This window comes from Artemia sp. Qi Xiang Cuo, chromosome 5 (genome assembly GCF_049724085.1).
Source record: "Artemia sp. Qi Xiang Cuo chromosome 5, ASM4972408v1, whole genome shotgun sequence".
In the NCBI taxonomy this organism is placed as follows: domain Eukaryota; kingdom Metazoa; phylum Arthropoda; class Branchiopoda; order Anostraca; family Artemiidae; genus Artemia; species Artemia sp. Qi Xiang Cuo.
This window is the reverse complement of record NC_142798.1, coordinates 62,079,622-62,151,710: the sequence shown is the minus strand read 5'-3', so window position 1 is coordinate 62,151,710 and position 72,089 is coordinate 62,079,622. Positions and strand designations below refer to the sequence as shown.

At 36.1% G+C, this 72,089-nt stretch overlaps 3 protein-coding genes across 5 annotated transcripts in view; 2 read left to right on the top strand and 1 right to left on the bottom strand.

Moving 5' to 3' along the window:
- LOC148952352 (uncharacterized) overlaps positions 1–21,521 on the top strand; it is a 32,153-nt gene extending 10,632 nt beyond the window's left edge. The window contains exons 4-6 of the mRNA XM_089088941.1: positions 9,802–9,965; positions 17,250–17,386; positions 21,082–21,521. Of these exons, the coding sequence (XP_088945067.1) occupies positions 9,802–9,965; positions 17,250–17,386; positions 21,082–21,239 (459 nt within the window). The 3' untranslated portion in view covers positions 21,240–21,521. The remainder of the gene's footprint in view (positions 1–9,801; positions 9,966–17,249; positions 17,387–21,081) is intronic.
- A 17,853-nt stretch (positions 21,522–39,374) lies between these two features.
- Positions 39,375–47,707, bottom strand: LOC148952351 (nucleoside diphosphate kinase 6, mitochondrial-like). Its single transcript, XM_089089825.1, has 4 exons — positions 47,621–47,707; positions 46,443–46,586; positions 44,009–44,169; positions 39,375–39,569 (listed from the first exon to the last, which is right to left on the bottom strand). The coding sequence occupies exons 1-4, from the start codon at positions 47,689–47,691 to the stop codon at positions 39,424–39,426; spliced, it is 522 nt and encodes a 173-aa protein (XP_088945951.1). The 5' UTR covers positions 47,692–47,707; the 3' UTR covers positions 39,375–39,423.
- Positions 47,551–58,842, top strand: Cox11 (Cytochrome c oxidase copper chaperone COX11). 3 transcript variants are annotated; one of them, XM_089089823.1, is made up of 2 exons: positions 47,551–47,701; positions 57,824–58,842. In XM_089089823.1, exon 2 carries the CDS (start codon positions 57,845–57,847, stop codon positions 58,634–58,636), a length of 792 nt encoding a protein of 263 aa, XP_088945949.1. In that variant the 5' UTR covers positions 47,551–47,701; positions 57,824–57,844; the 3' UTR covers positions 58,637–58,842. The 3 variants fall into 3 exon arrangements, with proteins under 3 accessions (XP_088945949.1, XP_088945950.1, XP_088945948.1); XM_089089824.1 differs by lacking the exon at positions 47,551–47,701 and adding an exon at positions 47,795–47,843; XM_089089822.1 differs by lacking the exon at positions 47,551–47,701 and adding an exon at positions 47,811–47,866.
- The last annotated feature ends 13,247 nt before the right edge of the window (positions 58,843–72,089 follow it).

Here is a 72,089-nt window from a genome sequence, read left to right as displayed (position 1 = left end):
GTGGAGAGGATAGGTTTTGTCAGTACTTGTTCCGTAGGTGATTATACTTTGATTCCAACCAATTTAACGGTCCTGTGTTAATTCAGAATTCTTGGTCAACCTTCCTAAGACCATAGGCGGGCGTGCCTGGTTTGCCTCTCCTTATAGACAATCTAACGGTCCTATGTCAATCTTAAATTTTTGGTCAACCTGTCCGAGACTCTAGGCAGGCGTGCCTTTCCAAAAGGCTTGAATGCTAAGCGATGGACATTGGCTAGATTTGGACCCCATTTGAAAATGAAACAAATATTGTTGGTATGTGTGTAGCACATGGTTACCACTAGGAAAACGGTCTAAGCTTTCATGGCCTTAGGCATCCTTGAACAAGTTCTAAGGCAAAAGAGGAATTTGGGACAATTTTTGGAGGCACCCACGGGCCCAGAGTCTCAGGCAAATGACACAAAACTTGAAAAATTCATGAAAAGTTGAAAATTGCTCAGAATGCTGGACTGAGCTGAGGCAATGAATAGATACTATTTGGAAAGTGATTGGAGATGGTGGGCATCCATGAACAAGTGCTAAATTGAGATAGGAATTTGGGACAATATTTGGGGGCACCCAGCCGCCCAGAGTCTCGGGCAAGTGACCCAAAGATTTGAAAAATTTGTGAAAAATTGAAATTTGCTCAGAATGTGGGGTTGAGCTTAGGCAATGAATAGGTACTATTCGGAAAATGATGATGGCTTTAAACGGTGTTTGCCTGTTATTCCAAGGAAATTCATGGTCCTGTGTCAATTCTAAATTCTTGGTCAACCTTCCTAAGACCATAGGTGCGCGTGTCTTGTTTGCCTCTCGTTCCAGGCAATCTAACGGTCCTATGTCAATTTAAAATTCTTGGTCAACCTGCCTGAGACTCTAGGCAGACGTGCCTTTCCAAAAACAAAAAGAAGTATTTGTCCAGTAAGTGAGTCATACTTACTCCCGTCATTTACCCGTGCCATTTAAACATTTTTACCTCTCAATTATTCGGACTATCTGTCTTGGCTTTTTTCTACAATTAGCCATGTATTGATGCCTACAGCAAAATCTTGATTTTTAATTCAAGAAAGTTCGAGAGTTCGTGTCTCTAACCCTGTCTCTTATCCCGGACTACCTCGACTGCGTGTATACGTAGTTGTGCTTAGTTTTGTTTTGTTCTTGTGTCAAGAGCAGGAAAAATTAGGAAATGGAATGTACATTTAGTATTTGGAGAACAATTCCGATAGGCACATACACATACATTTTTCTATGGTGATGTAGCACAATTACAAAAATATTAAACCAGACAGGATTTTTCAAAAAAATAATCCCAGATGTTCTATTATTTTGGGGAACTCCCAGCCCTGAGGCCCTTGCGTAAGAGGTGGATTTTCTCTTTACGAATATTTCAGGTTTAAACGATCCTTCTTTTTAAGAGTCCTTGAAATCGAGGATATCATTTGGGCAAAGTGTGACAGCTGAGGGTAAAGGTACATTAAAAGTCCTATCATCCATATTCAGGAAGTGGTTAGTTCACTATTGCGTGCGAAATTAACCCTACTTTCTTTCAACGGTAGAGGACACCCTTCACACTTCACAAACCTGGTTTTGTTGATGGTAAACAGGAACTTATTCATCTGTCAGATTTCTTATTATTTAATTATTTGACCGCAAACGTCTTACGGTCAACACATTCAAAACTGGATGTCCGTCTGCTTTAGTTCAAGTATACTTCAATGATCTTGGGGTAGCGAATAACTTACATAATTTCCTCTCCTTTCTGTTTCCGTTCACATTGCTGTTCTCAATTCCATGATGCATTTTTAAAGTACACTCACCGCATTTGTAGCTAGAATTTAGTGCAGGCCTAAGTGTAATCTTTTTATAAAAGTAGCTGAAACACGTGAACAATATAAGAAATCGCTCGACCAAATAGTCAACACTTAGAGAGTTCGGTGGAGGGCAATTCCACCTCCTATCTACGTTCTTGTACGATCTTACTAGCAATTCGTAAGGGTTTGAGCGCATCTTTTTCATATGCTCTGTTCAACTTGCCAACAATTTTCTGGAACACACATTTTTAGAAGGCATCTTCAAGGCAGATAAATTCAGAACAAATTGTACTAGCTAGCCAAGAACACATGTAAATATTTTTTCAAGATGATAGGGAACAGTGGCATCAATTTGGGAAGGAGTAGGGGAAAGCCCTCCTAGATACCCCCCTAGATACAAAAAAACCCCTTTTTTTGGAGTATTTCTTTAAACATACCCGTTTTAGTATCTTCATTGAAAAATTGTTTTAAAAAAAATTACCCCCCACCAAAAAAAAATCGAAACATTTTATTCCCCACTCCATTTTTCGTGGATTGGCATCACTAATGGTTGAAGCCTTAAAATTTCTTTGGGGGACAAAACGTCTAAAAAAGGTTTGAGTTGGGGAGACCCTGGGCTAAGCCATTTTCTAGCCCCTGTATGTGTCCAGCTAGCTAGCTTTTGACACCTGCTCAGAGATTTTAGCAAGAAGGGTAAAAACTGATTCGTGATCTTTACTCATGCTTACGTAAATAGCGATTATGCATTGCATACGTTGTGATCTTTAGACAAAGCTAGTCAAAACACAATTCCACGAATTGGGAGGGGGGGGGGTACTTCTCCACTTCCTTTAAATTCCACAAATAACCTATAATAGTGTTTTACTTTTTGAAAAAAAAACAAAAATCAGCGATATTGCCCTCCCTAGATATTGAAAAATATATTTTTTTTGTATCTTCAACAAATATTTGTTTTAGAAATTTTTTGCCCCTACCCAATAGACTTTTGTGAATAGTTGCCCCTGGGACTCCCCCTCCTTTGAATAGTCCTTATTGAAGATCATCCAAAAATGATTATAGTCTTTGCTAGTTGGCATAAAAACTTTCAGATTTCGAGGGAGGTTAAGGCCAATTTCTTCCTGGGTATCATCAACCCTGGTAACGGCTTGTTTTTAATTGGTAGGGTTGATATTAATTGTGGGTTGACACTATGGGGATTGGATTCATGCTAATGTTTATGGTTATTACGAAACACACCGTGTTTTGGGCAACATTTCTATTACTGCTATATAGCATTTAAATGATTACAATTTCTTAATGAGCTACTAAGACTAAGTACATTATGATCAAAAAAGCTTGACATTTCGGAGCTTCATAGGCTCTTATCTCCTATTTAAAAGAGAGCTGAAATGGTACCCTTAGTAAAAAAACTTAGTTTGCTTGTAAAATTGCTTAGGTATGTGCAGTAAATCATCTTACCCATTATAGTCAATAATAAATATAACCTGATCAGGCTTCTGTAGATCATACGAAATTTCGATATAATTCATTTTGAAAACTTTTTTACACAAAAGAAGTTTTTCAAAGAAAAGAAAAGAGCAAATTTAAATCAAAGATGAACAAAAATACAGTAAAAAATTCGTGCATCGATAAAACTACCGTAAACCGCCATCAATAATTAAATGAAACCTAAACGAACAGGAATTACAATAAATAACCGATTCAGACTCAAAACGAGCAAAAACTAAGAGGAGTAAGGGTTGCACGCCCCATGACTTCTAAAAACCATAATATAACTTGCAATTTACTGAAAACAAAGAACATTTTAAATGTTTTGTCCTTTTTAACTTCAATAAATCCATAATTATTAAGAATTTCTAAGATGAATTCAGTATATACTTTACTTTTCTTTAGAAAACCTCTGCTGTGGAATGTTTTTTTTAATAACTGGATACAAAACTTCAAATATATCCTCTTTCCCAATAATAAAATAAGTAAACAATTTTACAGAGATATCCTCAATAAGAAAGACTCCTGAAAACGAAAATTCTTTCTCATAAATGGCTAATATCCCTACCAATTTGAAACATTTTCTTTGTTATCATAACTTGCGTCTGAGCGTTAGAACTTCCAATAATTTACTGAATTTAAAGGTTTTAATTGACTTGGTAAGGATATTGAGCTAGTGTGAAATTACACGGGAGAGTATGGTAAATCCTAACTTTTCTCGATGAGACACTTTTTTTTTCATTTCATCACATTTAAAGTTGCGTCGGCTTTCTTGCACTGTAGTTTGATAACGTTGCTTACTAGTGAAGTCGTCAGTCCCACTACATTCTTCTCCAGTCTGGTACTTTTCAAGATTTACTGTATAATTGTCATCTTCTTCCCAATGTTCCAATCCCCTCCTCATCCAATCTTCTTTTCCCCTTCCCCCCTGATCTCATATTCCATAACTAAATTCATGGTAGTTCTCCTGATCTGGTTGTAGGAATACCAAGTGTCAATACTAATCAAGTTGTTGCAGCTATTTCGTCAATGAGAATAGAAATCCTACAACCTGGCAGTCAATAAATAATCATATCAAATAGCTCTTTACTATTAGTTACTAGGTTTTGCCAAGAAATAGCCGAACACTTTTTCCTATATATATATATATATATATATATATATATATATATATATATATATATATATATATATATATATATATGTATATATATATATATATATATATATATATTCGTTTTGCTCAGACATGACCTATTTTCTTCCGTACTTTATCCATTTCAACTATCACCTAAACATCCTTAGTGGCAGCGGAACGGGACCGAGGTTTAAACCCCTATGTTCCATGGAAGGTATCCACAATAAATGTATAGAATAATTTTTTTTCGAAATAACGAAAATTGCAGTAAATTGAAGAAAAAAGGCAAAATTTGCGTTTAGGTGGATAGGCTACTTTAGCTCTATGATTTTGCTTGGTAATACTACACAGCATCAGTAGTTTTATTTCTCAGAGACGCACTACTTAAATCCTGTATCCATGACCCAAGGTAAAATTCCAGGTATTGCAAGGACTTAAAGACTTCAGTCTCAGGATCCAACTTCAGGTCTTCAGGATCCAACTTCAGGTCTTATCTTGGGCCACCTTGTATGAAGTCAATGTTTTTGGAACCAGTGACGGAGAAAGAAATAGCTAAAATTGTTATGGGATTGAAAAATTGTTCGTCGTCTGGCCCTGATAATATTCCTACTAAAGTAATTAAGTTCATACTTCCTTCCATTATTAATCCCTTAACAAAACTTATTAACCTCTCCTTTCAGCATGGTATTTTCCCGAGTAGTCTCAAGCGTGCTCGAGTCATCATATTATATAAGGGGGGAACACGAAATGATCCAGCCAACTATCGGCCAATTTCTTAGTTGTCTGTATTTAGCAAAATATTTGAGAAGGCGATGCTTTCTCGTGTTAATAATTTTCTTACTTCTAAAGATTTTTTTCACTATTTTCATTTTGATTTTCGAGCAAGTCATTCGACTGAGCATGCTTGTGCAGTTTTACTGAATTATCTTCACTCTGCCATAGACTCCCATTTGATTCCTGCTGCTTTGTTTCTAGATGTTCGTAGAGCTTTTGATTCTTTAACCCATAGTGTTCTTCTATTTAAACTTTCTCATTTTGGCGTAAGAGGTATTGCGTTTTTTTGGTTCAGGTCTTTCTTGTCTGGTAGGATAATTTCTGTTGATCCGCTTTTTCGCTCACCATCAAGTGTTAACCAGGGGGTCCCTCAAGGGTCAGTTTTAGGGCCGGCACTGTTTTTACTTTATTTAAATGACCTAATTTTTGTAGTTAGAAATAAAAAACCCTCTTTATTGCTGTCGTCTATGTCATCCAACAGTCTCCCTTACCCATAACTATAGTTTGCATACCTCGGATTCTCTTGTTACTTTTGCCGATGATACCACCCTTATTACTTCCGGGAGAACAAAGGATGAGGTTCGTACAAAGTTAGTGCACCTCTTTGAGAGAGTTTCAATTTGGTTTGATGCTAACTCTCTTGCCTTAAATGTTTCTAAAACTAGTTTTTTAGTTTTTTCTCGTATATCCCAGGCTTGTCCTCAATTATCTGAAATTCAAATATCCAAAGGCTTTATTAGTAGACCAAAGGATGGCCATGTCCGTTTCCTAGGTATCCTCCTAGATGAAAATTTATCTTTTAAACACCGTATTGATTTGATTAAAATGAAGGTATGCAGAAATCTTGATATTCTAAGAAAACTAAAACATATTTTTCCAGGACTAATTCTAAGAATCCTATTTCATAGCTTAATTCATTCTTATATTTCCTATTGTTCAGTCATATGGATGTCTACTTTCCCTTCTTTTGTCAAACCGCTTTCGAATACTTATGATAAAGCTATAAAGCTTATCCAGGGTGTAAATCGTTCGGCAACTAAACCATTACTTAATATTGAAAAAATTTATATTCTTTACTCTGCGTCTTTCGCTTTTCTTCAGCTCCATGGTTATACTCCTAGGTTCCTTAGATTTACGTCTTCTTTTTTATCTGATCGGTCAAATTATCAACTCCGTAGTTCTCTAAATATCCAAATTCCCCATACACCAACAATAAGATCCGATTTTAATCCTTTTGTTGCGTGTCATTTGACATGGAATACCCTTCCCGATTCGGCTTGAGAATGCCACTCGTTTGACACCTTCAAAAGACAAGTAAAAAAATATTTGTTTTCATGTGCTTAATTTTCTTTACTTTTGCCTGCTGCCAATAGTTTTTTTTTCATTTAATTTTTTTTTTTTTGTTTTTTTTTTTTTTTTTAGATGTTGTGATTCACTGTAGTTTGATAAAGCCTATTTAGTGAACTCTCCTTTTTTTTTCTTTTTTTTCGTTTTATGAAGCAAATGCTTTACATGTTAAAAGTTCAAATGCTTATGTTTATATGTTTAAATATTAATGTTAGGTTTATATTGTTTAAATCTTAAGCGTTTAAATGTTTAATGTTTATTTGATCTTTTCATAGTCCCCCTCCTACAGGCCATGGAGCCTTTGTGGGGATTTGTAGATTGTTATGTAATTATTTTAATGGTATATGGAAAATAAATCTATCTATCTATCTAAAAAAAAAAAAAAAGTAGTTTTTTCTCAATTACAAACTAGGCTACTTGTCTTCGTTTCCATTTTCATATAATATGCAATTATCTAAAATTATCTAAACAGCGTAGTGAATAAAGCCATGCCCGTGAACGACTGGGACCAAGGGCACGTCTAAGATTTTTATTCGGGGATGGGATTATGTTTTCTTTTAGGGGGGTGGAGGTTCAAAAAAACTACAAAACAAATAAAAAATTTGTTTATACGTATTTATGTTACCTTTATGCAAGTCGGACAAGAATTTCTGAGTCGGGGGGGGGGGGTCAAACACGGTAACATGTCCTCCCCCACCGGGATATGGCCTTGATTGGGACTGTAGTTCAATCATGCAGGTAATTCTTATATATAAATGAACACGGTTTACAAGTTTTTGCGGGATATGTGGGATATGTATAAGAATAAGAGGAAAATAGGGAAAGAAAAGGAGGTAAGGGAAGTATTTATATTTGTCTGGCTCTTTGCTTGTTTTCTTGATAATCTTCCAAATTTATTCAAACCTTTACTGAGCAAAGCTAATTTGACATGGTTCATTCTTAAGTTACAATTAGATATAAAAAAAGAAGTTTTTTTCATCTGAAAGTAAGAAGCAACATTAAAACTTAAAATAAACAGAAATTATTCCATATAGTAGGGAGGCCGGACCCCCACTATCCCTCGCTCGTGTTTCAACTTAATACCCCAAGCTGTTAATGAAAAATTGTTCATATATCCTTTTAGCAGTTTAAATATATACAGTGTATTTTGATTTAGTTCAATATTCCACTAAATATTCCTTGAAAGTTTTACTTTATTGCGCTTATTCTCAGTATAAGTAATAGTTTTAGCAGTCATAACAAAAGTAAATGGGGTAAAGTGCACATAGTGCTTTTTACTTAGTTAAATATCCCCACCAAATGACCTTAAAGCTTAAACTTAATTCTTCAAGCCGTTCCTAGATATTGCGGATGCACTTATTTGACAGCCTGGTTAGACACAGTGTGATTTGATTTAGTTCAACTTCCCCTCCAATATTCCTTAAAATTTTCGCTTTCATACCTTCAGCCTTAGTTGTATTAATAGTCACAGCAGTAGTAGTAAGAGTATCACAAGTAGCAGTAATAGTACTAACAGCAGTAGCAGTAGTACCAGTAACATGCACATATTGCCTTTTGGTTATGTGAGTGCCCCCCTCATCAAGCCCTTGAAGTTTTAACTTAATACTATAATCTGTTGTTACAATATTACCGATGTGCCCTTTCGAAAACCTATATGCCCATAGTGTGTTATAATTTACTTCGCCTTCCCCCTCAACATTCCCTAACATTGTCACCTTAAAATCTTAGCTTTAGTATTAGTTGATATGGGAATAGTAGCTTGAGTAGCAGCAGTAGTAGCCGTAGTGGTGGTAGCATTAGAAGTAGTGTGTGCCTATTCCCTTTTGGTCAATTGATCTTCCCTCTAAGCCTGAAAGTTCCAACTTTATACCTTAAGCTATTCCTGAAAAACGTCCTTTTAACGACCTACACGAACAAGGTGTTTTGATTTAACTTAAGTTTCCCCTCAATATCCTCTTAAATTTTCAGTTTCATACACTTAACCTTAATAGTACTAGTATCATAGTAGTTTTAGTAGTAGTAGTAGTAGTAATGCTATATTAGAAGTAGTGGTAGTAACAGTGGAGGCATGGGCATTAGTATTAGCACGCACATGTTGCCTTTTGATCTACTGAACATCCTCCTCATCATGCCCTGGAAGTTTTAGCTTGATGCACTGAGCTGTTCAAAGATATTGCCGATACGCTCTTTTGACAATCTGTATGGACATTGGATGTTGTTGATTTAGTTTAACTTTCCCCACAACATTTCCTCGAATTGTCGTCTCAATATCCTCAGCCATAATAATAGTTAAAACAACTGCTACAAAAGCAGTTGTTCTAGTACGTAGTAGGAGTAGTAGAAGCGACAGAAGTAGTAATAGTAGCACTAGTAGTATTAGCGTGCAAATATGGCCTTTTCGGCCAATTGATCATCCCCCTCATCGTTCCCCAAAAGTTCCAACTTAATGCCCTCAGTTAAGTGTAAGTTACGCTTTTTTGACGGCCTGTATGGGCATAATGTGTCTTGATTTAATTTTACCCTCCCTTCAACATTTTCTGAAAGCTTCATCTGAACACCATTGGTCTTTTTGAGCAGAAAGAATCAAACCTGCCCTCTCCCCCCCCCCCCCCAACAAAAAAAAATTATGTAAACAATGGGAGAATTGCATAACTGCTAGCCCTTGTCCTGAAGGCTCTGGGGGCGTTAAAATCCCCAGAAAGACAGTTACTGGACTTTACAACTATGTTGAACAAAAAGGCAATCTCAAAATTTTGATTGGATGTAGTTGAGAATTAATTGAGCGTTGGAGGGGGCTGGTTGCCCTACAATAACTTTTGACTCTTAAAAATAGGTACTGTAACTTTTAATTTCCAATTGGATAAGCTCCTTTTGAAGTTTCTACAACTCCTTCTATGCGAAGTTCCTTGGTAAAAAAAAAATAACAAAAATAATACATTGTTCCCCACTTCGCTCTTTATTGGCAGCACTGTTGCGCTTCCTACGATATCCAAAGCTGTGTTTGGCAACAGCAAACTCAGTAATAATTTATCAAATCCGCTTTCGACAGGTTGAGTTTGACTGAATGCTCTAGCCGTTCAGTTTTGACTAAAGACATTTTCATAATTAGCATCTTGGGAGCTGGTCAATTTATTATCAAACCTCCTTGCAGTATTTAAGAAGAATGATGACTTATTTCAGTTATGCTTAATGGTTCTAATCAATGAATCAATAATAATTTTTTAGAACTCTTCTCATGGGTCAAACGAAGAAATCTATAGAATAAACGACTCTGTTGCATCTAATCCTTGTCTCTCGCCGTCTTGCCCATCAGATGACTACGCCACACAATCAATTAAATCAAATGACAGCTTTGAAACGGCGTTCGAAGAGAAATTAGCGATCACCAAGTAAGTTCAATTCTTGTCCTATTATAATTCCAGATCTAAAAAGGCTATTACAGTCTGAAAGGGTGAAATCTGAGAAAAATAAACAAAACATATATACGACAAAACATAAAAAAAACATATATATATATATATATATATATATATATATATATATATATATATATATATATATATATATATATATATATATATATATATATATATATATATATATATATATATATATATATATATATATATATATATATATATATATATATATATATATATATATATATATACATACATATATATATATATATATATATATATATATATATATATATATATATATATATATATATATATATATATATATATATATATATATATATATATATATATATATATATATATATATATATTTATATATATATATTAGAAGTTGGATGTTCCATGTTTCTTTTTTTTTTAGGCTCCTAAATACTGAACAAACATAAACAATATGAACATCATTGCATCAAGCCATAATTGGTAAAAAGAAAAAAAAAGCAATACACATAAACTTACGAGTTATACATGTGGTTTTTAATGACGAACGCTGGAGCTAAGATCTAAATCAGCTCTTAGAACAAATTACACAAAACGAGAAAGAAAAACTCAATTATGCACTGCTCTGCAGGTACGCGACATGTTTCTTTTTTTTGGCTCCTAAATACTGAACAAACATAAACAATATAAACATCATTGCATCAAGCCGCAATTGGTAAAAAGAAAAAATAAATAAATAACCCAAATAATCATCAGCTAATTAAAAAAGATATACAGTAGATAATAGTATCAAATTGTTTAAATATGAAAATAAACGGTAAAAAAATTTACACAACACTTTCATCGACTGGTCTTGAACTCAGATATCTCTCAACAATTGATTCATTTACTCTGATATACATAAATAACATAAACAAGGAAATTATTCAATCACGGATTCTTTTACAACTTTACTTAAAGCAATATGCTTAAAAGAACCGATGATTAATAAACAATTAAATTATTAGTAATATGTATCAGAGAAAAATTGACACCAAGATTGAGAATAACCAGCGTCACTTAAATTCGACTCGTACGAAAAGAGAATCATCAATCAGTTTAAAAACTGCAACAATTACACTAAGCGTGAAAACAAACACTTAAAAAAGCACAACAAATACATCTTAACTACTGGGCCAGTACTGACGACCAGGGATGATTCAGCTTCATTAAACGGCAATTATACGCATGAATTTGCTTTTCCATAGCTATAATGGGGTCAGCAATTAATTTTATAATTAGATAAGAATTGCGCGTCCAAGAGGGAAAATGTAAAAGATATTTTGCGAACTGGAAGAAAACTGAACAAGCTTTTAACTTATCAGAATTTGTGAGCATTTTCCGAAACGGTGATATGTACAGATAATGTGGTAGAGCGACAGAGTTATAAAGTTTCAAGAGAAGATGGCGGTTGAACCGTAACTTATTAGTTACAAAAGATGCATATGATAGCCCAACTCTACGCTCAATGTGAGCAATTAATAACTGTCGCGTGCGGATTATTGGCGAACCAATGGGAAGACCGAGGTGGGTGATTTGATCTACTGGCTTAATCCTACTATTACCAAGAGGAATATCCCTAGGCGACGCTTGCTTCCAGTTGAAGAATACAACTTCGGACTTTTCAGCATTGAACTGAAGACCTAGTTGTGCATACTCAGATTGTAGCGTTGCGAAAATCTCGCTTATGCGCTGGATAGTGCGGCTCATATTCAGAATGTCATCAGCATACCATACGAGATATAAATCAAGAACGGCTGTGCATCAAGAACTCCATTATTGAAGAGTGAAGGGGAAGAAACAGCACCTTGGCGGGTACCTTTTTTGACATTGACAAAAATATTAGGGGTTGGTGCGTAGACTAGAGAGCCGTCAATTTTAGCTACTGGGTGAAGTATTAGGCAAACTTTAAGACGATAATACATGTCTCGAATGGCTGTGATATATGAGGGGCTCACTCCACGTTTTGCTGCATAGAGTAGCATAGCGGCGTGATTGAGAGAGTCGAACGCTTTACGAACATCATGCCCAGCCAACACGAGAGTTTCACTTAGTGCATCAGCATCGATCAATGCGTTCGTGACAACCGACAAAGCGTGGGCACAACTGAGACGTGGCTGGAATCCAAATTGGTAAGGTGGAACATAGCATTTCGCGTTCAGATGGTCAATGAACAGAAGTTCAAAAACCTTACAGAATGTAGTAGCCACTGTTACAAGGTGGAAGGACAAGCACTGGGTAACGAGTTTACCTTTCTTTGGAATTGGAGTGAGATCTCCGATTGAAAAAGAAGACGGTACAACTCCTTGGGTAACAATCATTTGCATCAAAAGAACAATATGGTTTACCAGCAGCTGGCTTCCATGCAGTATGTGAAGAGCGCTTATTTTATCGATGCCATAAGATTTCTTACGCTTTAAGCGCTGGATTGCTCGCAGTAAAGAATCTACTGAAACAACAAAATTGTCGGTTGGACAACTAGACAGAAATTTATCATGCTTATCTTCATATTGGGACTGTAGGGCGGCATCTGGCGGGGAGAATTCAGCAGAGAAGTATGAATTCCACTCGGAGTCAGGAATATCTTGAGCAGATAGGCGGGCTCTAGGAGGATCTCATGATACATTTCTCCAGAAGGAAGGTTGGGACAGAGAAGCTTACTGGGCCGTCTCTTCAACTATCTGGTTCATGTGGATAGATAGTTCTCTTGCAAACTTTCTTTTGGTACAAAGACGAATGTCAGAAACCTAGCCAGAGTGAGGACAGTCACACTGGAGCCACAAATGTTGCCAACATTTAGATTTTCTCAAAGCTTCAACTAGGCTTAGGTTACTGGACCAATGTTTTGTGACACCCTGGCATATACGTTTAAGAGGTATAGCGGCTTTTTCCGCGCATCGCATGAGAATGGTAAATTTGTGCAAGATAGATATCCATTAACGCCCGTATTTCATTTGCATCAACTTGCGGATTTTCCATGAGCAGCTGGAACGGAACATGAATTTTATTTAAGACAGAATTAGTAACTGCAGCAAAAAGATCATCTTGGATGTTTTCCCAATCCCTGTAAAATTGGGCGTGGGGATGATATGGTTGTGTGGTGGGAGTAGACTGAGCAGAGGGACAAGAAATAAAGGCATATACTGGAAGGTGGTCTGATAGTAGAAAGTCAGTAACAACTTTAACAGGTGACGCTTGGAGATTTATAGAAAGAACCGCATGGTCAAGGTCCGACACGTGTCAATGGTGTGTGTAAGTGTAATCAAGATCTTTCGATAAGATTCTAAGCCAATCGTCAAAAATACCAGTCAGAATAAAAGTACGCAATAACGAGGCGTCAGTTAAATTACAGTTAAAATCTCCTATAATAATATAGCACTTACATAACAGGCGAATCATTGAGAGGCAAGATCCTAGTTTCTTACACCCAAAAGTAAACAAAAATTCCGATCGGTCATTACGGTAATCATTTGAGAAACAGACGTTTACAATAGCATACCCTTTTACACGGACAGCAAGAAAAAAATCCCTTGAACCAAAAATACTCAACCGGCATGAGGTCCTAACAAGCATCGCAATACCACCCGAGGGGCAGCCACTGGAAGCGGATCGTTTAGCGGGCACCGAATAGCTAGTAAAATTATTGTCAATTTTCAGAAGACCTAAACTATGACTCGTCAAAAGATGCTCTTGCAAGCACAATACGTCAAAATTCGAAAGCAAACCTTTTGTCACAGGAATTTTGACTAAAAGTCCACCATTCATATTCCACGAACTTACAGCTTGCGTAGTAGTAAATGCATCCATGTCATACCGTGGGCTTTGCTAGTTGACTGTTGTTATTAGGACACTTTACACTGTAACAAGTATGGCCGGTAACTTTACATTCTAGACCGAACATTTTTTCCGAACACGGAGAGGCATTGTTTGAGGTGTGATCGCATGATCCACAGCGAGAGTAGAGGGACCGATTAGAGCACTGCGAGGCCAGATGCCCAGTCTTATGACGCGAGAAACAGCGCTTTGGGAGATATTATTATTATTATTCATTTATTGCCCGTCAAAAAAAGGTACAAAAGGTACAGTTGACGGAGTAATCACTGAAGAAAACAAAAAGAAAAAAAAGAAGAAAAAGAAGGACACAAACACCTGACAAAAAAAACTCTTCATTACATTAATACGAACAATGATGTTAACGAAAGGATGACAAAAGTTTGTTTTAAAATGGGAGAGAGATTTATCAATACTAACATTATTATTATGAATATCATTCGTTTATTGCACGTCAAAAAAGGTACATATGCGGAATAATCACTAAAATGACAAAAAAAAGAGAGAAAAAAAAAATTCATTACATGCATTACATTAATACAAAAAAACTATTGTGAACAAATTGTTAACCATGGATGATTAAACTTACTTTGAAAACGGGATAGATTTATTAATGCTAATATTAGGGTCAGATAGCTTATACAAATGAATAATTTTACGATTTCTTGTCCAAGGGGCAAATGTAGAAGATATTTAGCAAATCTGATGAAGATTGATCGTAGGTGCTTTTTATCTATAACTGTAAAGAATTTCCAGAAAGGAACAATGTAAAGCAGATGTGGAAGGGCTGTGGTGTTGTAAATGGATGCTAGAATGTAACGGTTGAAACGTAGTTTCCTTTTTACAATTACAGCGTAAGAAATGCTAATTTTACGCTCAACGTGAGAATGCTTGGGCAGAGAATATACAAATAGTTGGGCAGAAACCTTTTCGTAGCCAACTTTCACAGAAACTTTCAAGAACTGATCCAGGTTTTCTTTTGACTCAAAGTAGACCTTGAACCCTCGGGGCTTTCCGCACTGTGAAACTTTCACGCAATTTGGTACAAGAGATTTTACTTGATTCTCATCGTATTCGATCGGTACGCCTTTCAGGATCCCTATAAACAGTGGGTATTTCACACTCATTGACACACCTGAGGTACTGTTTTTTGCATTCTCGGCAATTTTGTTCACTGCACGCTTTGACTTAACAACAAGTTTCCATTCCGAAGCCAATTTTTTAGGTTCAGTTATTTTATATATATATTGATCCTCCAAGTTGTTCCTGAGATATTGCTGATAAGCTATTTTGATAGCCTAGGTACACATATTGTCTTTTGATTTGTCTTACTACTTCATTGTGAATAGATTCCAAGTTAAACTGGGTTCAAAAGTACAAAATTTCGTAGGAGGATCAGATAAAAATAATCTTTTGGCCCCCTCACCCTCTACCCCCTGAACATTACATTTAAAATTCCTCTCCCCTTCCCCTAACACTTTCAAAGTTTCAGCTCAATCCCATAGATATTTTGTTCTAAAATCACAAAATTCCGAATATTTTGGCCTTTACCTCCAAAAGTATTTATCAACGGGAAAAAGCCCAAAATGGAACTAAAATGCACAGCTTAATAGAAACATATAAAGCAAAGTGATAAAAAGAAAATCAAAACACAAATGCTGGGCAAAAAAATGAAAATAAAATAAAACTCAAATAAAAGTAAAATACAATGGGGCTATTCAATTACTATAGCACAATGCACAAGGCACACTGCAAGACAAAACAACGAGGTAATTGAGAGGCAAATGTTTAAATGGCGGGGGCACGGGTAAATGGCAGGAGTATGAATGACTCTCTTATTGGACACATACTTGTCAGGTTAGTTTTTGGAAAGGCATGCCTGCCTAGAGCCTTGAGCCTAGAAGACCCTGTTGAGGGTATAACATGTTCGGCACGCTAGGTTGACGTGACATATCTCAAAGTTTGAGATATGTCTCAAATTTAGAGATTTGTCATGAAGTTGGCCGTATGTAAAAAAATTTACTGAAGCGTTAGCTAAGGTGTAGGTACATGCTTGGAACACCTTTATAAGCACTAATATGCAATCCTATGATGTTCTGGGGTGTTTGGAAGATTGGAAGAAACAATATTTACCCCCCCCCCTATTGGAAAAAAAGGATCAACAAACCCCCAAAAACTTTTTGAAGTCCCCCTGAAAACGTCTGTATACTTCCCAATAACCAATACTATGTGTAAACAATGGGATAAGCTCACAACTTGCAGCTCTTCCCTCGGGGACTGTGGGGGATGAAGTCATCCTCAAAGACATAGTTGTTAGACTTTTCGACTATGCTGAACAAAATGGCTATCTCAAAATTTTGATCGGGTGACTTTGGGAAAAAATAAGCGTGAGAGGGGGCCTAGTTGCCCTCTTTTTTTGGTCACTTAGAAAGGCACTAGAAGTTTCAATTTCCGTTCGAATGAGCCCTCTCGCGATATTCTAGGACCACTGGTTCGATACGATCACCCCTGGGAAGAAAAAAAAACTGTTACGCTGAATCTGATGGTGTGATTTTCATTAAGATTATGACTTTTAGGGGGGTTCCCCCATTTTTCCGAAAATAAGGCAAATATTGTCAGGCTCGTGACTTTTGATGGGTAAGATTAAACTTGACTAAACTTATATATTTGAAATCAGCATAAAAATCCAATTCTTTTGACATATCTATTGGTATCAAAATCCCGTTTTAAATTTAATTTTACAGTAATTTTTATGTTTATTTTCAATGTTATAATAAGGGCAAAAGAAAATATTGGTAATATAATTCGATTTATAAATATTGTAATATAATTCCAGGGCATAATAACAGTTGCCCCAGGCCCTGGGGGGTTGTGTCTACCGCGGAGTTTTTATTGTCTGATTTTTGAACTATTTTTAACAAAATGACTATCTGAAAATTTTTATCGCATGCATTTGGGGAAAAAGGCATGGGAGGCTAGTTGCCTTCCAATCAAGTTTAACTCTTAAAAAGGGGATAACTAATTGAATGAGCCCCCCTCCGAAGTTTATACGATCACCCCTTCCATATGAAGTGCCTCTGGGGGAAAAAAACATTGAAGACTTATGGCCTTTACTATAGGCAACGCTATAACGTTGCCTCTGATAGAGCTCTCCGGGGGGCTATTTTGCTTGTACCGTTTATTCAACAACAAATTAAATTTAGTCTTCAATAGCTTATTCAATATTATTGCTTCATTTATTTGTCTTTGATTCATGGACCCGTGACAGGTCAACCAGACTAGAGAGAAACACTTTTTATTCTTTGTTTATTCTTTTGGAATCAAGCAGTATCACAACTTTAATCGATGAATGGATACATATTAATTTCCCAATTTCCTTTAAAGAGACGAGCAACTTCCTACAAAGGATGTTACAAAAGAAGATGCTAAGCCAACCATAAGGCAGGAAGATTACTGCCCCCCTGGATGTCGTCTACTGGAAGAAAAAGAGAAGCAACACCGACTTAAGGAATTCGAAAAGAGTGAGTAAACAAAGCTGTTTAGAAAGCAGGGAATCTCAAATATGGGTGTCGCTACTGGATAAAAACAGAATCTGTACGCCGTAGCATTAGTCAACTAGTTTGTGCTAACAAAATGTATGTGCCGATAGTAACAGAAACTCTAGAAAGCGGAAGTTTGATAACAATCAGCATTTTAAAAGCATTTTCTTTTTTGGTGAACCCAAATATACAAAACCAGTTAAATTTAAAGTTATTCATGAAAATTGGCATGCCTGAAAAAAATTGCATGATAAGAAAAAAGAGGAAGCGAATGGGTGCGATCTTGAGGAAAATTGCGCCATCATATTTGGCATTTCTAAAAACCCAACTGTAGAGATTACCGATTCCTATTGACATCAGAATGAAAAATTCCCATTTTTTTCGAGACATTTGGAAAATGATTTGATTATTGTTTTCCCAGGGGTAATCGTATCGAAGCATTGGTCGTAAAATATTGGAAAATGGAGATTAAACGGAGATTAAAAACCATAGCATGCCTTCCATGTAACAAAAGAGATCATACCACAGTGAAATGCAGATTTCTACCCTTTTGTGCCACAAATAAATTCTTTTGTCCAAAGCAGGCCCAAAATACTTTCAAATTAAAATTCTGAGATGCCCAAACGGTTTAAAATTGCAACAAGGTATATACATAGCATACAAGTTTCAAATCTTACTGCAGCAAATTGCATATTTGTGCGATTTTATGCTGCAAAAAGAAATCTCGGGCTAAATGGAGCCAAAGTGCTATCGAGGGAAGACTTTGAGCCAACAGGAGCTTTACAGATAGGGGCTTTACTGAATCAAAGAAAATCAAAAAGTTTTCTCAAAAGTAAGAAGTGATCTTAAAACCGAAAACAAATAGAAACTATTATGTGTGTGAGAAGGGCTGCCGCCCTCAGAAGGATTAGGAATCATTATCCCTGCTCTTGTTTTCTGTTTCTGTGTCATAATTTCTGTTCCTTATAAGTTTGACTTGATTATTCATTGTGACTTCTGTTCGTTATGGGTCATATTTATTCACTAATAGTAATTTCTGTTCGTTTTTTAAGTTTGAATCGTTGCACACAATTTTTACATTCATACAACAACGCAAATTAATTTTGCCATTATTACTACTAAAACCACTGATCACTCATCGGAGCACCAAGCCACCTTAGGTCAACATAGCTGCACACGCTTCTCTTCCATCCCAATACGTTCAGAGATTCCGCTTTTCTTTTCTTCTCATGAAATTGCTACTTCTTTTATATCTTTTCTTTTAATTTCTTCCCATAGCATTATAGAAGGTCCCATTTTCTTTGGCCCGAGCTGGTTTACCAAAACAATATTTTTGGCAGCCTGCCATCCTTCATTCGTAAAATGTAACCTAATCATCTTTACAGTTTTTATGTTATAACCTTGGCAAGTAGGATCGAACCATATTTTTCGCATAACTTGACATTTCTTATACGGTCGTTAAGGCAGATAAAATCCTTAAAAAAAGTTAAAAAGGTTTATCAAATTGTCCATAGACTATTGTATGGAAAACTTATAGCATAACTTCCTCAATCTTTTGGTGGGCTCGCATGTCACAGTCATGCCCATCCACTTTCATTGCCATTGCTTATATTGCCCCAGTTACTTATATCTCTCAAATCTTCCAATTTTATTTTATTGCAAAAAATTCCGCGGCTTGAATATTCTACTTCTTGTATCTTCACTGTACCCTCTATCCTAGATAACACTGCCACCTAGATAAGCAAAGTCCCCATTTATTTGTAATGTAAGTGACCTAGTCTAAATTACACTAATTTTGAAACCTTTTCTTGTTCCACAACTCTCACAACCTCCGAAAACTCATTTCATGTCGTAATATAATTTACCTAGGACACTCAAATCAATTGCGTAATCTAATCAAGAACTGTGATACCTTCCAATTTAATACTATGATCTATTATTGCCTTTGCTATGTTAATTAGGACAGAGTGTATATGAAAACACATATAAAAGTGGATATGACACAACATCTCTTAATTTCTGGCTCCAAACGGAACCAACAACTAGCGTCACTTCTTACATTAATCACAGCAATATTATTCTCACAGAAATGTAACTCGTGTATGGGAGTATTTTGGAAACTCGTACGTATCACTAATCACTTCAACATAATTATCTGGAATTCAGCAATAAGACCTTCACTAAAGCTTTCCTATTAGCCGGATTAAATACATGGCCATAATTTATCAAAATGATGACTAAAAGGGGTCTGATAAAACAAATATGTCTCAATTGTTAGTCCAAGTACGACAATTATCCCAACAAATCCTCCCCCTTTTGTAAGACCACAAAGTTCTTTTCTGAAATTTTTTTCTACAGCGTTCCTTCGTCTAATGAGTATCATTACACTAAGCACTTCGCTTCCTACCAAAACTCGACTGCAAGAAGTCCCCAGGACCTCCAGTTGAATGGAGAATATGTAAAAACATGGAATGATCTTGGTCACCACATTGCTCGTCAGTCTGAATGACAGTACAGTAGTAGTCTTTCAACGTCGTAACGTTCCAAGTTATAATTTCGATATTATTTAGGCTCTTGGGTCTCCAAGTATTAGGGCTTCAAGAAAAGCAAAAATTCCCACTAATGCATGGCAAGGACCTATAGCTCCATCTCAAGTCAATAAAAAACGATTAAGCCGGCTTGCTAAACGAGTTAAACGGTGACTTTGTCAAAGCGTGGATCCATGTTGGTCCACGCTACAATTTTGGAGGCCATAAAATACTATAGCAAGGAGGGGGTTAAATACACCGAAAAATCCCGTTGAAACCCAGAAGAACTATCCCTTCCTCAAAATTCAATAATGGCCGTTTCATTGAATAAGCTACAATATCTTGGAGGGGTGACACTCTTAAAGGCTACTATCTAGAATTGTTTGTGTTCACGGTTCTGGGTAGGTAAGCACGTGAAGGTGGTCCTCGACGCCACCCTGAGGCTACCCAGGCAGGATCTGAGGTATAAAGCTAGACAAGTGGGGTATGTAACCCTATCTGTCATGATAAGGGTGTATTTTTGTGTGAATTAGATTCCTTGATTTTTATTTAAGTCAATTTTCGTCTCAATTATACATAAAAAAGTGGTCTTAATAGAACCAACTATTTTTTAAAGGTAGATTCATATTAACTGATTATTTTGTTGGTAGTACTCGTATCAATGGAATGCCGCAATCGCTGAAACTTTTTTTTCCTTTCCTGAAAATTTTGGATAATGTCACTTCATAAAAATGTGAATAGTTCATTATTGATGCATATTCGAGTGCCAATAATTGACAGTAGAAGTAAGAGCCGCTTCCTGAAAGACAAGAAAAACATATAACTTGAAAAATCGTTTCAAAAAACGGTAAAAAAAAAAATCGGTAAAAACGATGAAAAATCGCTACAAAAAACATTACTTTCCTGCCAAAATGATCGTCTAAAAGCCTTTACGCCTCTCCTCAAGCCCAAAAAATTCAATTACAGGTATCAATTAAATATTTATTTCCATCAAGTATAGGAGAGAATATTTTTGAATTCTTATGTGCGTAGTAGTAACCTTGCTTTATAATTTTGCTAGGCAATCGTAATATAACTACACTCCTGTAAACTAAGTAAGATGGAAACAGACAAATAGTATTTTGCGAACTTGCAACTCTTACCTTTTAGGTCGTGATCTTGTCTTGAATGAAATCAACAGACTCCCAGTTACCTCTACAACGCTACGTGTTCGACAACTACGGCAAGGACTGGAAAAGAAGCTTGATGTCGTCGAGAGCAACATCAAAGAATTCCAAAGAAAAAAAGTTTTTGTTCCAGCTGAATAGCCTATTCTGGGCATGTATTTATTTATTGCTTTACTTTATTGTTCGTATAAACAATCGCCTAAAGTTATTTTGAATATTACTTCCTTCCATTTTTTTAGTGTCTTATTTAGTGCGAAATATATGGGTTTGGCTCAAACTTTAAAATTTTAGATCTATTCATTTATTTGGCAACTTTTAGATTCATCCAGCTTATGCAAGTAAGCTCTGTGGATGAATAGGACTTGTTGCTTATTGATTTTTTTGTTATAGTTCCTTCAAATAAATAAAAGTTTCGTGACCTTGCATTCTGAAAATAGGAACACTTTTCTAGGGAAAAAATAATCACCTCCTTTATCGTGTTAGAAAGTGTTCAATAAGATTGTTTTTTTTTTTTTTTTACAAGAAACAGTATGAGAAACTAAAACGATGGAATACAAACTTGTTACGCATTTCCCCTTTCGTGATCTTTAATATGTCTCATTAAAGACCGATTTTAAGCCCCGTAAGATACGTACTGTAGTAATGTCTTTGAGAAGTCGTAAATAAATGCCTGGAACGCTACTTACAACACTGTTACTGATTCCAGGGGGAGGGAGTTTGCTGACGCTAGAAATCTGCCAAGCAAAAAAAAAATCATTCACGCCAAGTCACTTACTCGAGTTAGCATTTTAAAGTAACAAATACGCGATTCTGTCAACATTTATTTTTTTTAAATCAAAATGAGCAATGGAATTTCTCAAAATTCCAAGTTTTTTGTAGTATTTAGGATAGATTTTCCATCGTGGAAGGGAGGGGAAGCGCTAGAATCAGGGGGACATAAAGATGGGACATGAAGAGCTGGGGACATCCAGCTCTTCAGCTAGACATAAAGATGGCTTTTTATCACCTCCTCCACTCCTTCGGGCATATACCATTTTCATAGAGTGACGTCAAATTTCCACTTTTTTATTCTAGTTCTTATGGTCTATTCTTATTCTTATGGTTCTAAATTTATTTTTCAAAATTCCATGTTTTAATCTTAATAGTTGAGCTGCAATTCACAGAAAGAATCAATGGATAAGAAGATAAGCACACGCTTGATATTGCGTAGTGTGGGAGGCTGGGGGTACGAGATTCATGGATAGTAGAAGTTCTAGAGCGGATCCCCAAAGCTGACAATTCCAATGTGCTTCAAAAGCGTCTTGGATGTAATATCGTCCAACATAAAATAGGCTAGTGTAAAATTTTTAAATTTTGAAAGAAGGTGAGTCCAATGACACTAGTAGAGAGGGGTCTTATACTCGTGTCCCTCACCCCTGCTGCCACCTACAACTTTTTTAACACCATATATTGACACGAGAACCACGTGGTTTATGGTTTTTCTCAGTGAGAATGAAAAAACAGTTGAAATTATCACTTGAAAAACCATGAATTTTGTCGCATTTATGGTTGTTTTCATGGATGGTTATGTGTGTTGTTCGATTTATTTGATGTTTTTCTCGGATGCCAACATCAAATTATGGATGTTTAATTGTTTTTGTCAGTGAGAATTTGAAAAACATGAATTTTCTCACATTTATGTCTGTTTTCATGGATGTTTAATGGTTTTGTCAGTGAGAATTTGAAAAACAGGAACATTGTCACATTTATGGATGTCAACAGCAATTTATGTCTGTTTAATGGTTTTCTCACTGAGAATGAAAAAACAGGAATTTGCCAAATGTATTGACTTTCCTTGAAACAGTTAGATCAAGTGGGTCCTTCTCAGACACTCAGCGAGTCGATTACATCCCCCGTATCAGACACTAAGAGGTCTGCTTACATATTCGCAGCGGTTGGACGCTCAGGACCGGGTTTTTTGCTCGCGTGGGATTAGTCTGTGACTATAATTCAAAGGAGCGAGAAGAAGAAGAGTTTTGACTTTACTCATTTTGGATATATATTTGTGTGGCCGATGGCGATGAGTGGAATGTTTACCCTATTAGAAGTTGATAGTGGAGTTGATGATAATAGTACAAGAGCACCAAACATTGCGGTGGAAATCAAGAAAGGATCACGGCTTTGTCTGGACTGGGATGCAGTATATGCAAGATATGTGATATCCTTGAGCAAATTTAAAATGGAGGATCAATTATGTTTCGCCGCTAAAGTTGATATAGCACACGTGAATAGACTTCAATGTGCTTTAAGTGCATTGGTGAAACATATTGAAGACAATAAACAGTATCGCTGATTGTACATGCTCTGTATTATTGATGTTGTTGTTGTAATTATTCAATAAAATTGTTTCGAAATCGAAAATGTGCCCTTTTCTTTTCTGGTCAGGGCTAACGAATCAGGATCAGTCTAGAGTCAGCAGTTGGAGTGAAAGGACTGAAAAATGAATAAATTTGAGAAAGAGAGAATTAGATCAAATCTAGTGTTTATGGAAAAAAATGTGATTTTGGATGATGATTTTCTCGAGTTATCTCTTAAACACAGGATACTCTCTTGTCGAGGAACACTTGACAATATAATGAGGAGTGATTCCCCCCCCCCCATTGGACTATTGTATGAAACTTTTAAAATGTGATTCAAATGCTTATAGTCAATTTATTGATATATTAATTGGAACATAGCAGAATCATATTGTGGATATACTTTTGAAAACATTGCCAATGGATTCAATGTAGATGGCGCCCCCATCATTCGAAAGAGGTAACGTCACAGAGCTACTCCTCTCTCCCCCAGTTCCCTCTCATTGAATGTATCGAGCGAAGACGATCAGTTTCGTTTTGACTGTGAGTGAGTTGACATCGGAAACCGAAAAATGTTCTATATATGTCCATTGTGCATGTACACTCTTGGCAGTTGGAATCAATGTGAGAATTGTACAATTATTGATGGCTATAGTGAAAAGTGTAAATTATGTAATCCTTGTAAATTACATAGAGGCTATGCAGTACAAATTAAAGGATGTAATTCATGTCTTGAGGAAGTGTGTGATTCTCACCCTAGAGGACACCTGTGCTCCAATTGTCACCATGATAAATGTGATCAGTGTGAGAATACTTACACCGCTATGAATGGAAAGAATCCTAAACTTGATTTTAGTTTATTTATACGAGATTGTTCTCTTCGTGGATTTAAATTATTCATTTAATAGTAAAATTGTACAAAATTAAAATGTTTGGATAAAAATACAAAATGGTTTATAAGTCAAAGCTGTGAAGACACAGCCAACAAAGACTATAAAACAAGTGATTTTTATTTTGCTGTTACGGAATGTGATTCACCACTTGAAAACACTGTTTGTGATATTGCTTCAAATAGACAGATTGAAACTCGTGAATTTCATAATATTAACGTAAATAGTATAATTGACTATACACAGAGATATGACAAGAGTGATGTTATATTGTACTGTAGAAAATGTGACCCTGACTTTGCAGTCAATCAAGATCAATATACAGTGAATCCAAATGATTTACCAGCATTAGTGGTTCACGACAGTTGCCAATACATCGAAGATGAAGAAATCTAAAGTGAAGATTTAAAGACAATGTTGTATATATACGCATTTTATTAATAAAAAAATTCACAAACATTTTTTAAGCACTTTACTCTAAGGGCACTGAAATCAATACTGTATAGGTCTGAGAGGATATTTTCCACTAGAAAGTCGTTCAGACGGGGATTGTCACTATAAATGTGGAGAAACTGCTTGTAACTATAGACACGACATCTGAACACAAAATATATTAGTGCATGGACTCCGCAGCTTTTAGTCGTTAGATCCTTCACCCTCTTTCGATTTTGAATTATAGTTTTCACACTGCTCTCAATATAGATTCTGATGTGAGTTGTGTAGAATGTATAGGGTAGACCAAGAGGATCAAAAAATTCGATATTCTTCTTTGTTTGAAAGATGCACAGCCAATGACCCGTCAGCACAGTCGACGGACTGCTATTAACAATAATCAAGGTATTGTTCGCACTTTGAATTTTTCCAAGATAGTCTGAGGGTAGACAATAGGATTTGTACTGAGACATGTAGGGGTCCATATTAAATACATTGATTATTTGACTGGTGTTCATGGTGCCAAGTCTAGTAGAACACTGCCTTCGAGAGTGATTTCCCAATAGGTTTCATATTGATTTAGTGAGATTAGGGCAAGACTCACAGCCAATGGGTCGGCAAATGTACACTCTAAACGCACACTCCCCGTACGTACTATACTCATATCCTGTGTACCCGACAAATCCAGAACAATGATACCGTGTGTTTTAGCAAACATATCTTCGGTTATACCATTTTCAAATAGTTGCGAGTCGTGATTTAGGGTTTGCATGGTCAATTCATACAATGTTCTATATGATTTATCAAAAGATAGATTGTAGAGTTGGATGCCATTTACTTTGCATAAAAGAGATGAAAGTCCAAACCTCTCGAATTTATGTGGACATTCAGTCCATGATCCTATTGCACTGGCGCTTTTTACAAAGGCCAACGCCAAATTCGACGGGATTTAATTAAGGTCTCCATTGTTCTAAAAGTGTTTTATTTGAATGAGGGAAAAAGCGAAGTTTATTATCATTTTGTACATTCCGAGATGCGTTTGGTTTATTCAAATTTAGAAAATTTTGGGGGAGTTTTTTCAGATTGGGTCGATCAAATTATAGCGCCTCTCGAGAACTATAATGAAAATGGGAGTGGCTCAGTAGTTTTATTTATTAAAAATATAAGTGTAAATATATGTAAAATTAAGAAAGATTTTAGTTTAAGAGGGGGGGCTGGTGGGGGGTATGAAAGGGATACAGTTTTAAATTATAATCCTGATCTAGAGGGTTGTCAATGTGTCCAGAAGATTTCATTTGAAACAGGTCAAAAGTGTTTCAAGTATGCTTTCATCATATCAGCATTCGAGCCTCTAGCTCGGGACGCTACTAAGACGAAGTTAGATCATTGGGCTGGACACGGGAAGGACGGGGCCAGTTTCCCAGTTGTAGATTTTTCTTGCTTAGAAGGAAAATACCCAGTAACGCTTCGAGCCATTGATCTTTTTGAAAGGGCTAATTCTCATTTGAATATCGGCGTTACTGTGGTACAGTACGAAACTGAGTTTGAAGATGGGGCTTGCTCTAAAAAGAAGGGGGTAGTCATCCCCATAAGGGGCTCGTCGGATGATTTGGTTAAACACTGGGTGTGGTTGCTTTACACGCCGCCTAGTCAACCGAACACAATCGGTCATTTTAACCCTATCACTGACATGAGGAGAGGTCGGGGAGGTGGTAAGCATCCAGGGGTACGTTTCTACTGTCCAACATGCCTCTCTAGATTTTGGACTGAACTAAAGTTAAAAAATCACATGAGGCATTGTAGCCGCCAGTGCTATCATACAGTTGAAACGGTTTCAGGGGATAGGGCCATTCTACGATTCAAAAATTTCCAGAACACCCGTCTCCAGTGCAAAAAAATATCTTGGGATTGTGAGGCTAAGTTGGTGGAGGTGAATGACCCCAAATATCCAAACCGTGTCAAAGAACATCAGGCCATTGCAGTGTCCTATGCTCACGCGCACAGAGACAATTCTAACACCAGGCAGTTGTTAGAAATAGTTGAAACATTGGATGAGGGGGACGAGTGCATGGACAAGGCATTGACTAAAAGGATTGGCACGGCTAATGGTGCTATTTTTCGTTTGAGAAATACGCATTATCCAATGGTGTTGTCTGCAGAGGATCGTCTCGCGATTAAAAATCAAAAAATATGTTGGGTTTGTAAGGGGGAGTTTGCAGAGGTGGGGACTAAAGGGAAACGTGGGGGGAGGGGGAAAGTCAGAGATCATGACCATTTATGGCAGGAAATATCCTCGGGAGGTAGTAATTTTAGGGGGGTTGCGCATCAATCGTGTAATTTAAATGTTAGCCAGCAGTTTTTTATCCCTGTTTTCATTCATAACTCCAATTATGATTTGAAATTTATTTTACCGGCACGGGCACGTATGCACAGGGTGGGAGGGGGAGTAGATTGTCCATGGGTAAATAGTTCATTTACATACAAGATAATTCACAAATCAGCCGAGAAGTTACTGCTTCTCGAGCTGAACTGGCAGGCAGTGGATAATGAGCGTACGTGTTGTAATAAAATCAGGTTTTTAGATTCCTTTAGTTTTTTCCCCAAGGCATTGAGTCAATTGATTCAAGTGAAAAAAAGCGACACTTTTGATAGCTTTCCATTGCTTAAACAGCACTTTCCAGACAGTGAAATGTATGATCTGTTGACCTGCAAAGGTATATACGCATATAATTATTACTGTTCTGGCGCTAGGTTAAGTGAGGAGAAACTACCTCCAATTGAAGCTTTTGACAATTCACTGACCAACAGTGAATGCACATCCGAGGAGTATGAGTGTGCCAAGAAGGTGTGGTCCAAGGGGGATTGTAAAAATGGGTGGGATTATTGTAGACTGTACGTGGCCAGTGACGTTCTAACTTTGTTGGATATAGTCTGTAAGAACACAGACCAGATCTATTCAGAGTTCGGGCTAGATATAGGTTACTATTTTTCTACACCCCAGTTAGTAATGGATTTAATTTTAAAAATTAGCAGGGAGGAAATAGGCCTAATCACGGATGTAGACCAACACCTTTTTGTAGAGCGTTCAATGAGGGGAGGGTATGTTTTTCATGGGGACCGTGTCTTGTCAACTGATCCGAGCGGACCCAGCAGCACTGGTGCACAGTCAAATGCAGTGTTCTTGGACATGAACTCGTTGTACCCCTCGGCAATGTCCAACTACTCTTTGCCGTGTGGGAACTATCAATGGCTTGAGAATCCTTGTGAGTTCCCCGACATTAACACAGTCGAGGACAATGGGCCACAAGGATGGTTCTTTGAAGTAGATGGTCACAGTCCACTGGCGCTTCACGACTCAGTCAAAGATTTTGTTTTTCCCTGTATCACTCGGCCAGGGAGCAGGGGCTCGCTGAGCCCCTACACTCGTTCAGTGGTTGAGGATATGGGGATGCATTGTACTCCCTCCAAACATAAACTGATCGCTTATTTGAACCCTAACGAGAATATCGTTGTTAACCAGGTGATTTTGCATTGGTTGGTGAGCAATGGCTTCAAGATCACTAAAATACATTGGTTCCTACATTTCAATCAGCGACCCTACTTGAATACATTTATCGACACCTTTGTCGATAAACGCTCTAGGGCAAATTCAAAGGTGGAGAAGGAAATGTATAAGCTCATCCTAAATTCCGCGTTTGGCAAAATGTGTGAGGGCGTACGTAATAGATCTCGCTGTGACGTCGTGACTGACCCTCGAGAGTGTGCACGAATTAGTGCCGACTACAATTGTACATCGTTCACGAGCATAGAGGCCGGCATGGTTCTTCTAGAAAGACGATAGCGAAATGTATTACTGAACAAGAATATCTCAGGCGGTCGTTAAGTCCTCGAAATTTCAAAAAAGCTCATGGTGTCGTTCTTTTAAAATGTGTGCAAGGTGCACTGGCCACGGGAGGGGGATGTCCAAGTTTTCTATGGTGATACAGACTCTCTGCGGGGAATGGTAAATGGGACTGAAGATTTGGATTTATTGTATGATTTGCAAAAGGGGGAACACATCAGCTCGCGGATGGATTTCACCAACTGGAATCCATCCCTCTACCCCAAGCTGGTGAAACGTCAAGCCCCAACCAACTATTAATGTTAAAATCAGAGACGGGGAGTGATTTGATCTCCCGGGGGGTGTTCCCGGGTCCCAAAGTCTATTGCGTGGAAACTCATAGTGGGGATGAAAAGAAGGCGTGTAAAGGGGTGACTACACATTTTTTAAAGAGCAATTTCAACATGAGTGTGTACAGAGACTGTGTAGAAAGTAGCCTAGTGCAGAGAGCACAAGTGCTTGCAATTCGCTCTCTACAGTATAGAAATTATACTGTAAGAGTAGAGAAGAATGCAATGTCGTGTATATCCGACAAGGTTTATGTGCTCGAGAATGATGTGAGTGTCCTACCCCACGGTCACTACCGTATTTCGGATCGAGTTGAATGGATTGACTATCGCAATCAACTTGGTCTGGATAAATTAACCTAACCTGACACTAACCATTCACTACCTTAACTCAACCTGTTCATCTAACCCAAGCACTAACCCAACCACTAACCTAACCTGTAGTAGCAGTAGCAGTGACTACAAATTTTGTTTTGCACCCCGCGGCCCCCGGGGGGAGGGGGGAGGGGGTCCCTTCCCGCGGCCGCCCAGGGGGGGGGGTCCCGCCCACGGCCGGCCGGCCGTCGGCCCCGCGGCCCTGGGGGGGGGGGGGATCCCCCAACCCATTAAATTCATCATGTTCAACTGTGCTATTGTTCCCTGCAAGTGTGTGTGTATTTTCTGTTTTACAAAAAAGTGTTATTTTTGTATAGAAAAGTGTTTAAGTTGACAAAAAAAAAAAAAAAAAAAAGTGTTATAAATAAGTGTTTTTTATGTTGGAAAAAAAAGGTTTTTTTTTTTTTTAAGTAAATTTTTTTTAAATAAAAAAATTGATTATTTATAAAGTGTTATCATTGCCCTGTGCTGTTCATGTTGACTGCAAATAGAGTTTTCATTTTGACCATGAAATTTTTTCAACTGTTGAACAAGTGTTATTATTATTATTTTTATTGTTGTGCATGTTGATTGAACAAATATTTGTTTTCATGCAGTGTCGAAATAAATGCTGCCATGAAATATTGTTTTTGTTGTTGTTCTTGAATAGATAGATCTATGGGGAAAATTATTGCTACTTATTCATTGAGCACATATGATTTACAGTTAGTTGCAGTCCGACTGTTGTCCCCAACAGCAGCAGCATGTATCAATTTAAAACACCCTTCAGATCGTTTCTGTGTGGACCCTCAATGTCGTGGAAAACAACGCTTTTAGCTAAAATAATTAACAAGAGCGTTAAAATAATTTTGGAGAAACGGAAAAAAATCTACCAGTTCTAAGTTATTGTGCAGGGTCCCCATCCCCAAATAAAAGATCTTGACACAACTATGCCACTACCATTAATTGGAGGACTAAATGTTTTCATTTGTATTGAACTGCACTTTGTGTTGATCATTGATGATTTGGCTGAATCCATTGAACAGTTCTCACAGGAAATGCTACAACTGTTCACTGTTCGCTCCCACCATGAACACATTTCCGTTACCCTAGTTCTACACAATCTGTTTCATCAGAGCAAATGTATGCGAACCCTTGCTTTGAATTGCACCGTTTATATTATCTATCGAGTCGTGCGGGATTCTAGCTCGCGCCTAAAGCTCAATCAGCAGATATACCCCCGTGCCCCGAACATTATGTTGTCAGCGTACACTCAGGCGACTAGCAAGCCCTACGGTTACATTTTGTTGGATCTTAATTAGAGCACGCCCGAGGATCTACGTGTAGTCACCGACATTTTCAACAATGAAATTACAGTATATCTTCCGGTGAACAGTAGAAAAGACTATTAGTCGCCATTATGACACTGAAGAAACTACACGAACACCGGCATCTTTTGTCAGTTTTAATAACTTCAAAACCATTGCTTAGGAAGGCCATACTCAAACATGGGTTGGACAGTGATCTCATTAATATAATATCTTAAATTTGTTCAAATTTAAGCTAGGTCAATGTTCAACTGACAGAAGGTGTTAGACAACAGACAAAGCAACATCGTTCCATTGCATATACCTTGACCTGTAAAAACAAGTGGAAAAAATTTAAAAGAAAACGGCTCCTTCAGGTGGGCGGTAGCTTTTTCACACTTTTACTACCGATAATTGCAGGACTTGTAAACAGTTTTCTCTAGAGAATGGCTAAACCCTATAAGTTGACACCATTTGAACTTGTCCTCTCGCCCATCGAACATTTTGAAGACAATCTAAGCAAATTCATTAACGATGAGAATATTGCCGATGACAAAAAACTGCTTTTAATTCAAGATGCATTGCGACGTGTGGACAAACATAAACCTGATCGTGAGAGAACCGTCGTCGATCCCCCTACACAGGACACATCTCCTCAAGATTCTGCAGCACTGCAATCAAAGGAGAAGGAATTGAATTCGATTGTATTGAAAATTGGAAACCTATTGCCATTCTCATATCGAGAACAGAGTAAAAGAGTATTATCTTATCTCATGTTGGAAACTGATGAGCATCAAGTTCAAGTCGAGAGCACAGGGAAACAAATTATAATTCAGGGAAAAAGTTATAATCTAGTTGATTTAATTTGTGATATGGTGACGAATCGTAAAGGACTCTTATCCTTTGACAATAATCTATACACCTTTCTGTATGTATCAAACTTCCCCAAAAGTCTTATTGGCAATAAGCAAATTCTAAAGAAACTAAATGAACATCCAACAACACCATTTAAAAAAGAAGAAGATTCAATATTTGAAGATACTATCAGCAGCAGCAGCAATGATTTTACAACACCTGTGGCTGCTAGTCAAAAGCGAAGACGAATTGATTCGCCCGCCAGTGTGCAAAAAGGGAGTTGACATTACACTACGTGTTTACGCTCAAAATGGATGAAGTTTTGAAAGGTGACTATGAAAATATTGGCGAGGTGGGAAGGTTAAGGTCCCCCAAAACGCTTTCCAGAGTCACGGGTGTTCACCCTAAAAGTGTACAAGACTCTCTACAAAATGAGCCGAGTTACACACTACATCGTAATCACAGGCGTCACAGTAAACAATATAGACAAACTACAGACTTTTTCCCTCTGCATATAATGCAAATGGATCTTTTAACGTTAGATGCACTTCAACGGCGTCACAATGTCACCTACAAATATATTCTGGTGGCAATCAGTGTCTTTAGTCGCTATGACTATGCCATTCCATAGCGATCGAAGAGAGATGTTGAAGTTGCACAGACAATTGAAAGTATTCTCGAACATGATTCATATAAAAAAATTCAATCGGATCATGGCAGTGAATTTGTTAATCCCCATGTGCAAAAGGTTCTTATGAAATATAATACAACACTTTATCATAGTCACAGCCCGATAAAGGCTGCATTGGCTGAACGATTAATAAGAACGATTCGTCTATTAATTTCAAGATATTGCACTTTGAAAAATACACCTGCTTTTATTCATGATTTAGATAAAATCATGCAGATATACAACCATCGACCCCATCGATCTCTGTCCAACTCCACACCAACGGATGTTCACTACAATGAAAATACATTTGATACTTTTCTAAAGAAATACTCCAAGGGGGAAAAAGAGAAAAAGAAGAAGAAGAAATTCAATGTTGGTGATACTGTTCGAATTAATAGAACCACTAATATTTTTGAAAAGGGGAATTATTTATGGAGCACCGAACTTTTTAAAGTGTACAAAATCCTGGAAACCAAACCCATAACTGATCGAATGCGAGACACCAAAGATGATGAGATTCTCGGCGGTTTTTATGAATATGAATTGCAAAAAGTTAGAAACACTAGTGAAAGTTATCAAATTGAAAAGAGATTATATAGTCTCAAACGCCATGGTAAGAAACAGTTGCTTGTTCGCTGGCTAGGATACAACTCTGATTTTGATTTTTGTATCAGTGCTGAAGACATTGACAATGCCCAATGATTTCTATTTGACTTTTATGTCAAATGTTTCAGATCCTCTCTACAATGATCTGAAGAGAACAAGTGATTTTTGGACTAAACTCTCCCCCACCATCAAATTCGACGACGTAAAGTATGAAGTGGCTCTTGTCGACTGTATTCTCAAAAATACCTCTGACATCCTGAGAAAAGATCGTAAATATGAAATAAAAATCAGACCCTATGATTGGACGCCACCACCAGGTGATCAAGAACAAATTCAAAAAATCAATTGGTTGGATTATCCATATATTGAATTACCCTATGAGGAACTCACCTGTATGAATGATTTATGTCGTTCTATCAATAAAAGAATTTCCGGTCGTAAAAAGGGAGCTTTTCATTTCAACTATTCAAAGAAGGAGGGCAAGATCTACATTAGTTCACCTATTGCCAGTGAAAAGGTTATTCTCAACGATAATCTAAAGGATGTTCTTGGCTTTAAGCTCAATATAATCAATGGTAAAAGTGCCGGAAACACTAATTTCATTTTTGCTGACTACCTGCCCACCTTCTCCACGGACACTTGTATATTTCTCTACGCCTCATTTGCGGAAACATCTCAGGTTGGTAATTCAAATGTTCCCCTCCTACGAGTTCTTGAACGAAAAACCCATCAAAAACATATTCATCACTACAATATAAAGCATCTTCAGTATATCCCCGTAAACACTTTATATTTGGAACTCTGTCAGTTAACACTAAGAACCGAATTGGGTGATCCAATAGCAATTTCAAAGGGTTGGGCTGTGATTACATGCCATTTTCGACCCATCTTTCAACAACAAGATGTCTAATAAAAAAGTGGTATTCACTTGTCCTGATATTGACTGCTATGTTAATACTCTTGGCCCAAGACAACAGGGCAATGGAATGGACTACTACAAGGGTCGCTTGTCAGTGTCTGGAGATGGTCTTGGCAGCTGATTTTCTAAGCTGTTTTACTCTGCGCTACCTCGGGCTAGAAAAGATATTGTACAGACTATAACGGATTTTGCATCCTCTGCGCTAAACAGCTGAGGTTTTTGCAAGTATTTAAAAAAAAGTGCTTCGAAAAATCTTAGGTCCAGTGTGTGAGCCCATGGCGAGAGATGAAAACAAAATGGTAAAGGCTTAAAAAGGTCAAGCAACAACGCTTCCCTTATCAATCTCCATTCAGGATGGAAACGAAAGACATCCGATTTGTCAAAGAAAAGAAGGAAAAAGCCGATACATAGTGTAACCAGAAGCCTCAGGAAAAATAGAATTGTCAGATCGAAACTAGATTTCTTCTCCTAAAATGTCCTACCTACCACATAAGGACTCCCAACCTTCAATCACCGCCTCATTGAATCTATTCAATTCTGAAAATGTTGAGGTGAGTGTCAAGCATGGATACTCTGAAAAATTTTATCCACAACAACCGCTCTCCGATAATATCCACTTTCAAATTTATTCCAATGAAGACTACTTTATGGACATGTCTTCAACATTTATAGATTTGCAAATGAAAGTCCGGAAATCCGATAATTCAATGCCGATTCGGGCCGATGGAATATCCTATGAAAATTTTATACTACATAATTTATTTCGTCAAATTAGTGTCTACATCAATGGCACGCTGGTGAGCACAAGCAACAATCTCTCCAACTATACAAGCTAAATGCAATTCATGCTGATGACGCCCCAGTCATACAAGGAATTGAGAGGTGTCTCCAATGGATATGAATACATTACTAATACTGATAGTACAGATGCACATAAAAATGCTGCAACTAGTGAATTATATCTAGTCGGAAAAATATATCATGAAATATTTAATATACCCCACTGGCTGCCGCCCAATGTTAAAGTGGATATAAAACTAACGCTTGCACCATCCAATTTCATTATAAGGAAAGAAATTGCCGCAAATCCCGAGGTAAGTCTCTCCCTCACCTCAGCAATACTTCATGTACGCAAACAGCAGGTTATGAGTTCTGTTGCTTTGGCTGTGGAAAAACTGAGAGCCAATGGCAACAATATTAAACTACTTGTTCCTCATACAATCACCACTCACCGTCATATTGCCGTGGGGTCACGCACCTTCACCGACTCATCCTTTATCAATGGTGAAATTCCCTCGAAATTGGCTTTGGCATTTGTAAAAAGCGCCAGTGCAATAGGATCATGGACTGAATGCACACATAACTTCGAGCTGTTTGGACTTTAATCTCGTGTATGTAAAGTAAACGGCATCCCACTCTACAATCTATCTTTTGATAAATCCTAAAGAACATTGTATGAATTGACCATGCAACCCCTAGATCATGACTCGCAACTATTTGAAAATGGTATAACCGAAGATATGTTTTCTAAAACACATGGTATCATTGTACTGGATTTGTCGGGTACACAGGATATGAGTATAGTGCGTACAGGGAGTGTCCGTTTAGAGTGTATATTTGCCGACCCATTGGCTGAGACTATTGCCCTAATCTCACTAAATCAATATGAAACCTCTTGGGAAATCACTCCCGAAGGCAGTGTTCTACTAGACTTGGCGCCATGAACATCAGTCAAATAATCAGTGTATTTAATATGGACCCCTACATGTCTCAGTACAAATCCTATTGTCTACCCTCAGACTATCTTGGAAAAATTCAAAGTGCGAGCAATACCTTGATTATTGTTAATAGCAGTCCGTCGACTGTGCTGACGGGTCATTGGCTGTGCATCTTTCAAACAAAGAAGAATATCGAATTTTTTGATCCTCTTGGTCTACCCTATACATTCTACACACCTCACATCAGCAACTATATTGAGAGCAGTGTGAAAACTATTATTCAAAATAGAAAGAGGGTGCAGGATCTAACGACTAAAAGCTGCGGCTTCCATGCACTACTATATTTTGTGTTCCGGTGTTGTGGCTATACTTACAAGCAGTTTCTACACATCTATAGTGACAATCCCCGTCTGAACGACTTTCTAGTGGAAAATATCCTCTCGGACCTAGACAGTATTGATTTCAGGGCCCTAAGAGTAAAGTACTTAAAAAATGTTTGTGAATTTGTTTATTAATAAAATGCGTGTATATACAACAATTTCTTTAAATCTTCACTTTAGATTTCTTCATCTTCGATGTATAGGCAACTGTCGTGAACCACTAATGCTTGTAAATCATTTGGATTCACTGTATATTGATCTTGATTGACTGCAAAGTCAGGGTCACATTTTCTACAGTACAATGTAACTTCACTCTTGTCATATCTCTTTGTATAGTCAATGATACTATTTACATTCATATTATGAAATTCACGAGTTTCAATCTGTCTATTTGAAGCAATATCACAAACAGTGTTTTCAAATGGTGAATCACATTCGGTCACTGCCAAATAAAAATAACTTGGTTTATAGTCATAGTAGGCAGTGTCGTCACAGCGATGACGTAGAAACCAAATTCTTTTGTTGTTCCAACAGTTGAATCGTAGACCAGATTCCTCTTCCCAGAATAATTTAAATCCACGACGATACCAATCCCGTAGAAATAAACTAAAATCGCGTTTAGGATTCTTTCCAATCATAGCGGGGTAAGTATTCTCCCACTGATCGCATTTATCATTGTGACAATTGGAGCACAGGTGCCCTCTAGGGTGAGAATCACACACCTCCTCAAGACATGAATTACATCCTTTAATTTGTACTGCATAGCCTCTATGTAATTTACAAGGATTACATAATTTACACTTTTCACTATAGCCATCAATAATTGTACAATTCTCACATTGATTCCAACTGCCATGAGTGTACATGCACAATGGACATATATAGAAAATTTTTCGGTTTCCGATGTCAACTCACTCACAGCTAAAACGAAACTGATCGTCCTCGCTCGATAAATTCAATGTGAGGGAAATGTGGGAGAGAGGAGTAGCTCTGTGACGTTACCTCTTTCGAATGATGGGGGAGCCATCTACATTGAATCCAATGGCAATGAAAGTATATCCACAATATGATTCTGCTTTTTTCCAATTAATATATCAATAAATTGGCTATATGCATTTGAATCACATTTTAAAAGTTTCATACAATAGTCCAATGGGGGGGAATCACTCCTCATTATATTGTCAATTGTTCCCCGACAAGATAATATCCTGTTTTTAAGAGATAACTCGAGAAAATCATCATCCAAAATCAAATGTTTTTCCATAAACACTAGATTTGATCTAATTCTCTTTTTTTCAAATTTATTCATTTATCAGTCCTTTCACTCCAACTGCTGACTCTAGACTGATCCTGATTCGTTATCCCTGACCAGAAAAGAAAAGAGAACATTTTCGATTTCGAAACAATTTTATTGAATAATTACAAGAACAACATCAATAATACTGAACATGTACAATCAGCGATACTGTTTAATGTCTTCAATATGTTTCACCAATGCACTTAAAGCACATTGAAGTCTATTCACATGTGCTATATCAACTTTAGAGGCTAAACATAATTGATCCTCCATTTTAAATTTGCTCAAGGATATCACAGATCTTGCATATACTGCATCCCATTCCAGACATAGCCGTGATCCTTTCGTGATTTCCACCGCAATGTTTGGTGCTCTTGTACTATTATCATCAACTCCGCTATCAACTTCTAATAGGGTAAACAGTCCACTCATCGCCATCTGCAACACAAATATATATCCAAATGAGTAAAGTCAAAACTGTTCTTCTTCTCACTCCTTTGAATTCTATTCACAGACTAATAAAACTATAGCAAAAAAACCCGGTCCTTATATTCCCACCACCGCTAATATTAAAGCACATCTCTGATTGGCTGAGACGGAATATGTAACCGACTCGCTGATTGGCTGAGAAGGAAGCACGTGATCTAACTGTTTCCGGGAAAGTCATAACATTTGGCAAATTCCTGTTTTTTCATTCTCAGTGAGAAAACCATTAAACAGACATGAATTGCTGTTGACATCCATAAATGTGACAATGTTCCTGTTTTTCAAATTCTCACTGACAAAACCATTAAACATCCATGAAAACAGACATAAATGCGACAAAATTCATGTTTTTCAAATTCTCACCGACAAAAACCATTAAACATCCATAATTTGATGTTGACATCCGATAAAAACATCAAATAAATCGAACAACCCACATAACCATCCATGAAAACAACCATAAATGCGACAAAATTCATGGTTTTTCAAGTGAGAATTTCAACTGTTTTTTCATTCTCACTGAGAAAAACCATAAACCACGTGGTTCTCGTGTCAATATATGGTGTTAAAAAAGTTGTAGGTGGCAGCAGGGGTGAGGGACACGAGTATAAGACCCCTCTCTACTGACACTTTTTTTTACTTTTAATTTCACTTTAATAGCATTCAAACATTAAGAAGCAAAATACAGAAAACCATTGCTAGTTTCGTTTTCTTATGATATTTTTTAAATATTAATATGGAATAAAAGGATTACTGCGACACAGACGCAGCAAAGATAACTAAACCGTAATACACACTTGTTTCAGAAATGGGACACATCACAGCGCCACAAAGGGACGTGGTCAGGGGAGGAAATAGCATTGGAGTATTGATTAATTTTCAAATAGTGCCATTCACTACTTGGAATACAGTCGGATCAAAAAGAAATGTTTATTAAAACAAATCAATTTTATTTAATTATTGAAAGTTATATTAATTGACTGAACGCGCAATAATTCTTTGTTACTTTTATTATTATTCTTCGTTAAAGTTGAGTTATAAGTTTACTAATTGAGGTCATGCATAGAAACCACAAAAATCAGGTCGCCTACCTTCTTACCATCCTACCGCATGTACGACCAGCCATGGGTAAAAATTCGTCATTGCGCACGCGCAAAGGAAGAGTCAAGGAGAAATGTGCAACATATGAGGTGCCCGGAAACTCTTCAACGGAAAATATAATAACGCACATTACTGCATACATAGCTTGGCTGTAGACACAAAAAAAGAAAGCTGAGTAAAATCCAAGATCTCGACTCCTTTTTATCTAAAACTGAGCACAGAGAGGGATTACTTACGACAAGATTTCTGGACTCCCTCCAAAGAATGTTCCTCCTGCTATTTCTACCTGTTGACCTTGCTGTTAATAACGTACCTCTACTGTTCCTGACATCTCTCCGTTGCACATTTAGTCTCTTTTCTAACATGCTCTAAGAAGGACTCTTTTCGAACGAAACCAGTATATAAAGTACCAAGGACACCAAAATAAAACATTTTTGCCCCTTCAATTCATCTTAGGTCAATTTAAACTACACCCCTGTGTAGTTTAAATTGACTTGTTTCAAAAACTACATAATCCCCCCAAATTTCCTGCTTTTTAGTTTGACACCCGATAGAAACTAAACTCCTCAACTGAATACAGAGGTCTTTTTATGAAAACTTATAGTCAAGATTTTTTTTTTTTATTTATTAAAACATAAAGGGTTGCTCAAGTACTCACACAACCAATTCAAAAAAATCGATTTTAATGTCCTTGGTGCTTTAAAATGCTAGAGCTATGTTTATCTCGCATATTACCATAAATTAAAAGTAACCAAAAAGAGGCAAAACTGTACTAAAAGAATATCCGATCAAGAATTACATTAATTACTGTTTAACATAATGTAAAAATTTATCTGGGTCAAAATTGATGCGATTTTCTCTGAATAAGGGTTCCTCTTCACGAAACCATTGGTCCCAGTAAAAGTCTTTAAAGAAAAAGGATATTTCTTTTCTTGCAGTTTCTTCTGAGTCTGAAAAATATACATATTAAATGAAGAAATGTTAAGTAAGCCTGAACACAGCTACAATATATCACCCTCTGTAAAAAAAAAAAAAAAATCTAGAAGAAACATTTTTTCCCCGGTTGACAGATGTCTTCAACTCCACCTTTACTTAGAATACGGTCGGGCCTTTGGCCATCATATTCTTGAAATCGTTACGTCAGATTTCTTTTTTTTTGTTTTTTTTTGAATTTCTAAGGAAATATTCATTTTCTCTGCTCTATTATTCTATTACTGAGTATTGTGATTGTAAGTTTTGAAAAACGGTACCTGGTGATTTTCTAAAAACTCTATTTCAGCCCCTTTATTAGAAATGTGATGAGAGTGCGCGTGGTGATTATAGAGGCATTAGCTTGATTTTTTGTAGGAATCAAATTGCTTCGCATTATGATACTTATTAGACTAAAATGCTACTACTAACAACTCACAGCAGCACCAAACCATCTGAGACCAACTTAACTACAGCTCCTCCTCCATTCCTCCCATTTAAAGCCTCCCTCTTTACACCCTCCCAAGAAGTTCCCATTGCCTTAAACCATTCCTTGCGACATCTTCCCACCCATTCGTTGACGACCAGCTTTTCATTTGGTCCTAAAAGGTTGACCGACAAGAACTATATGTGCAATTTGCATCCTTCATCCGCACAACTTGTCCTAGCCATCTCAACCTTTCTCTCATTGATGGCGTAGATAATTTTTTTAAAGAAGAACAGCGCGGTATTAGGTAGGGGATAGGACGCCTCGTCCAAATTTTGCACCTCTTAGATAATGGAGCAGTGTCTGAATCATCACACCCTTTTAGTTCAAAGTATTTTTTATTATGAACAAGCATATGATTCACCAGATAGAAAAGCTTTGGCGAAGATCCTATCCTTGTATTGAATTCCAGATAAGTACATTAAAGTGATTAGTGATGTGTACAAGAACTTTGTCGCTGCGTTTAAGGTAGGAAGTGAGGCTAGTAACTGGTTTGGTGTTATATTAGGAGTTAAGCAGGGTTACATCCAAGGACGTATCTAGGATTTTTTCAGAGGGAGGGGGGGTAAAAAAATTAAAGCACAAAAACTTTGTTTATGAGCATTTTTGTTCTGTTGTCATGAATAAAACAAAATTTCAGGGGGGGGGCACCCCCCCCCCCTACCTAGAGAAAGCCTTGGTTGTGTTTTACTCCTGTTTATGTCGATTATGTTGGATGGACTTTGTCCTAAGAAGCACGACAAAGACTATGGGAGAGCATAAAATCAAACAGGAAGATTAAAATCCCTTAGACTAGGATTATGTAGATGATTTAAGTATCATAAATAATAAAATTTTATAATGAATGAAGTTTTAGAGAATTTGAGAGTTAAAGCTGTGAGAATAGACTTGAAAATTACTGTTAAGAAGACTAAGTCACTTAGACTAGGAAGGAATGAAGGTAAAGAGGTGATGTTGGGTAACGATAAAAACGATCAGCTGGATATCTTCAACTACCTGGGTAGTATACCTAGTAAAGATGGTGTATGCAATGAATATATAAAATTTTGAGTAGTCAAGGCCCAGTGTATTTTTCACAGGGAAAAGGTTTGAAACAATAGGAAGAGAAGTATACTACTACTACTACTAACAACTGACCGCAGCACCAAGCCGCCTGAGGCCAACACAGCTACGCACGCTCTCCTCCATCCTGATCTATTTAAAGCCTCCCTTTTTTTCACTCTCCTACGAAGTTCACATTTCCTTTAAATCTTTCTTTATGACGTCCTCCCACCCCAGACGAGGACGACTTGCTTTCCGTTTAACCCTAGACGGTTGGCCGAAAAGAAGAATCTTCGGCTATCTGTCATCCGCACAACGTGCCCTAGCCATCTCAACCTTTCTTTCATTATAGCCCTAGAGAGCGGTATTGACACAGTTTTCGTATAGCCTATTGTTTGAAATACAGTCAGTCAGCCGGGGTACCCAAAACAATCCTTAAGCAATTTCTCTGGAAAACATCTAGCAAATCTTCATCCACTTTTCGGAGCGTCCATGCTTAAGAGCCATATTTGACCACTGTCATCACTGTAGCTTCTAATTTTCTAATCTTGGTTTGCAGACGCCTGCCTTTGCTTCGCAGAAGAGAAGTCTGCGAACCAAAATTAGATTATTGGAAGCTACAGTAATGACAGCGGCTCAGTTCTGATACGTGGGTGCTTTGAAACGCAAGGGAACATTTGACAAATGTTTTCCAGAGGCATATTTCAGTTTTCCCACTCACCTAAAAAAAAATTATGTTTTTAACTTAAAGCCTTTGGAAGTACCACAACCAAATTGCTCTCGTAAAGATTTTTTTTGTTTTTAAATGTTCTCATGGCTATTTGTTCACGCCTTTCCTTCTCAAGATTAAATAAAAAAAACAAGTTTTTTTTAACTGAAAGTAAGGAGCAACATTATACCTTAAAATGAACAGAAATTATAACGTATATGAATGGATCTGCCCCCTCTTCAAGGCCTTGCTCTTTACGCTAAAGTTTTTAGTACTTTTAAAAAAGCTTATTGTTCAAATTAAACGACCGTTGTGTTGCAGGAGGCATCTTTAAAGAATTGGGACAAAACTCAAACATTGGCGTAAAGAGTGAGGTGTTGAGGAGGGGGAAGCCCCCTTCATATAAGTAATAATTTCTTTTCTTTTTAAGTTTTAATGTTGCTACTTACTTTTGGTTGAAAAACTTGTTTTTTTATTTAATTTCCAGGAAATCTGGCCCCACCTCCATGGAGAAATCCCCCTCCCCACAGAAATATCCTCTAGACAATTCAACCCCGGTGAAAATTATACCCGGGCAATTACCCTTGACAACTCCACGCGTAAAATTGAGACGGAAAAGAGAAAGCAAGACATATAAAAAGAATTTTGTATAGGAATTCTGGCGAATTCTCCCAGTACAAAATTTCCCCTGATAAGTTCACCCCCTGTAAACTTCCCTCCCCATGGAAAATTCCCCCGTGGAAAAACTCCAGCATAAAATTCGTCCCCCCCCCACCTGAAAATGTATGCTTACTTCCCAATAAAAAATACTATGCGTAAACAATGGGCAAATTTTATAAGTTAAAGGCCTTGCCCCTGGGGCTGTGGGGGGGGGGGGTGTCATGTCATATCCAAAGCATTGTTATTGGGCCTTTCAACTATGATGAACAAAACTGCTATCTCAAAATTTTGATCGGACGATTTTGGAAAGAAGGGGTAGGGAGGGGCCTAGCTGCCCTCCAATTTTCTTGGGCACTTGAAAAGGGCACTAGAACTTTTAATTTCCGTTTCAATGAGCCCTATCACGATGTTCTAGGGCCAATGGGTCGATATGATCATCCCTAGGAAAAACAAAAAAAAATTAACACGCAACCGTGATCTTTCTTCTGGCAAAAAATAAAAAATTCCGCATTTTTGCAGATAGGAGCTTGAAACCTCTGCAGTAGGGTTCTATGGTATTCTAAATCTGATGATTTGATTTTTATTTAGATTCTATGACTTTTAGGAGGAATTCCCGCCTTTTTCGAAAAACAGGCAAACATTCTCAGGCTCGTATCCTTTGATGGTTAAAATTAAACTTAATGAAATTTATGTATTTGAAATCAGCAGAATAATCCGATTATTTTGATGTATCTATTGACATAAAAATTCAGTTTTTTAGAGTTTCGGTTATTATTGAGCCAGGTCGCTCCTTACTTACAGTTCGTTACCACGAACTGTTTGACTACAAACCATTAATGATACAAACAGTATATTTAATAGAAATATTTTATAGTACTCAGGCACCCCTAGAGCCAGTGGGATACCCAGGATTTACTCTTGAGGGGAGTTGAGAAGGCAGAACGTCAACTAATTACCATACCGCTATTTACATAAATGCTAAATCATTGGATTTTGTTGTACAGTTACGGTGGCTGAAATAGTGCAAGAAGTTCTGTTTGGTGTAAGCGAAGAAAAAATACATGCAATTTTTAATCTAATACACTAAAAACACACAAACACTTACTTAAGTTAAGGATAAAATTAATCTTTACTGAATTTTCTTTTGTCTTTACTTTCTCTTTTGATCTTTACTTTATTTTTATTCATTTTATTTTATTTTATTGCTATTTTTGTATTATTAGTACCTTTTTAATCTTTACTTTAAGCAGTGGCGGATCCAGGGGAGGGTTAAGGGGGGCGCCCCCTAACGTAGTCCAAAGTAGTGTAGTTTACTTAATTAACGCATTACGTTAATTAAACTTGCTTCTAACGCAAGTTTTTTCGGATCAACCTATTTTGCACCCTCCCCCCCCCCTAAGAAAATCCTGGATCCGCCCCTGACTTTAAGATTTAAATGAATATTTACTTAACTTTCTTTAAGTAAGAAAATTCCCTTAAGTAAACATTTGCGTGGGATTTTAATTCAACCAGAAAAGTCATACCTGAGCCATGTGTGGCATTCCTAGTATCAGTGAGCCCAAATTGACCTCGTAAAGAATCTGGCTGCTCATATTGCGTTTTATAAACCTTAGTAGGACCAATTAGTTTCCTCCAAGCATTTATGGCATCAGGATGAGCAAGTATAAATGCCATCGTTGGACCACTAAGAAAACACACCAAGTTAAACCGAATATCAAATTTAATTAATAGGCAAGGCCTAATTAATAGGCCTAATTAAAACCTAATTACTAGGCCTAATTAATAGGCAATCACGACTAAAAGAACGTGTAGTAATAGACAAAAAAGCAGTTCATCTAGACTATAGTTTTCAGCAAAACTACACTAGGCCATGATTCTGTAAATTAATGCTCACATACTAATATGTAATAACAAGATAAATAAAGACAAAATTTAAAACATTAAAAAATATCTTGGTTTACAATTTGAAGATGATTTCAATTTTACATGTAAAAGTCACACATCGTAGCTCCGAACGTGATAACCTCATCGGGTCTTGGCAGTTACAATTAAAAAAGTAACAGAAAAATTGTTTCACGTTTAAATTTATATTTTGATAAGTTTTTTAAAGAGTTTTTAAGGCAGATGTGAGTAGAGAAATTTGGAGTGAATTCAAGCTACATGACTGGTCAGATTCGCCCACATTTAAAAAGGAGGTGCGTGAACTAGATCTATTCCAATATAGTTTTAGCGTCACCCTAGTGCCGAACGTCTATAGGCTACATTGTTCACTAAAAGACTATAACTAAGTTTGTTTTTCTGTTTAAAGATGTAACTGTTAGATATGACCGAAAAATTTAAATTTTTCTAAATTTTTCAAAAATTGGATTTAAGATCTCAACAATCATTTTCAAAATAAATCATGAAACATCAATTTAAAATATTTATCAGGGTTTTTTGGTGGAAAATAACATAGGTGTTAGAAAACAAGGTGGCGGTAGGACCAAGTTGAAATAGGACGTTTAGGACGTTTTAAGCGGAAATTGAACTAACAATTTTTATCCACCTTTGTAGCTTCAATCAAGTAACGTTTGCTACTAGTTTATATATGGAACAGACTAGCTAAAGGCTGTGTCCAGAGGGGAGGGTTACAGAGTTAGAGCCCTCCCCCCTGATATTTTTGTCCGGCTCATAAAAACATAACAAAAATGCATATAAACAAACTTTTGATGCGGTTTTTAAAGTCTTTTTGCCCCCCCCCCCCGAAAAAAAATCCTGGATTTGCCTTTGCTAACTATATTAGGATATTACTCCTTGTCGTAATTAATAATGCTGCAACCGTAATCAGTATACATGCACCATTAGCTGGTATATTTAAGTGAGGATTTTTTTTTACAGAAATTATATTCTTTGGTTCATTTTTGGTACTATCAGTAACACCACTATACCAATTGTAATAATTTGAAGAATTGATCCATCTACATGTTATTTAAAATATCGAGCCCCAGCTTCTAAATTGTACTTTTGAAACTTAAGGTTTTATTTCTTTTTCTTTCTTGTTTTTTTTTTACCGATTTAAAATATTATTGGTTCTTGGTCCAGTCAGAGCCACCACTACATCAAGCATAGGTGAGGAAAATAATGAATTTCAACTCTAGTTTGAAAAATTGACCCATCAGACTTTTCTATCCCTCCTTTATAGGCAAGGAAACCCCACTTCCATGCTTGAATTTTATTCAGTTTTTTTTCTTTCTTTTTTGCATACATATTGATAAGTAGAATACAACATAGCATAAACCTTGCATACTTAATGGCTTCAGATCAGGGAAATACCAACAAAATTAAATAAATACTTAATTTTAAAGCAATTTTCAGGCAAAACAGGTCTACATTAAACAAGGTTGTCTCCCCTAATGCTGGAACCCTCAAAAATCGAAGGCTCTAGCACTGGAAAGGTTTCATATTTATGAAAAGGCTTTATAGAGACTCCATGACAGGCTTCAAACAAATACATCCACTCACTTACCTTTAAGTACTTGTATTATGGTTTACCGGTGCAACAAAAAAGCGCTTGTGTACGCATGAAGGAATTTATTTTTGGTTAAAGCGACATGTCGACGGAGGGAGGGGGAGGGATTAATGTGTGCAGAAGAGACAAATTACATATGAAATATCAGAAACTTTAAAAAAATCTTTGAAATTTCGGGGGACGGGGGGAGGGCAACAATTTGCTGTGATTAAATGAAGTAAACGCCTTAGAAAGAGTATCTCAAAAACTGCTTTGTTCTAAACTAGATAAATATGTATGATCTGTTCCAACGGGGTTATTCTATCAAAGCTATATGTTGATTCCATCAAGTGACGATTTAGCACTTACATAAGACTTAATGACAAAACTGGCCAAGCGACTAGCGGCATATTGAGCTCACTAACGTGCCTGCCTTCGCAAATTATACTAAGAAAAATGGCGGCCCATACCTTGACATAAACGTTACTAGACGGTTGTAGAAAAACTTTCCTTGATGGTCCTTATAAAATTCTGAGGCCTCTTGCAATGATAGTCTTAATTTGCTCGAACGAACCACCAGAAACGAGTTTGAAAGAATTTGTGATTTAAGCTCATAGAAAAAAAAAAAAAAACCACCAGCTCTAATCAGTCAACACCGCCTGCAAAAATCAAAAGGCTTTGATAACGTTTTGATGTATTAACAAAGTTCATTTTTTGAGGGAACTGGGCTCGTAATACTTAGTTTAACTGAGTTTTATACTTCCAAGTGGAAGCAATACATATCCAAGTCAGTACTAAATTACCCAGTGAAAATTTATAGACAATGTTGAAACAGAATTTGTCAATGTATCAATATTGAATATATTAATATTCCTATATCAAGAAGCTATTTGAAATGTTTCACTATTGATATATATGCACAAACCTATTGGAAAGAAGATCTGTGAGAACAAAAATCATTTGTTGTCACAACCTCATTCTTTACGCTAAAGTTTTTATAGTACTTTTAAGAGTTATTTGTTCAAACTAAACGGCCTTTGTGATTCAGGAGTCATTCTTAAAGAATTGGGCCAAAATTCAAACTTTAGCGTAAAGAGCAAAGTACTGACGAGGGGTTGACCCCCCTCATTTAATTGATAATTTCTGTTCATTTTAAGTTTTAATGTTGCTCCTTACTTTCATTTCGAACAACTCGTGCTTTAATTTAATCAAATACCTTAGGAACACTTTTTAAAAACCTCCAAAATCCAATTGTCAAATTTCCAATTTCCCATAGTGACTGCGCGCAGGCCCTACTCAGTGACAGGAGTTATGGAAGTCAACTAGAGTTCAGGGGTAAAACGGTCAAAGTAGCTGTGACTATGAGGGTAAGTAAAACTATCAAAGTTTACTGTAGGTAAAGTAAAGTCCAACAAAATTCCAAGGTTTACACACACTTGCATAGGCGTATTATTACTAAAATGTGTAGACGCATTATCATAAATCCACGGACACTCCCTAGAACCTAGAAACGAGGTTGAATGTGGAAATCCCATACTCGCCATCTATTCAAAAATACTGTCGGCTGCAGATGTGACTCAAGAACGAAAATTTATCAAATACAAACTACTCAAGAAATATTATGAGAAAAAAATAATCTCAGCTTACAGCGCTTTTCAGTGGCATACAGCATACATCAGGTTTCAAAAGGGCCAATGTTAACTTTAAACCTTGCTTCATTGGTTATAAGGTATTTTTACACTGTAATAGATAAACATCGAAAACTAACGCAAGCCCTTAAACATTAGTCTGAACAAACCATTAGACTAGGAATTTATCCGTTTTCTTCATTATTTTCTTAAAAATTCAAAGATTACATGACTGAATCACAAGTACATAAAAAAAGGATGCTTTTGTATATTAAAATGTTTTATAACATTCCTGTTTTGATGTAGATAGGCTAGTCTGTAGTTCAGTCTAGAGACAAAATGTTCCTAGGCTAGGCTACAAGCTGTCTCTTCTTGGAGACTTAAACACTAGGCTACATTACCTGTTCCCTGGGGTTGTCCAGTCCCTGATTGATCCTCTCATAATGCTCTAGATTAGCATCTGTTCATTGCCAAGGGCCTTGAGTTTGGTAAAGTTCTACCAAATCATATTATTTAGTTAGGACTAAAGTAAATACATTATTTGATGCCTTTTTTTATGCTGATTATGAATATAATAAGCATTTCTGTTGGTAATGAATTCCAGCCCCCCCCCTATATAGGCTATACCTAACCTAACCCGTACATGGCATATATAGGGGGGGGGGGGCTGAAACTCTTTTCCAATAGAAATGCTTATTATATTCGTAATCAGCATAAAAAAAGGCATCAAATGTTGTATCCACTTTTGTCCTAACTCAATAATAGGCCTATGATTTTGTAGAACTAAAATTCTACTTTAGTTACTTTTACCTATCTTGGAGAGGGGTGATGTTAGGAAAATGAAACTTTCAGGGATGGGTCTACAGGCTAAAATATGTCCTGGGAAGGTATTTTGAAGTACTTATATCCTCTCCTTCTCCCTCTAGAGGGTCCTGAAATTTGCCTACATGACAGGTCTATAGGCCTACCTATTGACATTTTGACAAAACAACATTTTACCTTAATTTTCAGTTATCAGTTCCTTTTTCTCTGGCTTTAGTTCTGAAAATGCAATTTCTGTTATTTGAGTAGTGTTTTAAGCCATATCAATGTTAATTTTCAAAATTTAGGAAATGTGTTTGCATATCTTTAAAACTCTATAAATCAGGATTGAGCAAAGTTGTGAGGCTGAAAACAATTTTGTTGGACTGCATTTTAAGCAGAAGATCTATTTTACAAGGTTTCACTTTTTTACAAGGTTGCGACATCTACAGGTTCCTGCAACCTTAGTCGCTAGAAGATGAGATTTAAGGTAATTTAAGGTAATAACACACATATTTTTAAAGGTCATCAAAGGTCAGGACCCTCTAGAGAGAGAAGGAGTGGAGGTAGGTACTTCAAAATACCTTCCCCGGACATACTTTTGCCTGTAGATCTATCCCTGAAAGTTTCATTTTCCTAACCAAACTTCTTTCCTAGATAGCCAAAAGTAGCTAAAGTAGAATTTTACCAAACTTTGCCTTGAGTTTTGATAAAATTGAATAAGCCTTGTGGTAGGTCTCATCCTATAAAAATGATCCATTCAGAAAAAGACCCGGGAAGGTATTTTGAAGTATCTACCTCCATTTCTTCTCCCTGTAGAGGTTCATGACCTTTGATGACCTTTAAAAATCTGTGTTATAAAAGTGGGTATATATTTACCAAATCATATTATTGAGTTACAACTAAAGTGAATATAGGCCTACCACTCAATGCCTTTTTATGCTCTACAAATATAATAATCATTTTTGTCGGAAATGAATTTTAACCCCAACCCCTAACTATACCAATTCAGGGTATATATTTGCATGTTAGGGGGGTGGGGAAAGTTTAAACTTACCTCTCATTTACATCAGAAATGAAATTACCCCCACCTCCCTAATGTGCAAATATATACCCTGAATTGGTATATATAGGGGTGGGGGCTAAAGTTTATTTCTGACAAAAATTATTATTATATTTGTAAAGGGCATCAAGTGGTATATTCACTTTAGTTGTAACTCAATAATATGATTTGGTAAATATTTACCTAAAAGTGAATCCTTGCAAAATGAATCTCCTGCTCAAATAAAGTACAACAAAATTGTTTTCAGCTCCATAACTTTGGGTACTTTTGCATTATCCAGGCCTCTCTAAAAAGTCAACTTTGGTTTATGCTAATGAAATAGCCTAAAATGGAATAGGATGAATATATAATAGTTTAGAAACAAATTTGGGCTATATAATTGCACATTAGGGGGGGGGGGGGTGTAAAGCATTGCATATATTAAATATGTAACCAAACCTAGGTACCTTTTTCTCCCATCTAAAATCCCAAAAAACACAGTTTAATATCTTATATGCAATGCAAACTATCATTGCCTAGTCTACAGCAGTTATCATGTTTTAAAATAGGTTTTATCATTGCCTTCTCTATAGTAATTAAGCCAAGAGGCCTGGATCATGCAAAAGTACCCAAATTTGCTCAATCCCAATTTATAAGATTTTAAAGATATGCAAATATATTTCCTAAATTCTGAAAAAAAAACATTTGATATGGCTTAAAATTCTATTAAATAACAGGAATTACATTTTCAGAACTAAATCCAGAGAAAAAGAAGCTGATATCTGAAAATTATGGTAAAATATTGTTTTGTCAAAATTTCAATAGGTATAGACCTATCATGTAGGCAAATTTCAGTAGACCCATCCCTGAAAGTTTTATTCTCCTAACTTAACCCCTTTCCAAGATAGCCAAAAGTAGCTAAAGTAGAATTTTACTGCTAAATTATATGGTAAATTTTTTATTATTCATATGTATATGACTTACAAATAAAGTAAACATACCAATTGATGCCTTTTTTTATGCTCTTTCGAAATATAATAATCATTTTTGTTGTAAATGAATTTTGTAAATGAATCCAAGCTATGCATCAATATGGGTATTGTTAAAGTTATTGAAGATCAAACACTTGAAATTATTAGTTTATTGACTTACCTAGAAGGACCTTCCTTTGGAAATACTAAGTATCCTATTTTGATATATATATATCCTTTCAGTGTACCAGTTTTATTTACATATTAACACACATTGTGTCATGGTGTAGCATGGTGACACACACCATGTATCATGCTGTTTTTGGCAGTCCAAAAACCCATCTTTATTTTCCTGCAATGCAAAAGAAAAGCTGTTTTCCCAAAAATAAGTCTTTTATCCTACATATAGGCTTATTTCATTCCTAAAAGCCTTTGCTTTACTTTGCATCCCCCTCCCCCCACCTAATGTACAAGCATATAGCACAAATTATATATTGCACATGCATTTTCTGTATCTTGATTATGTCACTCTTGTTGAAATACATTTAAGACCAAAGAAGCAACATCAACAGAATCAAGAAACAGAAAATACATGAGAAATGTAGAAAGCAAAGTTGTGAAGCTGAAAACAGTTTTGTTGTACTTCATTTAAACAGAAGATCTGTTTTGCAAGGCTTCACTTTTATAACACAAAGATTTTTAAAAGGTCACTGTCCTCCAGAGGGACTAGAAGTGGAGGTAGGCACTTCAAAATACCTTCCCAGGACATACTTTGGTACTTATTGGTTAGCTGGAACACATGCAGGAAGTGAAGTTTAGTTAATGCTATTGAAATGAAACCAGATACAATGAAAATATAATAGTTTATAAACAAATTTGGGTTATATATTTACACATTAATGGGGGGGGGGGATAAGGTATAGCATATATTAGATACATAACTAACCTAGGTACCTTTTTTTGCCCCTTCAACCACAAAAAACTAAAGTTTAAATATTTTTCACAGAGTGAGCAATACCTCACTAGGCAGAGGAAACCTGTTTTTCATTAGGATCTTTGAGATTCTATATGCGGTTCTCATTACATATGTTCCAGCTAATCAATAAGTACCCATACTTTAGTCTTTAGACCCATCCCTGAAGGTTTCATTTTCCTAACCTGACGCCTTTCCAAGATAGCAAAATGTAGATAGACTAGAATTTTACTAAATTTTGGTTATGTACTTACACAGTAGGGGGGGGGAGGTAAATTAAATTGGCTCTTAGGAATGATATAAGTTTGTATTTTAGGATTTTTTTAAAGTTACAACCTTTTCAAATATTACATTTACAGTTCTGACATATATAGCCCTATTATACATATTAAACTAAAAGTAAACAAAAAAACAATGAGATTCCTACTTTAGAACATGCAGCATGTTTCTATGAATTAGATAAGCATGTTTCTTTTTACTATTATCCACATTATTAAATCATTTCAAATAATATTTTATGCACAATTTCATTATAGCCTAGTCACTACAGCAAAACTGAATTCTTCTGTGTTTCCAGAAACTGAATTCTCCTAAAAGAAAAATGCTAATGAAATAAAACTAATACCATTAGAGCCCTTATTTTATGTGATTTCAAAATATCATGGTTACTCTTCTTAGAATCTAAACTACCCCCTCCCACCAGATATAGCCCTAAAAATATATAAAAAAAAATTAAACAAAAGCACTAAAACAATGAAATCGGTTGTTTTATAATATGCATCACATTTCTGTTAATCAGATTACCAAACAGTTTGTGGTAACAAACTGTAAGTAAGGAGCAACTTGACTCAATAGTAACCAAACTCTAAAAAACAGAATTTTGATATCTACACCATGCAGACAGTGTTTTTGAATGTAAGAATCTGTTTGGTTGTTAACTCATCTTTTATTGACTTCACCCTTTCATTATTAATACCCATCTTACTTAACCTTGTATTGTACATGGTCAGGTAGAGAATGGGAATCAAAGACCTTAAACAAAAGAGTCGTTGTCACTGAAAACAACATAAAATGGTCAAGGAGGGTTTATGTTTTCTGTTGATTCTTGAAACACCTCACAGCTATTGGCTTAGGCTAAACAAAAAACAATGATTTTGTAAAACTGATAAGCAGCTATTAAGAGAAATAATATAGATGAATAAAGTCCCTTTTATACTTGCAATGCTTAAATTAATTTATATAAACAATGTAAACGAGCTTGCTTCCATAGCAAGTTGGTTTGAGACTAATCAACAATTAGCTGCCTGTAATCTGTTACTAAAAAGATAATTAATGTGAATAGTTTTTTTTTGTAAAAGACTAAAAAAATCCCAGCAACACCACCAGTAACACAAGTGTAATTAATGGACATGTGCTACATAAGTTCATATAGGTAAAGGGGCCAATGTTTGGCACCAACAAAATTTCTTTCACAGTCCTGTTATCAGAAATGGCAGGATTGTTGATGCTCTGGGTATTTATAGTACATAATGTCCAGTATTGATGTTGCCCTGTTTTAATTTAGGTCTTGGGCCACCAATGCTATAAGCCATAAAATTTGTTTCAGGTACCTCTTAAAACAAAGAAACTATTAAAAAAAAAACTATAACTCTTTGGAAACTGCTTTATTGGTGAATAGTGGCAAGCAATCTTTTTGCTATCCTTGGGACAGTTTTGAAAAGAAACATTTTCATGAAACATACTCTTGAAAGAGGAAGGGGGCTGTTAGTAGCCATTTCAGAAAATATTATTAATTCTTGTACATATAAAACATATTTTATATGTACAAGAACTATATGGAGACATTACCCCAACCCTCCCTGTAATGACACCCATATTTCTAACTAGATCCTACTAGGCTAATAAGGTTATAAAAATTTTAGGGGTCTTTTGTATTATGTAATGCAGTATAGAAATAAATACAAATCAAAATTCAGCCTCACACTCACTGACTATAAATTTTATATATAGTGTTGGATTATGCAAATCAATATTGATGCTAAACAATACCTACAACACAGTCATTAAAAGAAATATGGCGTGAGTCTAAGCAATTACATTTTTTCTGATGTAAAATGGTTGAAATTAAAGGAATTAAAAGATAGCCAAGATATGGCTATCTTTCCTGCCTTCAAAGGAGGCAGGGTTAAAAGCAGGTTAATTGTGCGATTTTGAGCTTACATACATTTCTTGAACTATCAGACTACTTCCTAGCGCCCTTTTTTATTTGAATACATTTCTGGTAATAGCCTATATAGTTTCTACTAACTTCTTTTCTTTTTTAAAAGTTTGGGGTTTGAAGTTTCATTTTGAATTAGAATGGGAAAGTGTAAATTCTGGGAGACTTGGTTGGAAGAGAAAGATGCAACAGGACACTAAATGAAAGAGTGGTGCAGAGCCGTTCCAGGAGATCTGTTTTTTCTACTGTTCTATCTGCAATACATTGTTTGTCTGCCATAAGGGCTCCTAGGTTTTACTGCAGAACGCCAGAACTCATGAACATAAGAAGAATGTTACCATAAAGCTAAACCAAATCAGCTTCATCTCTCAGCAGCATCTTCCATGGAGAGTGGCAAACTGACAAAACTGCCCATGCACCTAGGTGCTTACATAGTGCAGGATGAAACAACAATTGCAGAAATTACATGGGCCTTGAAGATGATTGGGTCTGACTATTCTGTGAAATCTGTAGATGGAAAAGCAGATAAATATGGAAAAAATTTTCCAAGATACAATGGTCAAAAAAATTTTCTTTGGGCAAACTAAGTTTGCTTATTTTTTTAACCAAAGCTCATGGGTCTTATTTCCAAAAGATAAAGGCAGCAGAAAGCAGTTGCTGAAAGCGTTATCTTTTCTGCATCCCAATGAATTTTCAAAGCCAGTTTCTGCTCACAGTTTATTATATATTGCCAGGAAGTTACCCATCACAACACAAAAAGACATGTTAGTTGACGAGTTTAAGCTAGTCTGGTTATCTGGACTTCCATTGGAGCCAGGAAGGATTGACGACAAGTGGAACTTTGTGATCCAGGGAGGTAAATATCCAAACTTGTCTGAAGTTGTAAAAAATGCTTTGACCATTTCTCATGGGTCTGCCAGGATTGAGCAGGGTTTCTTGCTTTCTGGGCGAGTTCTCAGTGAAGAATGCTTTGATGAATGAACAAACTTTGAATGCAAAACTGTTTTTGATACATAAGTGGGGCGATTTTGGAAGACGTGCACAAAATGTTGCTGTCTCTGAAGACTTGATAAAACTAACCAAATCCACTAGAAAAGGCTATGATTTGTACCTACAGCAGGAAAAAGCCTTGAAAGAAAAAAAAACTAAGAAAGAGCCACAGGATTTAGAGGCAGGAGAACGGTTGAAAGAGCAGAAGCTTGCTAAAACCTCTTTGAAAAGACAGACAATAGAGACTTTCAAAGAAAAAAAAGAAGCTTTTGGTACCAAGGAACAGGCTGCAGACTAGTTACTGAAGGAAGTTTGTGACCGGCTCAAAAAAGGCATAGAAAAGAAGGACATACCCTTATCACTTTCATCATATTTTTGCATCTGATTTTTGTATTCAAAAGTAAAGTGTTCAGAAGAAAAAAGCTCCTCCCATGACATAATGGTTCTCAGATGGTCGGTTTCTTAATTATCACTTGGCCTCTGATCATGGAGAGATGTCTGCAAATGATTATTCACATATTTTTTTCTTAGTCAAGGGTCATTTGCTGTTGTATCACTGCTTTTTCCTTCAAGAGCTTTCTGAAAACTGAGTTTTGGGGTCCATTTGTTTCCAGAATGGTCCCTAGAGAGGTCCCTTTTTCGATTCAAAGGAGGTCCCTAAGTCCCTATTTTCCACCACTTGAGCCTGCGGCAGCCCTGATTTTGTAAATATGATTGTAATTGAATTCTGATTTCTTCTTTCAGAGGTTCTTTAATTTTTGGGAAATCATGTAAATTTCTTATGCCAAACAAATATGGGTGTGCATTGGTACATTCTGAATGGTTGTCTGGGATGGTGGCCAGCTTTTACCCCCCCCCCCTGGAAATACTTCCCTTAAAAAACACCCTGGAAAATACCCCCCCCCCCATGGCTGGTTGGTCTCCAATCACTTTTGACATATAAAAAAAATGGACTTGAACTCTCAATTTCTGATCTAAAGAGCACCCTCCAAAGTTTTTGTGACGATGAGGTTGAGGTGTGGATGAGGAAAAGGCAGTCCCCCTTCTATGTAGAAATATTCCCAGAAATCATAAGGGATTAGATATCAATTTCACATTTTAGATGCGTTTTTAGAATTTCTTTTTTTCCAAACCCCCTGTACCCCCTCCCCCCCCCACAAAAAATTTCTGGTTACAGCTGTGGGGATCATACATCAATTTCTACCTCCACCCTTGTCTCTCCCTTAGAATTAATTATGTATTTATCTGATGGCTCAATGAGAGCTGGGATGTTTTGGGATTAAAGTGTACCCTTTGAGGTATTTCCCTCCCTCCCAAACTACAAAACAACCAGAGAACTCCATTGTAGAAGTTTAAGTTCCCTTTTAAGTTTTGTAATTTGTCCATTACTCATAGATAGTATTTGTTATTGGGAAGTATACAGACATGGGGAGTTTTCTGCAGGGGGTGGGGGAATTTTCGGTGGGGAGTCAATTTTTGGGAATAATTTCCTTTCAGCAAGGATGTCTTTTCCAGGCAATGTTTTCTGGGGGGGGGGTAAACGCCTAGAACCTCAAGACATTTAAAATAGTGACTGAAAAAAAATCGCTTTTCCCATTTGACCCCCACTCCCCAACAAAATAACTGGATATCCCAACTGGTCCTAGGCGTTTACCCCCTCCCCCCCCCCTGTGGAAAATACATCCTTGCTGAAATGAAATTATTCCCAAAAGTTTACTTTTTGGATATCCTGGTTGGGATATCTAATTACTTTGTTGGGGGGGGGGGGTCAAATGGGAAAATTGATTTTTTTTTTTCAGCCACTATTTTAAATGTTTCGATTAGAAATCCCCCCCCCCCCTTTTTGTGTGCAGATATGTGGCTGCCCATCAGTGTGCATGTGCTTTTGTTTTGCTTCTTTTTTTATAAATATTTTATATGCTTTTCATCATTGTGCACAACCATAGATAGCCTACTCATAAGGGGGCCTGATGTCAGGACTGACTCAGAAATGCTGGGGTGTGCCAAATAATGGAATGTCCAAAGCATACATTTTAAAAATCAAAGTTATTCCTAACAGTTTGTGATTTTTCCTTTGAAAATTGCTGTTTATTTAATTGTTTAATAAACCCTAATGAATGGTCTTAAAGGTCATATCATCATAGTTAATGCCTAACCAAAGCATTGTTAGTAGTAGTAGTAGTAATTTGTAAGTGATGTTTTACGCTTGTGTACCCAAATAAATCAGGTACCCCATCAAATTTCATCAAGGAAGAGCTTCAGGGGAGGAAGTTTGAAAGACCTTCTTTGTAAAAAAAAAGGAACATTTAGGAAATAGCCAATCGGCTTGGTTGATAATTTGGGAGTTGGCTTTTTGTCACCAAAATGAATTGTTGTATTGGAGAGCCCTGACATGGACTAACAAAAGTGTGTTATAGTTGAAAAAATAGACTTAACTTAGCAAATTGCTTGTATGAAATCAAGTATAGAATGTAAATATGTCTTTTAGCTTTAAATATTACTGGCAAAATTTATGAAATTACACATCAAGTTTTATAACAGAGTTTATTAGAAGATTTGCACACACATAAATTTGTTTGTAAAGTAGTGTAGTTTGGAAAAAAGTGCATTATATGAAAATCTTGAAAAAAAAAACATTTTGTATAATTAAAAAAGAATTTTGGAGTCTTGTAAATTTTCTTTGGAGGGGGAGAAAGTCCCTTCCACTTCTGTGTATCTGCATGAGAGTGAGGATTCGTGAACAAATAAAAGCAAGACAAACTATTAAAAACATAGGGGAGAATTCAGGAGAACCATTAGACTAAGGGAAGAGACTGTCTCAGAAACCTCCTACCCTCTTTGGACATAACCTTTTTTTCTGTGATATTATTTGACATGTTTGTTTAACCTTAACAACAATTTATATACAAAAATCAATACGATCCACCCAAAACGAAACAGTTGACATGGTGTGAATTAGGTAAAAAAAACACATGCATATAGCATCATTACACTCACAAACCAACAAACAATTACATCTTAATTTAAATCAAATCTCCAAAATAAACAAAACTAAAATTCATACTTATTTGATAATTTCTTTTCCAATTTTCCTTTAAAATCACTAAAATTTTCTAGCTTTTTCATTTCATTTTCCAAATCCTTCCATAATAATAAAAGAAAACGTTTATAGTGCAGATGTATTCGCCCAAGTCGCCAACAATATTTACATTTATTTTAATATTTCAGGTATCCTGGGACAAATGAAAGATGAACCGACTATCATCATTTCTTCAAAAGCAGTGTGGACTGTTTGCACATCAAGCTAAGATTTTACAGCATCCTTTAAGTAACCATGTAAAATGTCAATTGGTAAAAGCATACATTATACTGCCAAAGTCCAGTTTTCCTTCTGGTTCAATTCAAAAATTTAAGAATTATCACATTATTCAGCGATGTGCACATACAAAACAAGAAAAAAGTAAAAGGTCAACAGTGTACTATGCAATTGCTGTGCTAGTGTTTGTCAGTGGGCTAAGCTATGCTGCTGTACCTTTGTACAGACTATACTGTCAAGCTACCTCTTATGGTGGCACAATTTCAACTGGTCATGATGTTTCAAAAATTTTAGAAAATCCAAAAGAAGCCAAGAAAGATAGATTAATTACTGTAAAATTCAATGCTGACACTGCTTCAAGTTTAACCTGGAATTTTAGACCTCAGCAGACAGAGTTGGTTGTGCCTGTTGGAGAGACTGCACTGGCTTTCTATACTGCTAAGAATCCAACAGAGCATCCTATTGATGGCATTAGTACTTACAATGTGATTCCATTTGAAGCAGGATTATATTTTAATAAAATACAGTGTTTTTGCTTTGAAGAACAGAGGTTGAATCCTCATGAACAAGTTGATTTGCCAGTATTCTTTTATATAGATCCTGAATTTGTTGATGATCCCAAATTGGAAAATGTTGACTCCATTGTATTGTCATATACGTTTTTTGAAGCCAAGGACACTGACAAGTTTCAAAATCTACCAATTTTTCAGCACAATCGGGGGTAAACTAGTTGACTAATTTAAGATTTTAACCCGTTCAGTTATAGCTATGAAACTAGGCAGAAGTGAATTTGTGCATGTATTTGTGATATTTTGTGGGAAGTTTTAAAGCAGATGTTAAAATAGTTCAACGATAAAATTTTGAAAATTCAGTAGTGCATGTATTAAAAACGTTGGTTCTTATTCTGGCTCATTAAATTTTATAGACGACATTTTTATTTTCAATTTGTTCTTCTTTTTTTTTTAACTTGGAAAGACACATAGTTATTGGCACAAACACAGAGTTGTGACAAATTTAACACAAGGGCAAAAATATTAAAAAATCTGTTCAAATAATGGTGAAGAAATGGCCATGAGAAGAGAAGGATTTATTGACAAAACACGTAAGAATAAAAAAATTATGGCTACCTCTCCTAAAAAACAAAGCTTGTCCATAGGGGAGGTAGAGATAACAAAATTCGAATTCATTCCACTTGTAATAGGTTCTGCCACAAAGAGTTCTTACTCGGCTGAATGCATTCAGGTAATTGATAATGCATCCTATCTAACGGCCAATGAAAAATGAATCAGATGGCAGCACAATAATTCAAAGTAGAATATAGTCCATAATTGTAGCAATAGAAATAATTCTATGTCAACTTTTAAGTCTACTTGCAGTTTTCTAAACTGTTGCATTTGACTTAATCCAAATTATGCTAAAATCACAAAGTAATGTTTTCACTGTATTCTTGAGCGCCATCTATGAAATCTTAAACAATATTTTTCGTGATTGGACGTGTCTCGTTACAACGAAAATTAAGGGGTAATGTTGACAACCTTCTCATGGTGCCCGTGAAAATAGACCCCTATTTTACCCTACTACTGCTAAGTTCCGGCTGTCCTGCCCAGCGGCTGACCATGAGTCAGGGTATATTGAGGAATATGCCTCCAAGATTAGATAGACTGAAGCAAGTAATGGCTGCAAAATCATGCCTAAGGGGGGGGGGGGGGGTGTAAAATCCCTGGACAAATGAAGTGCAAAATCTGGATAAAAAAAAAATCCCTTTATGAACAATAACAAGGGCAGAGAAAGAAGTTCTCTTGCTAGCACCGGCTCTGAGGACCAAGTGGTTTTCACTGTTGATGCCTGGTGAATGACTCTTCCGCCTCTTTTGAGGATGTGTGATGCCTATCCAAGCTGCGAGAGGGGTTCTCAGAATGGTAAGAAACAGTGATGGGCCCTTTGATGCTATCAGGGAAGGCTCTTCTACAAAAGGGAAACAAAGAGATCTCCATTAGTAGAATAATAAATGCTTGAACCTCACTTTTGCAACCACTGGTGGATCCAGGGGGTGGGGGACCCCTCCCCCCCCCCCAAGATTTGTTTTGGCGCTTTTTTGTTTTTTTATGCTGATGACAGTCACTGCATATGTGACCGAAATGTCTAGTGTTTTTTTTTATTTATCACTGTCTACTAAAAGAATTTACCCCTATTTGATCTTTTATTTATGTTTTTTTTTTATTCTTTCTTACCTTTTTTAAATAAATTTGTCATTTTGGTCAATTATCGGCGTCCTTGTCACCCCCCCCCCCCCCAAGATTCTTTTATTAGTGTCCTTGTCACATTACACCCCTCCCCCCCCCCCAAGATTTTGCTCTAGATCCTCTCCTGTTTGTAACAACAAAAAATGAACCTGTCCCTTTTCAGCAATACATTATTCAGTTTTGTAAAGGTAAGGAGATTCGATCTATCTTTGGAATTGTGTCTGGGGATGAGTTAATAATTAGTCGTTTAGGCTTTTGATAATGTCTGTGCTTGTAGAAAAACAAATGCTAAAGCCTCACTTTTGAAGCTAGAGTGGATCTACCCTTTTTCAAAACACGCAATTCAATCATGCAAAGATAACGGAAGTAGGCCCAATTCCAGCAATTTCATTTAAAGTCGGGGTGGGGTGTTAGAGTTAGGAGTGTGTCTTGAAAACACAAACCGATCTTGGTAAATATAAAATAAAAATACCAGTAAACTCTGCTGACAAGACCGACATAATACGGCAATAATTGGATGAACCAGACAAGAATATAACATTTGGATGAACTTTTTATTTTGGGGGGGAGGGAATGTTTCAGCCTCCACGGAATTCCAACATTTTTTGTTGTTTTAGAACTAAAATACGACTTTTCTTAACTTAGGTATTCGCTTGCGAGCACACCAAGATGTTTTGCAATGCTAGTCCGTTTTATAGTCGCACTCCTTAACTTGATATACTTACCCAAGGGTAGCGTTTTTCATTTCTGTTAATCAACATATATTCTTTTTTCTTCCGGCGATTGTTTCAAACCATTCTTCACATCAGCTTGTGTCTTAGCAAGCATTGTAACCTGAATATCATCAGAAAAGATTTGAAGTATTGCCTGCAACTGATCAGTCCTTGTATTTTATCGTTGATGTCTGTCTCAGGTATCTGTTGAGAAACCCAAATCAGATCCGTGTGATGCATCGCATTACAGTGTCTCTATTGAGAAGACTAAGTATGATCATAATCCGCATTTCAAGAAATGAACATGTGAATTTCAAACTCTTACCATAGATTTCGGCTTTTTCAAGTTTAACCAAAAAAATATCATAATCAATATAATCAAAATCTTCATGATGTTAAGAAAATTGTAGTTATCTTTAAACCTGAATTGAGACAATCATTGACAAATTTCGCTAAATAATACTGTTTTGAAACGTTTTTTCTGTGTGAGCACATATCACCCCCCAAAAAGGAGACTGATGGGGACAAAAAGGAGAAAACAACAATTGGGACTATTGTTTTTAAAAGCTAATATTAATCCAATAACCTTACGATGCTAGGTCAGTGGACAAATCAAGTTTCCAGGTATGGGTACGGGTAAATAAGGGGGCTTTAGGATCAAACTCCCGCCCCCTTATCGGAGGGGGCCGGGAATTTTACGATTTTTTCCATAGTTTCTTACATTTTCCATATAATTCTCATTTTTTGGCCCTTTCGAAGTTATGCCCCCCTCCTTCGGAAAAAAGTAGCGAGTACGTTTCTTTAAGGGACCTAAGCTTTTCTTCCGAAAGTGAATACAAAAAGGCAAATCAATTTGATCTGATTTTCAGCTGCTATTTACTGAATATGATTTTTTTACCTGACTTTATTTGTCATAAAAGGTAATTCCCATTTGTCAATATTATAGAGGGATTGTCCAATATTCAGAATGAATCGATTAATAATCTAAACTAGTCTATTTTTGGGATGTACCTGAATATTTTTTTTCCTTGTGGAGAAGTTGCGCATCTCCAGCAATGTTAAGAAACTTGAAGGTGGCGGGGAAAGTATATTTTATAAGGTATGAAGTCGTACCCTTTTTCTTTAGAATTTTCTTTTCCAAAATAGGTGCCCAATACACCATCATTGGTAGGAGATCAAAGGATCTATAAATCTGATCGCAACGGATGGTATAAAACGTTTGACTGCAATTTTAACGTCACACCAGAATGATCGCAAAACAAGAAAGTAATAACCTTTTTCAAGGTTTGATACTTCTTTTCTAGAATAACCGTGTCTATCGCCAAATAGTATCCTGGATAAGAAAAAAATAAGAAGCTTAAAGAATCAAAACAATTAACGAGTCTTGATATTGAAATGAACCAATGAGTAATAGTTAGTTTCACCCTTTGAAACAGGGGAGTGATTTTATTGTAAGGTGTATTCTTGGCAGTTCCGGTCGTTGTGCACTGCATTTTTTTACTTCAATTCTTCCTCGAGTTGAATTCTTCACCGTAGAAAATCCTAAGTGAGAAGAAACTTTCACCAAACCCTGTTTCAAACAATAGAAAACCACTTAGTTATGTTGTGAAGGCTAAAATCAAGTTCGTGGAAAGTAAAATGTTGGTTATTCTTAAGGAGCAAATGTAAAAGTTAAACATCATTCAAAGAGAATCAGTCAAAACACTTCCGATTTGATTCGTTCTCCTCCCCCCAAAACAGAAAACATTAACAATATACAAATTGTGCTCCTCGTAAATTACTTTCTGGGCTTTAATATATTTCCATTTTTAATTAGGGACAAATACATAAACAGCTAAAACTTTTAATAAACAGAGCGAAAACAAGAATTGTAAAAAAAAAAGTTTAAAATTTGAGTTAGTTTCATACTAATAACCCCAAAAAATAATCCTCAAAAAACAAAATTGAGGTTAACTGATTTTCTAAAAAGGTAGTACGGTTAGATAATTTAATGTCAGGAGTTTCCCAAAACTTCACAAAGTTTTATTATAGTAAACAAATTTATGAAAATGAAGACAGCAAAATTCTAAAATATCTAAAAAAGAAAAGAATCTGATAATAGCAAAAGTGGATAAAAGTAAATGCGGAGTAACTTTAAAACCAAATAATTGAAATATAAAATGGAAAATAATTTTAATCACGACTTTTGGTAAACTTAAAAATAAATACTTATGTCCCCAAATGCACTGAACACTAGAATTTTTATTTTCAGTCATACTTTAAAATTACAATTAAGTACTAAATTATTCAAAAAGTGTTGTCAATATTAAAATACCAACATAAGAAAAAAAAACATTTAAACACTAATCTGAACACGGTGGGAAGTCATGACGTATAGGCTACTGTAACTATTTGAGGACGACTTTTTGTCATACTCCTCCCCCCACGGTTTCATTTTTGTTACTAATTAAGTCAATTTTTTGGGTAGAAGCAAAAATACGTTTTTTTAGTGCATCCGAACATTCTGAAGATCAATTTGTTTTTATTTTACTCTAGTTTTTACTATATCTAGTAATGAGTTTTCATTCTTCATTACAACAGTCAATCCTCACTGAGGTGCGTTTTGGTAAGATAGCCTGCTTCACTGATGCCTTCTTGTTTTTATTCGCAAAACAGAAAGTCATCTTTCCAAGTCAAAGAATTTTAGGCTGAGAAATGAAAATGCATTTTGTTCTGCATTAGCGCTATCTACATTCAAAGTTTAATAGATAATGTGACTAAATTGGCCTAGAAACTGAGAGGATTATCGTTACTGCTAAAAAAGACAACACTACGGAATGTCCTCATTTCTGTAACTGAAATATCGAGAAAATATATTACTTTTTACTATCAAATAAGACCGGTACTGTTGTATTATACGAGCACCGCTATATACTGTATGTGGAATGTCAAATGGAAAATGCTACAGTCAAACGGGAGAGACAGATATCCGGTACTAAAGCAGCTGTTAGAGTGGAATTGATCTAATATGAATGTTAAAATTACAGTTTGGGATTTGCCAAAGACAAAAAAAAGGCAGTTTAATTTTTACACGATAAGGGGTTATTGCCCAAGACAAAAAGTGCAAAAATGGACACACAATGACTTTACACTTGTATGAAAAGCATATTGGACAATATTGGAGGTGTTGTGACCTGGAAGAAGCAGGTTTTATACATAAAACAGTTAATCATAAGAAAAATTTTGTCGACCCAGTAACGGACACAAACACCCAAAATGTAAAGTGAGTGTGGGGCTCAGCCGAGTGGTAAAATAAACGACATCGAGGTACTGCCCGTCAACATCTATCAGCTTACTTATTCGAGCACATGTCGTGCGTGAAATTTAAGTCTGAAGGCAGAGATTATTTTTCAGCGATTGCGAAAGACATTACAGCGTTCTGGGTGCATAATTGTAACTTGTAATTCTTATTATTTTGTTCATAAGCCATTATAACCGGGTATCTGTCTCTCCCGTTTGACTGTAGCATTTCCCGTTTGACATTCCACATACAGTTTACAGCGGTGCCCGCATAATGCACCAGTACCATAAGACCTTCCCTTAATGACTCACTAAAGGCATTTTGGGTCTATATATAATAAGAAACAATAAGTAGTGAAAATTGTTGTCTTACACATAGTTAAGGTTTCTGCTCAAGGATTCCATGTATTCTTAGTAGAATATTTTCTCTTGGGTAGGTAGAGGCTCGTTAACATGTACTATGTGCTAACATGAGCATGCTTATGGGTAGAATTATTCAAGTCAATTATTGGTTACTAAAAGGATATTAGAACTTAAAAATAATTGGTGTTTTATCAGTTATATAATATAATCAAACTCTTGAGCAATATCTTGTCTTAACATTGCATCTTCATCTCGGACTATTGCCAAAATAAGTCAGACCCTTGGTACTTGAGTTAGGAGGGAAACTTGGTATGAACATTCGTCACTGGGAAGACGTTACACAGCGAGTTATGTCAAACTGCAAGAAGCAGCAAGTATTGCAAGGGCAACTGTGTTTAATAGACCTCTAGTCCATGCTTTTTTTAAACATACGAGACACTGCTGCTCAAATATACTTTGCTACTTATGATGTTTAGAATCTACACGAGAGTGACACAGCGTGGCTTAAAATTTAGCACAAATAGTTGTTGAGGAAGGAAAGAAACAAGTTCGAAAGACTACATCTGAAAAAAGAGGCTTACTAGTTATCATGTTTACAGCTGCCTCAGCTCAATGTGCTGCTATCCCACAATTCATGATTTTCTCAAGGGTAAAGTGTATTCCACACAGGATGAAAGAATATCCGACAGGGTATGTGGGTGTTTCTCATCTTTCAGGACGGATGACTGGAGAGAAGTTCGTTATTTTTATGGAGACCTTCGTTCACTATGCAAGCCAAGTGTTGACAGACAAGTGCTGTTTCTAATGGAAAATCACACGAGCCATATTAACATTGAGTCATTTTATCTTATGAAAAAGTCACACATTATAGCACTAATCTTACAACCAAAAACTGCAGCCAGTATGCAGATGTTGTTGCGACCTGCTCAAATCATTCTACAATCTTGCTTGTGACACAAAAATGACGAAGAAGCCAGGACAATTCATTTTATAAATGACGTTTTCGAATTGGTAGGAACCGCCTGTCTTCGTTTTGTGACTCCAACATGCATTACCTCTAGATTCAGGATCACTGGGACCTGGCTCTGCGGTCTCCATATGTTCGAAGATGAAGAATCCCTACTTACTGATGTTACTCACAGGCCAGAGCCATCCAGTGTTCCACAAAGAACTGTGTTCGATGCATCGGACACATTTGAGCTCATATAGCATCAGTGTCTGCTGCTAATAGTCCAGAAGTAGTAAGACCCTATCCAAAAGTACCACGAAAAAAAGGTGATGGAATCCAATGGAAGAATTCTCAAGTTCTCACAGATGTACCACCTAAAAATGCGCCGATTGGAGAACTCTCAGCTAGGATTAAACGAAAAATTGGGAAGCTTGTTCTTAGTGAGAAGAAGCAAGAGGACCTTTTGCTGAAGCAGATGCAAGCTGTGACAGTGAAAGGAAAACAGTCTAGGACGACGACTGAGATCTGATATAAACGAAACTTGAACATACTCGGACGATGGAAGTCGGACGACACACATGGACAACGACAATCAGCATCAAACAGATGTTGATATGGACAAGACTCTAACTGAAACAAACAAAATCAGTGTCGGTGATTTCGTTTTTGGGGAATTTTTCAGCACAAAGAAGAAGCAATACTTTGCAATATTTTGTAAATATTCTTAACTAATGATCACACAGGTCGCGGCAACAAACTGTAAGTAAGGAGCATATTGTGCTAATAGTATCTGAGACTACAAACAAGAGAGTTTTTACGACAATATCTACCTCAAAAGAGTGAGCTTTTTATGGTGGTTCTAAATGCGTAATGTTCATTAAATCTAAATTACTCATTAAAAGTTGCAACCCTAGAACCTCTGCCCAAGTCCTTCTGAACAGAATCCAGGCGTGGTGCCCTATGAATAACATGACCATTAATAGCAAAAAAAAGTCAAGTAGTATTATTCAGAACCCCCTACAACAAAGACGTAATCCAACCTTCTCTTGGTCTCAAGTACTCCTCTGACATCCTCCCATGAGTGGAGGTTGCCAAGTTTCTTGGTGTATTTATTGACTCATGCTTGTCATTCTCTTATCATATTTCTTACATGACAGCAATAATTTTGAGACAAGTAGCTATGATTAACCATGTGAATTATTTTCTTCCTCCTTACATCCTAGTTACCCTCTATTATTCCTTTATTTTTTCTTACTTTTCTTATTGCGTATCAGTTTGGGGAAATACAAACCGGTCCCTCACTAAAAAAACTCAAATTTGCCCAAAACCGTGCCATTAAAGCAGTTTTTCGGCTTCCACGTCTATATCCAATATTGGCATAGCTCCACTTGATCAAATCATACAAAAAGTAAACTTATCGCTTGCTTACTCTGCTTTCTACAATAATCTTCCTCCTCAACTACTAACCCATTATAATATTAACAATTCGGAAGCCCACTGTCTCTGTTCATCCAGTAGAACCTTTATAATTCCTAAATGCGTTTCTAGTGCTTCCCAGCAATCTCCCATTTACAAATCTATTATTCAATGGAACAAAATACCCTCCAGTGTCAAACTAGCCACAATTTTCTGCAAACTGTACAACAATGTAATAAAACTTGATAATATAGTTCAATCTTTCAACTTTTAACCAATTTACTTTAACTACCCATGTTTTATTCTTCTATCTTTTTTTCATTGTCACTTTTATTTTTTATTTTTTTGGTCCTTAACAAGTTTTCTTCTAGCATCTTTATTGTTATTGATGTTTGTGTTATGTTTTTATTCGAATAAATTGAATTGAATTGAATTGTTACAAAATTTGCCTGGTTTTCAAGAAAGTGGCAAAACACCCCCAAAAGCATGAGTAATCTTGAAGAAGTTTATGCCGTAAGATTTAGCGTATCAGAGAATCGTGCTGCAAACGTTTGGACTCTACAAAAGTGTTTCATTTTTTTCTGAGAAGAAAACTGGCAGATTCGTGTTTGTTCTTTTCCCAGGGGGAAAAGAACAGTCCTAGAGGATGCATCGTGGTGCATCGAGCCACTGGTCCTAGAGGATCGGGAGAAGGCTCAGTCAAGGGGAAATTAAAAGTTCTAGTCCCCTTTTTAACTAGCCAAACACTTTGTGCCACAGCAGAGTAGCATTTGTCTGCAATTATGAAATTTATATCTAATCTCTGTCATTTCCAGAAATATTTTTGACTAAGCCTGTTATTGGTTGCTGCGGGGTGATGGCTCCCATTTTATTGCAGAAAAAAATGAACATAAACGATGACGTTCTTAAGTTTACAAGTACAAGTGGCTGAGAAATGAAGGAGGATCATAAAGACCTCCAGAACGTGTCCCCAAGACGGGGGGGGGCAAGTTCTACCAAATTTTTTTTTTTTACGAAAATTTAAATAAGAATGTTTCAATTTATGACTATTTTTAATGTCATATTATTGCCTGGGAGTTATTGATCTCATGGCCCCCAGCGGACATCACAGAAGATATCCCTACAAAAAATATTTGTGGAAGAATTTACTTGGGAAACAGTGGAAATAATGAGTCTATATTTTATTTTTTATATTTCAACCCTCCCTGTTAATAAATATTTTGAGTGGTGCACTTTTTCAGGGATTATTATAATTCTCGAAACATTATTATATGAATATTACACTTGAATATAACGAATGGGTGTTGAAGGAGGGATTATTAGCCTCCCTTACATTTAAGAGAGCCTTGGATCAAACAGTTTGTAGCTTAAATTTATAAGTGAAGAGCGACCTTTGTCAATAGAAACCAAATCGCTGAAAACTGAAGTTTTTGATTAAAATATGGAATGGGCAATTTGCAATAACAAGATATGTAATGTGTGGTGATTATAAACTTAAGAGATGAATTAATTTCAAAGTTGCTCATGAAAAGCTATTAGCACATACAAATTTTGAAAATTTTTAGAAACAGGAAGTAATCCACCCCCCTCTAAAAATTGTGCGATCTTCAAGGAAATTATGCAATGAAAATCAACGTGTATTAGAACCATAAAGCTGCTAACGACAAAACATAATTTTGTTTCACTTTCCAAAGAAGGATGGTCAGGCATGTCACCATCATAGTCTGTAGCCCTAGATTATTATAAGAGGATTAATTCGAGTGAGTTTTTAAAGATCCAGTGCTCTGTTAACAAAACCACAGGAACTTGACACATTTTATCATCTTTGCCCGTAAAATATTACTTTTGACTCAAACATGGCCAGAATGTTATCGAAAGAAGTTCCCGTGTGGGACATACCATTAGTTAGGGGCCGATCCGGCGGGACCAGCCTCTCCGGGCCCCCTTATATAACGAATATTCATTCATTATCTGAATGAATATACAGATAATGACGAACTTAACCTTTAATATACATATATATATATATATATATATATATATATATATATATATATATATATATATATATATATATATATATATATATATATATATATATATATATATATATATATATATATATATATATATATATATATATATATATCTTGTCGTAGACGTAGCATTTCTACACAGTGTTCCAGGGAGAAATAAAACTTTTTTAAGAGATCATAGGGATCGTATCACGGGGGTCATAGGTAACCAAGGAAAATTGTGACTCCTTCTAAAACGCCATGTCTGCCTTAGTCCTTATTTATCTGAAGGCATTGTTGTTTAATAGCCATGAATGATGATGCTGATGAAGCAGTAACATAAAATATGCTGCTTGAATTTGTCTACTCTAAAAATCAAACATTATATTTGAGCGTCATATTTATTTTTGAACAATAAATTATAGGTTATTTTCTTGAAATAAAATGGTTTATTATGCTGATGTACTTTTTTGACACACTATACAGTACCTTATTCCAGTAAAAGAGACTAAATATTAAAAGCCCAAAACAAAAAGAATTTTATTCAGTTATATCAATCGCAAAATAATTTATTGATACTTCACATCTACAATTTCAACTTCATTTGATTAGTTACCAATGATTTGCTTTCAAACACCTTAGGTAGCCTACAAATGAATTTTCGAAAACGTACAAAACATTAATTCAATCTTTTCCAATAATACAATTTGGTGACGGAACTTAATGGCGCGAAGTATGTTTAGTTGTCTTTTTCATTCTACTCGTGTTTATTTAGAACAAACAATGTTTCGAGCGTCTCTATTATTTATTCTAAATAGCATTTAATGATTACGTTATAATAAACTCGTAGATATTTTTTGTATCTTTAGACGCCAAATTTCAGACTTCTTTTTTTATGTAAACGTCAATGCATATAGGTATATTTGATTTTAAAAGGAAAATATTGGCTGTTTTCTCTTGAAATGTTTTTTGTTTCCATTCAATAACAAACCTGACTTAGACTTTAGGTTGTCCCAGAAATTTAACTGTTAACACGCCGTTTTAAGCTCAAGTCTATGACCTGCGATTAAAGGTTAGGATACTCATTTATATAAAATAAAAATAAAAGAATAAAAGAAAAATAATATAAAGTCAGAATAAAACGAATGATAAAATAAAAGATAAAATAAGTATACATAAGATAAAATAAAAAGAATAAAATGAATGTAAGGCATGTTGCAAAATGGAACCTGCAAAATAAGTGATAATCGCCCAATTTACAAAATTTAAAGTGAAAACTTAATTTTATACATAGGAATTTGGCTACTAAACATATTATTGGCCATGATTATAATTGAACTTGAATGTTTAATTATGTAATTGAGTTGTAAAGGGTTTGGATATTTTGTCAACCTCTTTTGTCATGCTTTGTATACTATACAAGTGTCTGTAAATACCCTGTTAATCCTTATTCTGAAATAAATCAATTGATGCTATGCAACGGGTAATGGTTTCTCCAGGATGGTTTTACAATCAGAGTTGGCTGGCTTTTAGATGATCAAAACATTAAATAAAAAAAACAAGTTTTTTTAACTGAAAGTAAGGAACGACGTTAAAACTTAAAACGAACAGAAATTATTCCGTATATGAAAGGGGCTGTCCCCTCCTTAACGCCTTGCTCTTTACGCTAAAGTTTTTTATTGCTTAAAAAAAATAGATTTGTGAGAAAGTCAAACTTTAGCGTAAAGAGCGAGGCGCTGAGGAGGGGACAGCCCCTTTCATATACGGAATAATTTCTGTTCGTTTTAAGTTTTAACATCGTTCCTTACTTTCAGTTAAAAAAACTTTTTTTATTTAATATTTGAACGTTTTTGAATTAACGCAGGTTTTGCTTTTGGCTCACCGTACATGAATAATTAAAACAAAATTTACACATTAATTTGACTTTTACTTGGTTAAATGGCTTTCTCGAAAGTTGTTAAAATTTATTTACGAACGTAATTAAAACGTTTTATTTACGAAAGTTTTTATTAGTAACAAGTATACGTAACTTACGAATTAACTTACATAACGAACTTCTATATTCATTTATTTTTAATACGTATATTAGGGGGTTCGCCTCCTAGTCAATACCTCGCTCTTTAAGCTAAAGTTTGAATTATGTTCCAATTCTTTAAAAATGACCCCTCAATCACAAAGGCCGTTAATTAGAATAAATAGCTCTTATGAAAGTACTAAAAAATCTTTGGCTTAAAGAGTGAGGTATTGACTAGGGGGTAAACCCAATCATATACGTAATATTTTCTGTTCGTTTTAAGTTTTGATGTTGCTCCTTACTTTCAGTTGAAAAACTTGTTTTTTTATATTTAATTTCTGATCTTTTTTTTAAATAATGCTGGGAAATCCAGCGCCCCCTTCATAGAAATTTCCCTTCCCCCATGAAAACTTCCTTCATGGAAAGATCCTCCCATAAAACCCCAAAACCACAACCCCCCCCCCCCCCCGCTACCAGAAAAAATCCCCCTGAAAACGTCTGTATACTTCCCAATACCCAATACTATATGTTAAAATTGGGTAAAGTTCGTAACATTCATCCCTCCCTCCTGGGACCTCGGGGGATTAAGTCATCCTAAAAGACATAGTTATCATATTTTCGACCATGCTGAACAAAATGGCGATCTCAAAATTTTGATCGGGTGACTTTGGGGAAGATATGAGCTTAGGAGAGGGCCTATTTGCACCCAATTTTTTTGGTCACCTAAAAAGGGGACTATAACGTTGAATGTCTGTTCGAATTAGTCCTTTCGTAGCATTCACGGACCCCTGTCTTAATGCTATATCCCATCGAAAAAAACAAAACAAACAAATAAACACGCATCCGTGATCTTTCTTCTGGCAAAAAATGCAAAATTCCACATTTTTGTAGATAGGAGCTTGAAACCTCTACAGTAGGGTTCTCTAATAGGCTGAATATGATGGTTTGATTTTTATTAAGGTTTTATGACTTTTAGGGGGTGTTTCCCCCTTTTTTCGAAAATCAGCCAAATTTTCTCAGGCACGTAACTTTTGATGGGTGGAACTAAACTTGATGAAACTTTATATATTTGAAATCAGCATTAAAATCTGATTCTTTTGATGTATATATTGGTATCAAAATCCCGTTTTTTAGAGTTTCGGTTACCATTGAGCCGGGTCACTCCTTACTTACAGTGCGTTACCAC

Coding starts and splice junctions, on each gene's coding strand:
- LOC148952351 (XM_089089825.1), bottom strand. CDS start 47,691: ATGAAGCAAGGTTTAAAGTTAACATTGGCCCTTTTGAAACCTGATGTA. Junction 46,587..47,620: donor TGTATGCCACTGAAAAGCGC/TGTAAGCTGAGA, acceptor TTTTTTTTTCTA/TGAGCTTAAATCACAAATTC. Junction 39,570..44,008: donor GAATGCCACACATGGCTCAG/GTATGACTTTTC, acceptor TATATTTTTCAG/ACTCAGAAGAAACTGCAAGA.
- Cox11 (XM_089089823.1), top strand. CDS start 57,845: ATGAACCGACTATCATCATTTCTTCAAAAGCAGTGTGGACTGTTTGCA.